At 43.3% G+C, this 72,089-nt stretch overlaps 2 protein-coding genes and 1 pseudogene across 3 annotated transcripts; all 3 read left to right on the top strand.

The window, feature by feature from the left end:
* Positions 1-1,325: 1,325 nt before the first annotated feature.
* LOC311148584 (putative proline--tRNA ligase, mitochondrial) lies at positions 1,326-3,336 on the top strand (annotated as a pseudogene). The gene is made up of 3 exons: positions 1,326-1,896; positions 2,033-2,542; positions 2,981-3,336. The product of its transcript is annotated as a putative proline--tRNA ligase, mitochondrial (transcript).
* Positions 3,337-3,764: 428 nt separating this feature from the next.
* LOC311148543 (tetratricopeptide repeat protein 4-like) lies at positions 3,765-7,713 on the top strand. The gene is made up of 10 exons (XM_084185526.1): positions 3,765-4,047; positions 4,485-4,602; positions 4,689-4,850; positions 5,130-5,207; positions 5,525-5,649; positions 5,830-5,916; positions 6,042-6,283; positions 6,540-6,624; positions 6,751-6,833; positions 6,924-7,713. Exons 1-10 carry the CDS (start codon positions 3,934-3,936, stop codon positions 7,048-7,050), a joined length of 1,221 nt encoding a protein of 406 aa, XP_084041652.1. The 5' UTR covers positions 3,765-3,933; the 3' UTR covers positions 7,051-7,713.
* A 16,221-nt stretch (positions 7,714-23,934) lies between these two features.
* Positions 23,935-52,974, top strand: LOC311148881 (uncharacterized protein). The gene is made up of 2 exons (XM_084185889.1): positions 23,935-24,425; positions 50,214-52,974. The coding sequence occupies exons 1-2, from the start codon at positions 24,207-24,209 to the stop codon at positions 51,054-51,056; spliced, it is 1,062 nt and encodes a 353-aa protein (XP_084042015.1). The 5' UTR covers positions 23,935-24,206; the 3' UTR covers positions 51,057-52,974.
* The last annotated feature ends 19,115 nt before the right edge of the window (positions 52,975-72,089 follow it).

The raw sequence follows: 72,089 nt of genomic DNA, 5'->3' as shown, positions 1-72,089 counted from the left end.
TGAAGGTAGAGACAATTAGCTGCTCTCCATTTCTTCTTTTTTTTCTGTATATTGCAAATCAGCTTTTAGCTGTGAATGTGTACAAGACACCCTAACCTAAAATAAATATATTGATATAAGAACAACAGACAAGAGGACTCTCATATCTCATACCAAGGAGTACAATGTACAAAGTGCATTCTGACCTGCCTAGGTCTTGGGCTCTCCGTTAAACATCTGCATGGAATGCTCCATGTACTTATCATTCCCCATTCTGTTCTAACAGAGCTCCATGTACAGATTGTTCCTCTCTCTATCAGACAGGGTGAAGGACACAAGTTGCATGCAAAGTTATCAAAACAACATTTCAAGCGTGGATCTATTCTACATTATGAGCAACTGAGGCCTGAGCCTGGAATCTACATAACTTCAATATACAGTGCCTTTGGAAAGTATTCAGACCCCTTGACTTTTTCCACATTTTGTTACGTTACAGCCTTATTCTTAAACTGATTAAATAAATAAAAAGTCCTCAGCAATCTACACACAATACCCCATAATGACGAAGTGTAAACAGGTTTTTAGAAATGTTTGCAAATGTATTAAAAATAAAAAACTGAAATACCTTATTTACATAAGTATTCAGACCTTTTGCTATGAGACTAGAAATTGAGCTCAGGTGCACCCTGTTTCCATTGATCATCCATGAGATGTTTCTACAACTTGACTGGAGTCCACCTGTGGCAATTCAATTGATTTGACATGATTTGGAAAGGCACACACCTGTCTATATAAGGTCCCACAGTTGACAGTGCATGTCAGAGCAAAAACCAAGCCATGAGGTCGAAGGAATTGTCCGTAGAGCTCAGAGACAGGATTGTGTCGAGGCACAGATCTGGGGAAGGGTACCAAAACATTTCTGCAGCATTGAAGGTCCCCAAGAACACAGTGGCCTCCATCATTCTTAAATGGAAGTTTGGAACAACGAAGACTCTTCCTAGAGCTGGCCGCCCGGCCAAATGTTGAAAAAGTCAAGGGGTCTGAATACTTTCTGTAATGAGCTATTACAATCTGAGTCTGGAAAGAGTGAGTGCTTGCTTGACAGATTCAGCCAACCATGCTTGACCATTGGATGATGTAATCGTTTTATGGTATTGCATTGCCCAACAAAAGAAGTGTCATGATGTAACTTGGCTAACATTTCTTGCTGACCTTGTGTTGATTTTCTCATAACACCGAAGGTACTTTTTAAGAGCAATGTCACCTCTGTTAAGCAATTATATGTTTAAAAAATGTATCTCATTTTTTTCTCCATAATTCAAGGATATTGACACCAGCCTACTACAATGGAAGTCCTGATGCATCACCTTTGGCAGAGAGTCTTGCCCTGCCTACGCAGAGCACTCCCTATAAAAGCCATTCGAGCTGTGCTGCTGGACATGCCCCAAAGCCAACCCCCACTGACTCATCTCCCGACCTAGCACACACCTTCCCCTAGTCTCCCGTCTCTTCAAGCCCTCCAACCTGCGTGATGTGGGCCAGGAGAAGCGTGCTCAGGGGGAGATGACCTGCAAGAGCCAGAGACTGATGCAGCAGGCAGATCTCATCCACCCTTCCAACCCTGGCTGCTACTACTACCTCCCGGCCACCGTGCACTCCATGGAGAAGCTGGTTAGGCTGATCGACCAGGAGATGCAGGGGATCGGTGGGCAGAAGCTGGACATGCCCAGCCTGTGTTCGGCAGAGCTGTGGAGACGCAGTGAGCGCTGGGACCTAATGGGGAAAGAGCTGTTTCGCCTGAGGGACCGCCACGGGGTGGAATACTGCCTGGGCCCCACCCATGAGGAGGCTGTGACAGAGCTGCTGGCCTCTCAGGGAACCCTGTCCTACAGACAGCTGCCTCTGCTGCTCTACCAGGTATAGGCTACAGTATGGCAGCCAATTAAGCCTGATTCATTAGTTTATTCAGAGTGTGCCTTCTTTCTTCTTTTCATCCACTTGGGTTGATATTATAATGGTAATAAACTGATGTGTGTTTCACTTGTATATGCAGATCACCCGCAAGTTCCGTGATGAGCCGAAGCCTCGGTTTGGGCTTCTACGCGGGCGGGAGTTCTACATGAAGGACATGTCCACGTTTGACATGAGCGAAGAGGCTGCATACCACACATATGAATCTGTGTGTCAGGCTTACACCCGCCTTTTCTCCCGGCTAGGCCTGTGCATTGTCCAGGTCCACAGGGAACATTGGAGGTAAACTATCCCATGAGTTCAAGCTCCCCGCAGACATCGGAGAGGACAGACTACTGGTCTGTGGTAGCTGCTCTTTCTCTGCCAATGTGGAGACCATGGAATCAGGCCGGACAGACTGCCCACAGTGCCAGGAGGGAACCCTGGTGGAGTCTAAGGGCATAGAGGTAGGCCATACGTTCTACCTAGGCAGCAAGTACTCCCACATATTCAACGCCACCTTCAACAACACCCAGAACAAGCCTGTTGTCACTGAGATGGGCTGCTTCGGGCTGGGGGTTACCCGGATCCTCGCTGCAGCCATCGAGTTGATGTCCACATTTGCTAGCTGTGCCACTAGAGATCCTGGTTCGAATCCAGGCTCTATCGTAGCCGGAGACCCATGGGGCGGCGCACAATTGGCCCAGCGTCGTCCAGGGTAGGGGAGGGAATGGCCGGCGGGGATGTAGCTCAGTTGGTAGAGCATGGCGTTTGCAACGCCAGGGTTGTGGGTTCGCTTCCCACGGGGGGTATAAAAAATAATGTATGCACTAACTGTAAGTCGCTCTGGATAAGAGCGTCTGCTAAAAAAAAATGACTAAAATTTTACATTTTAGTCATTTAGCAGACGCTCTTATCCAGAGCGACTTACAGGAGCAATTAGGGTTAAGTGCCTTGCTTAAGGGCACATTGACAGATTTTTCACCTAGTCGGCTCGGGGATTAGAACCAGCGACCTTTCGGTTACTGGCACAACGCTCTTACCCACTAAGCTACCTGCCGTCCACGGAGGAGGCTATCCACTGGCCTGGGCTGCTTGCCCCCTACCAGGTCTGTGTTCTGCCCCCTAAAAGGGCAGTAAGGTGGATGAGGTGGCTGGTTTAGCTGAGGAGCTGGCCCTCACTCTGGGGGAGGCTCTGCCTAGGCTAAGAGGTGAGGTGATTCTGGATGACCGGACACAGATGACCATTGGTAAGAGGCTGAAGGATACCCGTACGTGGTGGTAGTGGGGCAGAAGACTGCCGAGGAGACACCCAGGTTTGAGGTGATCTGTCAGCAAACTGGTGAGACAACGTTCCTTAGTAGGGATGGGCTGGTAGACCTACTCAGATGCGTGGAGACAGTCTGAGTTGGACTGATCTTGACCTGGAACTGGGCTAAAATATTGAACTCCATGGAACTCTATTGCTCCTCTGAAATGGGCATGCTTGTGGTTGGGTGGGATGATGACAAGTAGCAAAGAGGCTACTGCTCAATAGGCCTACTAGCACCAATCTCTGTCTGATGCGAACTGAGCTGGACTGAAATAAAATATATTATTACACTGTGATGGACATGCAGGTGGAAGAGGAAAGTAGAAATATATGGTTCAATAGCCATACATGTTTGCTGTCTGAAAATCAATAAAGACATTTGTATTCATTATTGCCTATCAATGTTTCAACCGGACTCACAGAAAAAATATAGTGCAAATGATAGAACTCTCCACTCGAGTCTGATACACACATTGCTGCGGAACAATTCAATCAAGCTCTGTTCCCTCTACGGAAGCATTTTGATGTGGCACCGCAACATTCACGTGTAAACAACTTGTATGATTTTGCTTTGTATATTTTCAGTTATTTATGTTTATTTTCATACGTGTCACTTCTGTAGTCAATACTAAGAAACTGCAATTCAACAACTAGTTTAATCTTTAAATACATCCACCTTATTTGGAGCGAATATGGCTTCATTAGCACAACAGGGCGATGATAGCGACGATGGCATGGATGACTTTATGGAGAAATTCAAAAAAGAGAAATATAGCAATGCCTTTTCCGAAAAGAACTGGGAAGAGGTAAGACGTAACGTTAACGACATCTTTACACAAACGACTGATAACGTTAGCACTGACAGCTATTACTGTCAGTGTCATTTGTAGTTGATAGCTAGTTCGTTAGATATGGCTAACTGATTAACGTTAGCTAGCAAGCTATCTGTGGATGGGAGCTAACCAAGAAACGTTAGCTAGCTAGAATACTACCAAATATGTGTTTAAATAGCTAAACCCTTTTTTTATATATATATAAAGTTAAAAAACACTTTTATCTACAATTTGTGATACTGTCACGTCTCATTGATTGGCTAGCTAGTTGGTTACTAGTTTGTAAAGTTAACGTTACTCAACTGAGTTGCGTGCACACCGCAATGCCCAGCACTGTCCCCTTGGGTTTCAGGGGCCACAGGCTTCAATCTATTTCTAATTCAATTACAATTTATTCCACTGCCCTGCAGGAGTTTGATAAGGTGCCCATGTTCATGAAGACAGCCCCTGAGGAGATTGACCCCATGAAACACCCGGAGCTGGCTGCTATTCAGTCCATTATACACGACGATGACAGACCACTAGAAGGTATGACAGCCATTACTGTACTTTCCACCCAGTGCTGATGTAGGACCAGCATTCCCGACCCCAGAATCATTATTATTTTTCCTCAGAGCAGGCCGAGAGCCTGAAAGATGAGGGGAATGACTACTTCAAGGAGAAGAATTACAAGAAGGCCATAGTGTCCTATACGGCTGGGCTGAAGAAGAACTGCAGTGACTCTAATGTTAATGCCATCCTGCACACTAACCGGGCGGCGGCACACTTCCACCTGGGTACTGTTTTTAGAATCTTTCCATCTGTAGATCTCATGATATTGGTCTAGTACAGTGGTTCCCAACCTTTTTCAGTTACTGTACAACATTTGCATTTTACCAGTAGGCCTATGGTCTCGTGACTATTCTCAAGTACCCCCTGTGGATATGCCAAGTACCTCCAGGTGTCCTAGTACCCCTGGTTGGGAACCACTGGTGTAGTAGTCTGTCTGTGAGTCTTCCAAAGTTTGTTCTGGGATGTTTGTTGCAATTCTTCACTCGCTTATTATTTTCTTGCAGGTAACATGCGTTCTGCTCTGAATGATGCTGTGGCTGCAAAGAAGTTTAAACCAGACCACCTTAAAGCATTAATCAGAGGTTTGTCTATAGAATAAACATCCCATTTTACTTTTCTACTGGATGACACATCTAGACACAACACATTTTTTATGAGGCAAGTGTGTGTCACGGTTGGGGTCAATTACATTTAAATTCCAGTCAATTCAGGAAGTACAGTGACATTCCAATTCTCTTCAATGCTTTTCAATTAGGAAAATTTAGAATTGGAATTTGGTTTAGTTTCTGAATTCAAATGGATTTACCCCAACCCTGATGTGTATTTTAGTTTAGTTTGCAGGTCTGCATTCATTACTCCTCCTCTCTCATCCTCCTTGTCCTGTCTTGACTGTGCCCAGGTGGCACATGTTGCATGGAGCTGAAAAAATACACAGACGCCCTGCAGTGGTGTGAAGAGGGACTAAAGCTGCAGCCGACAGACAAGAAGCTACTGGACCTGAGAGCTGCAGCAGACAAACATAAGGCATGACAGAGGCTATGATCCAGTACTCTTAAATGATGTTCATGTTCATTTTTACTTGTCTTTTCTTTTGTCACCACAATATGAAAGGATTACAGGTGGAAAAGCAGTTTGGTGGATCTTTGTAAATGGAGTCCATATTTTATATAAACCTATGCTGAAATTGATGTATTTGTGGTTTAGAGAGCGGCAGAGAGAGATGCAAGGAAGGCAAAGGTCAAAGAGAAGAAGGAGCGCAGTGAGAGAGAGGCCCTTCTGGCTGCCATAAAGGTGAGTATGATGGTAGAAAGTAAAAATCACAAAATACTTGCATCATATTTCATGATTCTTGTATAAGTTGATGAGGAATCAGCTGCATGGCAATACATTTGTATTTATCTGTATTTGCTTTACAGGAGCGTGGCATCCAGTTACTAATGCCTCATCAGCATCCTAAGCGCAGGTCTGACAGTGAGGATGATGATGGAGGCTCCTATAGAGCCATGGCAAGGCCGGACTTGGATGGTCTGTGTTCTACGGAGGCCACAGGTGCGAAGGTGTTCCTGGACGAACAGGGAATCATGCACTGGCCAGTTCTCTTCCTGTACCCCGAATACCAACAAACAGACTTCATCTCAGCCTTCAGCGAGTCCTCCAGGTATGATCCCCCTTCCGCTCTCTCTCTCTCTCTAAACAGAATGTGGGGTTGGAAGGGTCTACATAAAAGCAGACAGTACATGTAGTTTTGTTGGTTCTATAAATTATCCAATACTCTACAATACCAACCCCAACTCAACCCAAATACGACTACAAGTAGTGTCTAAAGTAGACCAACATTGCATTGCTAATTAACAAATAACACTCAAAATAATACGGAACATAGCATATTGATGAACATAACATTCGTTTTTCAGCTTCCTAGATCACCTGACTCTCATGTTTGGAGAGGAACTCCCACCTTGGGACATTAACAGGAAATACTCTCCCAAAAACCTTCAGGTTAGTATATTTTACTTCGATTTGTTGGTTTCATTCAACAGTTTTTGGGTTATATACTGTCTCTGAAATTGTGTTTTCCTTAGTTGGTTCCAGCTATTTTGCCATTCTGACCCCTCTACTCCTTAGCTGTTCTTTGAAGACCACGAGAAAGAGTCATTACATCAAGTTAACCCTGAGACGCCTCTCATGAAAATCCTACAGCATAAAAGGTACAGAATGTATTTTTTCTCACAAAGTTGTTTGAACTCACTTGTATACTGTGACTTGCTGATTTTTTTTCTTCCCTGCTTATTTGACAGGTGTTTTATAAAGGCAGGAACTCCCAGCTTCGTCATTCTGGTAAAGGGGTCACCGTTCTGCGAGAAGTTCTTATCAGAAAGGAAAACACATCGACTTTTAACCCATTCTCTTCAGCAGTCAGCCTAATGAACAATGAACTCTCTCTCACCAGTGAATACAAAAATGGAGTTCAATTGCATAGAAGAAGAGACAATGTTGCAAGCAGCGTCCCCATGCTCAGGGATTGAGAATGTTGCGGTGCTCATGAGCTGTGCATACTCTATCTAGAGATTTTAGAGTGGGTGTAATCTGTCATACAATCTGTTGTAATATTGTCACTATAACTAAAAGGCCTTAACGAAATGTACACAAAGTTTGTATTACAGTTTCTGTCTGTCATTTTCTTCTCACTGTCACAACAACATGTAGTTGCACGTGTGCTTGTCAAACTTCAATCTGACTAAACCAGCTTTTCTAGCTTGGTAGGAAGTTAAGAACATTCTCCAGCTGCCTGTGTGTAACAGTACTGCATAGCCCCAAAGCAGTATTACCCAAGTGGCGCATTACTCCCGAGTGGCGTAGTGGTCTAAGGCACTGCATCTCAGTGCTTGAGGCGTCACTACAGACCCCCTGGTTCGATTCCAGGCTGTATCACAACCGGCCGTGATTGGGAGTCCCATAGGGCGGCGCACAATTGGCCCAGCGTCGTCCGGGTTTGGCCGGTGTAGGCCATGATTGTAAATAAGAATTTGTTCTTAACTGACTTGCCTAGTTTAAATAAAAAAAATAAAACAACTGGGTGTCCTTGTGAAAATACTGTTATTGTTTCTTCCCGTTTACATTATTACACAGAGGGAGAGGAGTAATAATCAAGTTGAATTGTCATGGGAAGATATATTTATGGGTCTGTAAAAACCCCTGGGGCAGATTAAATCAATAAACCATTGAATCACCCAGCATTATCGTAGAGTTGAAATTAGCTGTGTGAATATCACCATTGTTGGGAAGGTATGGTTCATCACTAAAGTATTAGGTGTGTCCTCATTGCTTACTGAATGAATCAGATGTAATCAGCAGTGTCTTCTATAAACTCCTTGAATGACTGAGGCACATTCAGTTTGTGGGTTGATTCAAGTAAGATATAACAGACAGAAACAGGGGTTCCAAAAGAATAAGAACACGGCATGTTCAGTGCAAAATCTTGTGACACAAGACAAAATCTTCATTGGAATGAGGAAATGGAAATATGTCTTTCTCGCAAGACTGGGAACACTTTAGAAAAGGAACCTGTCTGTTCCAATCAACGCTTGATCTTTGGTTCTCCATCAGCTATGGAGTCAGCGGGAGAGGAGCGCATGCCTGGAGTCATGGCACGGGTCCAGGAGCATTCGACGATGCTAGCCAGCTTGGGAGAAGCGATGGATCGGGTTCTCCAGGCCGTCCAACGCCTGGAGAGGAGAGGACCCGATCTGTCGAGACCAGCTGGGCAACCGGATCCAGTCACCCACATCTCAGCACCCAGAGGGATCCAGATATCCCGACCACGGGACTTCGACGGGACAGCTGCTCTCTACCAGGGATTCCTCCTCCAACTGGATCTCTTCTATTCCAGCATCAGCCCGGCCCCATCGGAGCGGGAGAAGGTGTCTGCCCTCGTCTCCTGCCTCTCGGAGAAAGCCCTGGAGTGGCCCAATGCGGTCTCTAATGAAGGAGGAGCCGCATTGGACAACTTCGTTTGCCTCTTTCGGGCAGTCTTCGATCACCCGCCCGAGGGTCGAGAGGCTGGCGAGCGGCTGGTCCACCTGAGGCAGGGGTTGAGGACAGCGCAGGACTTCGCCCTTGAGTTCCGGACTCTAGCAGCTGGGTCCGGGTGGAGCGAGCGGGCCCTCATCGACCACTTCCGGTGCCATCTGCGGGAGGACGTCCGAAGGGAGCTAGCCTGCCGGGACAACTGGTGGACATGGCCATCCGCTTGGACAATCTGCTGGCGGCCAGAGGACGTCCTGGAGGGGGTCTGTCCGTTCCAACCCCACCCGACTCGGATCATGAGTTGATGGAGCTGGGTGGTGCGGAGATCTGAGAGAGCGGAGGACGACAGCGCCAGTGTCACTCTGGTGGCATGAGAGGACATTTCACTGCACAATGTCGTCAGCGTTCTTTTGGGTCTGGAGGCGGCAGGCAGGGCACTCTCGCGTCACCCCAGGTATCGAACACCCACACTCGTTCAGAGTCCTCTGCTGCGCACTGTACCCTACCCATCCACTTTCCTGATTACATTGTTGTTCCCCAGTGTAAGGCGCTAGTCGATTCAGGCGCAGCTGGGAACTTTATGGACAGGTCATTTTCACAAAGTCTAGGCATTTCATTGGTTCCCCTATCCATTCCACTCCCCATCAGAGCACTTGACAGTCGACAATTAGGGTCCGGGTTTGTTAGGGAAGTTACAGCACCAGTCACTATGGTTACCCACGAGACTCATCGCGAGCAAGTCACTTTTTTATTATTATTGAGTTTCCTGCTTTCCCTGTAGTATTAGGTATTCCTTGGTTAGCACTCCAAAACCCCACCTTTTCATGGCCGCAGAGGGTTCTCACGGGGTGGTCTCAAGAGTGTCAGGGTAGGTGTCTCGTGTTTCCGTTGGTGCAACCACAGTGGAAAGTCCAGACAGTACCTCCACTGTGCGCATTCCCCCCGAATACCTCGATTTGGCGCACGCGTTTTCCAAAACGCAGGCGACCAAGTTACCACCTCATCGGGCGGGGGATTGCGCGATAAACCTCCGGATAGACGCTGTGCCTCCCAGGAGTCATGTGTATCCCCTGTCACAGGCTGAAATAGAGGCTATGGAGACATACGTCTCCGAGTCCCTGCGCCAGGGGTTTATATGTCCCTCCACTTCGCCCGCCTCCTCAAGTTTCTTTTTTGTAAAGAAGAAAGACGGCGGTCTGCGCCCATGCATTGATTATCGATTACTGAACAAGGAGACGATACGATTTAGTTATCCTCTCCCCCTCATTCCTTCGGTGATCGAGTCAATGCATGGGCGCGCTTCTTCACCAAATTAGATCAAAGGAGTGCGTACAACCTGGTGCGTGTCCGATAGGGGGATGAGTGGAAGACAGCATTCAGCATAACCACGGGGCATTATGAATACCTGGTGATGCCTTACGGTTTGATGAATGCTCGTTCCGTCTTCCAGTCCTTTGTGAACGAGGTGTTTCGGGACATGCTTGGTCACGGTGTAGTGGTCTACATCGATGACATTCTGGTGTATTCCACTACGCGCACCGAGCATGTGTCCCTGGTTCGCAAAGTGCTGGCCCGACTGTTGGAAAATGACCTTTATGCCAAGGCAGAAAAGTGTCTGTTTTCCAACAGTCCATCTGCTTCCTCGGATACCGCATTACCACCTCAGGTGTGGAGATGGAGGGAGATCGCATTTCAGCCGTGCGTAATTGGCAGACTCCATCCACGGTTAAGGAGGTGCAGCGCTTTATTGGCTTTGCCAACTACTATCAGCGGTTTATCCGGGTCTTTGGCAAGGTCGCAGCTCCCATTACATCTCTGTTGAAGGGTGGGCCGTCCAGGCTCTGCTGGTCTGCTGAGGCTGACAGGGCCTTCAGTAACCTGAGGGGTCTGTTCACCTCAGCCCCGGCACTGGCCCACCCAGATCCATCACTACCGTTCGTAGTGGAGGTGGATGCGTCCGAGGTAGGGATAGGCGCTGTCCTATCTCAACGCTCGGGCACACCACCCAAGCTCTGCCCCTGTGCCACCTTCTCCAAGAAGCTCAGCCCGGCGGAGCAGAACTACGACATTGGTGATCGGGAGCTGTTGGCTGTTTCTGAGCCCTGACCATGTGGACGCACTGGCTCGAAGGGGCGAAACACCCTTTCCTTGTCTGGACCGACCACCGTAACCTGGAGTACATCCGGGCAGCGAGGAGGCTGAACCCTCGCCAGGCCAGGTGGGCCCTATTCTTCACCCGGTTTGATTTCACTCTATCATACATCCCGGGTACGAAGAACGTGAAGGCAGACGCACTGTCACGTCTGTACGACACAGAGGAGAGGCCCAGAGACAACACCCCCATACTCACGGCCTCCTGCATTGTGGCACCGGTAGTATGGGCGATGGACGCGGATATCGAGCAGGCGTTACGCACAGAGCCATCTCCACCTCAGTGTCCAGCTGGGCTGCAGTACATGCCTGCTCTTGTCCGTGACCGTCTGATCTACTGGGCACACACATCACCCTCCATTGGTCACCCAGGTATTGGTCGTACAGTGCGCTGCCTGACCAGAAAGTACTGGTGGCCTATCTTTGCTAAGGACGTGAGGGTGTATGTCTCCTCCTGCTTGGTGTGCACCCAGAGTAATGCACCCAGGCACCTCCCAGTGGGTAAGTACAAGCCTTTACCAGTTCCACAACGGCCATGGTCTCACCTAAGTAATTGATTTCCTTACTAATCTTCCCCTCTCTCCCCTCCCCGAGGCCGGTGTCGGCGCGCTGCTGGAGCTGCGCGTCAAGGGGGGGGGGGGGGTTACTGTCATGACTTCCTCCGAAGCTGCCTCCTCTCCTTGTTCGGGCAGGCTTCAGCGTTCGTCGTCACCGGCCTTCTAGGCACTGCCGCTCCATATCTCATCATTCCATTTGTTTTGTCTTGTCTATTACACACACCTGGTTCATATCCCCTCATTAGTACTTGTATAAGTGTTCCTTCTGCCCCCTTGTCCTTGTGGGTGATTGTTTAATGTGAGGAGAGGAGCTCGGTTGAGCTCCATGTATTTTGTTTTGCCGGAGTATATTTTTCCCCGTGTGCCTGTGCGCATGTTTTGCGCACTGGACTTTTTGACGCTATTCTGCGTAACTGTATTCCGGAATAAACTCTGTATTCTGTGATTTACCCTCCTGCGCCTGACTCCTTCAAATCACCCATCACAGTGATGTGTTTTCTCTGACTTCAGGGTCTCTGTGAGCAGCTTCAATCCTTTGTTGTAGTGAGACTGTCTGGAGTCCTTGTTCTTTACAATATCATCTAGTCTACAAGGAAGTTACACATTAACTTGGTGATATTATCGACTTTGAAGCATTCAAGACTCAAGACACAACTTACCTTAAATAGATTGCTGCCATTTTGAAATACCATCTTCTCTTTTCTTCTGTTGGTATATGAAAATAAGCAACATCAAGTTCTTTACTGAATCAATTTATTTAATGTGAAATTACATTCTTTGTAAATAATCTAACATGCGATCTCACCAGCAGCGATCAGTCTCTCCTCTGCTCCTCCTCTCTGTCCAGCTCTACGTCATAGGGATGGGCATAGGTACAGTGACTTGCAAAAGTATTCATCCCCCATGGCGTTTTTCCTATTTTGTTGCATTACAACCTGTAATTTAAATTGATTTTTATTTGGATTTCATGTAATGGACATACACAAAATAGTCCAAATTGGTGAAGTGAAAAGTGGTGCATGCGTATGTATTCAGCCCCTTTGCTATGAAGCCCCTAAACAAGATCTGGTGCAACCAATTACCTTCAGAAGTCACATATTTAGTTAAATAATGGCCCTCCTGTAGCTCAGTTGGTAGAGCATGGCGCTTGCAACGCCAGGGGTGTGGGTTCGATTCTCACGGGGGGCCAGTATGAAAAATGTATGCACTCACTAACTGTAAGTCACTCTGGATAAGAGCATCTGCTAAAAATGACTAAAAAAATAAATAAAAAAAGAATAAAGTCCACCTGTGTGCAATCGAAGTGTCACATGATCTCAGTATATATATACAGTGGGGAGAACAAGTATTTGATACACTGCCGATTTTGCAGGTTTTCCTACTTACAAAGCATGTAGAGGTCTGTCATTTTTATCATAGGTACACTTCAACTGTGAGAGACGAATCTAAAACAAAAATCCAGATAATCACATTGTATGATTTTTAAGTAATTAATTTGCATTTTATTGCATGACATAAGTATTTGATACATCAGAAAAGCAGAACTTAATATTTGGTACAGAAACCTTTGTTTACAATTACAGAGATCATACGTTTCCTGTAGGTCTTGACCAGGTTTGCACACACTGCAGCAGGGATTTTGGCCCACTCCTCCATACAGACCTTCTCCAGATCCTTCAGGTTTCGGGGCTGTCGCTGGGCAATACTGACTTTCAGCTCCCTCCAAAGATTTTCTATTGGGTTCAGGTCTGGAGACTGGCTAGGCCACTCCAGGACCTTGAGATGCTTCTTACGAAGCCACTCCTTAGTTGCCCTGGCTGTGTGTTTCGGGTCATTGTAATGCTGGAAGACCCAGCCACGACCCATCTTCAATGCTCTTACTGAGGGAAGGAGGTTGTTGGCCAAGATCTCGCGATACATGGCCCCATCCATCCTCCCCTCAATACGGTGCAGTCGTCCTGTCCCCTTTGCAGAAAAGCATCCCCAAAGAATGATGTTTCCACCTCCATGCTTCACGGTTGGGATGGTGTTCTTGGGGTTGTACTCATCCTTCTTCTTCCTCCAAACACGGCGAGTGGAGTTTAGACCAAAAAGCTCAATTTTTGTCTCATCAGACCACATGACCTTCTCCCATTCCTCCTCTGGATCATCCAGATGGTCATTGGCAAACTTCAGATGGGCCTGGACATGCGCTGGCTTGAGCAGGGGGACCTTGCGTGCGCTGCAGGATTTTAATCCATGACGGCGTAGTGTGTTACTAATGGTTTTCTTTGAGACTGTGGTCCCAGCTCTCTTCAGGTCCTGCCGTGTAGTTCTGGGCTGATCCATCACCTTCCTCATGATCATTGATGCCCCACGAGGTGAGATCTTGCATGGAGCCCCAGACTGAGGGTGATTGACCGTCATCTTGAACTTCTTCCATTTTCTAATAATTGCGCCAACAGTTGTTGCCTTCTCACCAAGCTGCTTGCCTATTGTCCTGTAGCCCATCCCAGCCTTGTGCAGGTCTACCATTTTATCCCTGATGTCCTTACACAGCTCTCTGGTCTTGGCCATTGTGGAGAGGTTGGAGTCTGTTTGATTGAGTGTGTGGACAGGTGTCTTTTATACAGGTAACGAGTTCAAACAGGTGCAGTTAATACAGGTAATGAGTGGAGAACAGGAGGGCTTCTTAAAGAAAAACTAACAGGTCTGTGAGAGCCGGAATTCTTACTGGTTGGTAGGTGATCAAATACTTATGTCATGCAATAAAATGCAAATTAATTACTTAAAAATCATACAATGTGATTTTCTGGATTTTTTTTTTATATTCCGTCTCTCACAGTTGAAGTGTACCTATGATAAAAATTACAGACCTCTACATGCTTTGTAAGTAGGAAAACCTGCAAAATCGGCAGTGTATCAAATACTTGTTCTCCCCACTGTACCTGTTCTGAAAGGCACCAGAGTCTGCAACACCACTAAGCAAGGGGCACCACCAAGCAAGAAGCACCATGAAGACCAAGGAGCTCTCCAAACAGGTCAGGGACAAAGTTGTGGAGAAGTACAGATCAGGGTTGGGTTATAAAAAAATATCAGAAACTTTGAACTTCCCACGGAGCACCATTACATCCATTATAAAAAAAATGGAAAGAATGTGGAACCACAACAAACCTGCCAAGAGAGGGCCGCCCACCAAAACTCACGGACCAGGCAAGGAGGGCATTAATCAGAGAGGCAACAAAGAGACCAAAGATAACCCTGAAGGAGCTGCAAAGCTCCAGAGCGGATATTGGAATATCTGTCCATAGGACCACTTTAAGCCATACACTTTACGGAGGAGTGGCCAGAAAAAAATGTTGTGTAAATCAAATGATACAAACCCCCCAAAAAATCAATTTTCATTCCAGGTTGTACGGCAACAAAATAGGAAAAATGCCAAGGGGGGTGAATACTTTCGCAAGCCACTGTAGGCCTGCTCCACCAGGCACCGGGCCGCAGAAAGCCTGGACTCCGCCTGAGCCGCCTCCCCATGAGCTGGGACACCTTCTCTATGCACTCCCCCGCGTCCAGCTTTCTCTGGAGGCGGTCGTACATGTAGCCCAGGTGTGCCCAGACGTTCAGGTTCCCTGGGTCTTCTTTACAGATGCTCATGAAGGTCCCCTTGGCCTGCTCCAGGTGGTTCAAATGGAAGGCCAGGACACCCAGGAGGTTACGGACACCAAACTGGAGGTACCTGTAATGTCATGAACATTAGTCTAGTCCATGTATTAATCCAACTGAGGTACTTCATCCTTCCAGTTTTTTTTTCTCCAGCACTATTTGAGTTACCGAACTAGTGAACAACAACGTATGTGTACACCTATGCTTTTAGGGAAGTTCAATTAACAATATCAGACATCCCAACCTCCATTCTTAACCATAAGATCATATGCTCAATTCTGACCAGTTTGCAGGTCGCAGTTGTAAATGAGAACAAGTTCTCAACTGGCTTACCTGGTTAAATAAAGGTGAAATGTTACAGTACCCAGCCTCTGCTTCTAGCTCTGCCCCCAGGGAGTCCACCTTCAACTGGGTATTTCTCCTCCGCAGCTCCCCCGGCCCACTGGGCTCACAGTTCAGGTTGTGGTCCAGGTGGAAGAGGCATGGGATGTACTCCATGCCCTCGATGAGGGACTCAATGTCCTCCTCTGTGTTGCCTTCCTCCATGGTTTCCTCCTATTTATTTATTGCCAATTTAACCAGGTAATTCATTGAGAATGCATCATTTTATAGTAACGACCTGAGACTTCTGTCCCCTTACACTACTTCAGACTGTCAGAGTCGACTGACTGACTGGCTGTTGTCTTCTTCCCCCAGGGACAGACAGGTAATACAGCTTGGGTTAGGGACTAGGGAGGGCCTGGGAAGGGAAGGAATAAGGAACGGCATGCAGTGCTGTACTGTCTATCTCATACCTCACTCATTGGAATAGGACATTTGAATATGACTGAACATTCATGACCCCCTTATTTGTGTATCTCTTTATGACAAGAGAAAAAAATACATGGAGCGGTGGATTAAATATCTGACTGATATTTTTTAGGGCTATGGTCTTATTTTATGGCTCACGTGTCAGCTTTGTGTTGGGGCGGCAGGTAGCTTAGAGGGTAAAAGCGTTGTGCCAGTAACCGAAAGGTCGCTGGTTCTAATCCCCGAGCCGACTAGGTGAAAAATCTGTCGATGTGCCCTTGAGCAAGGCACTTAACCCTAATTGCTCCTGTAAGTTGCTCTGGATAAGGATGACTGTAAATGTAAAATGTGTTCTTACAGACTAGGAGAGCAGGTTATTGTTTTAAACAGGTGTCACAACAACAGTGGGTAGGTTGAATTTGTATCTTCTTGACTTTCACTCAACATTAAAACAAATATTTTAGGTGCTTAGATCACCTTTCATCTTGCTTGCTGTTGCCATGGTAATGAGAGAGCGAGAAAGAGAGAGAGAGAGAGAGAGAGAGCCTTTTGACTTGGCACATATGCTGAGATGAAGAACAGTATGCAGATCCTGCAACTCTCTCTCAACACTGATAATATTAAATGTTTGGTATTACAATCTGTCCAGGATAGATTAGGAGTATTTATTTTTCTTATGATACCACCAGTTGTTTTCTCAACCATTTAAGTGTGAGTACTCTTCTCACCACCAGAGGGATGAACATGCATTACATACTATGTGACAAACTCTGACTGTGTTCTGTGTTGACACCACACGTAAAACGGAAACATCTGATTATAGCGATGAATTAATGTTGAAAGTGATATTTTTTCATGACAAAAGCCCCAAGGGTCATGGTCATGGAGAATGGATATAAGTAATGGTGCTATCACAAAATAGTTTAGATTATATTTTGGAAGTTCTCTTTTATCCTCTAATTGCATCAAGAGCAGGAATAGTGATCTTTGTGAACCCTTTGAGACAATAGTACCATTTCTAATAGTATTATTTCTAAGATGCCAAGGTTGTAAAGTTAACAGACATCACATCAGAGCCCTTTCTCTCCTGGTCAGACATTTGATCTTTAGTCAGTACACAGTCAGACTCCCTCCACCTCTACCACAAAATGGTTTTGTTCACCTCAGCTGGAAAACTTGAGACTATTGTGTTTTTTCCATCATTTCTTATTTTTGCTTTCCTTTTTCTGTTCTTTTTCCCTCCTAAATGACTTTAACAGGAGTGAACCCACCATTGTGCTGTCTGCAGCTGCTTGGTGATGTCATCAGTCCAGGATAAGGGCCAGGGAGAACACCAAGGTGAGTGTTGACAGAGAAAAAATCTCAGTTGCTTACTCATTGTGTCCTCTCTCCTTGCCTCCATCTCAAAACCCATTGGATGAGAAAGTCAGAGGTCTCCTCCAATGGTTTTGAGAAGGAGGTGAGTAGAGAGGACGCAAGGAGTATGCAATTGGGATTATCTCAGAGAGGATGAGGGAAGGTTTTCTTGGGTTTCTAAAGGTATGTGTGTGTTGTACAGTTGTAAAACCTCAAAGGTACAGCTGTTTGGGTGGGCAGATTTCTAACTGTGAGGGGGTGGGGTTGAATTATTAATATTTTCGTTTTCACATTTCTCTGTACTTGCCATGGTATTCATCTGCCCTCAAGTGCCAGTGCAATTACATAATATGAAAATTGCACATTATAGTTTTTGAGTCATCAGTACAGTTTTAACATTAGATTTTCCCCAAAGAGGCCTCCTACCAACCGAGACAAATGGGAATGGCAGAGGATAGGAGAGATGTTAACCCAGCGTTTCCCAAACTCGGTACTCGGGACCCCAAGGGGTGCACGTTTTGGTTTTTGCCCCAACACTACACAGCTGATTGAAATTATCAAAGCTTGATGATTAGTTGATTATTTGAATCAGCTGTGTAGCGCTAGGGCAAAAAACAAAATGTGCACCCCTTGGGGTCCCGAGGACCGAGTTTGGGAAACCCTGTGTTAACCCCTAATAATCCCAAGAGACATTCCTAGTATTGGAGGATTATGACGTGTGTCCCACATACTGTAAATGTTAAAGCTTTGGTGTTGGGAAACTAAGCCCCAGTTAGCCCAGTTATTAATCATATTAATAACTAGGTCTGTCCTGACACACACACACACACACACACACACAGCTCTCCAGAGGCACTGGCTGACTGCAGATTAGAGTTCTAAAGGTCTCTCTAGTGCCAACTGGCTGTCTGCCTGTTAGTGGACTGGACCGTTGAGTATGGGACTACCTAAACTTGTCCATTAAGAAACGCTTGTTATCGTTTTCCATTGCAAAACATTTTGCTATGGTGTGCACTAAAGAAAACGACCCTGTTGAGGAATAGGCACTAAACTGGCTAAACTGCTCACCCATAACATTCGTAGAGTGAGGCAAGCTATGTTGGGCAGTGGGTGTTTTAGGAAGATATGCAGCTATAGCTAGTGACATAAAGTCATCTGGCCAGCAGCTGTGTGTGTGTTTACACAAATAGTGTACATGTGTGGGTGTAGCCCACATTCTTGTGATTGTATCATAGTTGTGATTTGATGGTCCGATACAACAGTATGGCATATCAGATGGTGAAGAGAAAGATCGAAAGATAAACCAGATGAATGACTGAGTCAGTCTTAAATGACATTGAAATCTGTCGCACTAGATTAGACCCTGATCACCCTCTCTCCCACACTGTAACTAATTGCTGTACATTTTCAGCAAAACATTTTAGCTACTGTAATTGGCTCATTAACATATTTCGAGGTGTGTCTTGTAAGTGGCTAGCTATATTTGTTGCACCCGTTAGTGAGAATGCTGTACCAATTGAACTGAAATGTGGTAGTAGTGCCATAACAGGTTAATGTGTATAGGGGACAGATCAGAGTGGCAGCAAGTCTTAAACGGTTACTGGTTGAGTATTTTGCCAAGTCCTTTTGGTGTGTTTTACAATGTAATCACGGCCAGTTTGGAAGCCTTTGTTTAGGCCTGTAGCAGTGCAATTGATATAAAACACCCAATATTCATAAATATGCTGTAATAAACAAATACCTAGCAGCCAACCTGCTTGCACCAATCCCATGTATTAAAGTAAAATACCAATATTACGATTACAGTAGCATTTACTTTCTTACAGTATAGTAGGCTAATTTTGCAGTATTGTACTGTATCTTTATTCTGATATTACAGTAACAGCAAGCTGGTGGTAAGTTACTGTGAATATTACAGTAACATACTTTGCACTAGCCAGAGATGGGCAAAGATACATCAAAAGGTATCTGGTTACAAACACAAAATGCCTTGAAGACCAATGTGTCCTTAACTACAACAACACTCTCTATGTTGTTACGTTGCAGATAAAACAAAAAAGTCCCTTTTCAACCAGGTTTTGCCCACTGTGATGTATTTGAACCGTCTCCAGGGCAGGTTCAGTGGAATGGAATGGCTCCTTGAACCTAAGCCAGAACAACCGCTCCCCTCCCTGTCATCCCTGTGTGTAAAAAACAAGGGCACCATCATTTGAACCATACACAAACATACCGCCTCTGTGAAGACCATCCTTACTGGCACCAGGTCAGCTCCACATCACTGGAAGGGACACCTGCTTCTTCATTGTGTGGACCACCAAAGCCTCTCTCACCATCCCCAAAACAGCTTGTTAGCAGCTAGCAAACAGGGCTTATCTTATTACATTTACGTCATTTAGCAGACACTCTTATCCAGAGCGACATACAGTTAGTGAGTGCATACATTTTCATACTGGACCCCTGTGGGAAACGAACCCACAACCCTGGCGTTGCAAGCGCCATGCTCTACCAACTGAGCTACAGGGGACCCACATGGCTCCAATGATGTCTCTTGATTAGAGTGGTCGGAAAACAATAAAATGCATGTGTGCTTATCGGAGTAGTGCCAAGGTTACAATCGGGTACATAGCACAGAACCATCTTTGCAGCTGGCTTCAGATCGATGGAGAGACCTAAGGTTAGCTAGTTCGCTACAAAGGCCTGATGGTAATTCTAGTAATTAAAAAATGTTAAGGTACAGTGAGGGAAAAAAGTATTTGATCCCCTGCTGATTTTGTACATTTGCCCACTGACAAAGAAATGATCAGTCTATAATTTTAATGGTAGGTTTATTTGAACAGTGAGAGACAGAATAACAACAAAAAAATCCAGAAAAACGCATGTCAAAAATGTTATAAATTGATTTGCATTTTAATGAGGGAAATAAGTATTTGACCCCCTCTCAATCAGAAAGATTTCTGGATCCCAGGTGTCTTTTATACAGGTAACGAGCTGAGATTAGGAGCACACTCTTAAAGGGAGTGCTCCTAATCTCACCTTGTTACCTGTATAAAAGACACCTGTCCACAGAAGCAATCAATCAATAAGATTCCAAACTCTCCACCATGGCCAAGACCAAAGAGCTCTCCAAGGATGTCAGGGACAAGATTGTAGACCTAAACAAGGCTGGAATGGGCTACAAGACCATCGCCAAGCAGCTTGGTGAGAAGGTGACAACAGTGTGTGTGATTATTCGCAAATGGAAGAAACACAAAAGTACTGTCAATCTCCCTCGGCCTGGGGCTCCATGCAAGATCTCACCTTGTGGAGTTGCAATGATCATGAGAACGGTGAGAAATCAGCCCAGAATTACACGGGACGATCTTGTCAATGATCTCAAGGCAGCTGGGACCATAGTCACCAAGAAAACAATTGGTAACACACTACGCCGTGAAGGACTGAAATCCTGCAGCGCACACAAGGTCCCCCTGCTCAAGAAAGCACATATACAGGCCCGTCTGAAGTTTGCCAATGAACATCTGAATGATTCAGAGGAGAACTGGGTGAAAGTGTTGTGGTCAGATGAGACCAAAATCGAGCTCTTTGGCATCAACTCAACTCGCCGTGTTTGGAGGAGGAGGAATGCTGCCTATGACCCCAAGAACACCATCCCCACCGTCAAACATGGAGGTGGAAACATTATGCTTTGGGGGTGTTTTTCTGCTAAGGGGACAGGACAACTCCACCGCATCAAAGGGACAATGGACGGGGCCATGTACCATCAAATCTTGGGTGAGAACCTCCTTCCCTCAGCCAGGGCATTGAAAATGGGTCGTGGATGGGTATTCCAGCATGACAATGACCCAAAACACACGGCCAAGGCAACAAAGGAGTGGCTCAAGAAGAAGCACATTAAGGTCCTGGAGTGGCCTAGCCAGTCTCCAGACCTTAATCCCATAGAAAATCAGTGGAGGGAGCAGAAGGTTCGAGTTGCCAAACGTCAGCCTCGAAACCTTAATGACTTGGAGAAGATCTGCAAAGAGGAGTGGGACAAAATCCCTCCTGAGATGTGTGCAAACCTGGTGGCCAACTACAAGAAACGTCTGACCTCTGTGATTGCCAACAAGGGTTTTGCCACCAAATACTAAGTCATGTTTTGCAGAGGGGTCAAATACTTATTTCCCTCATTAAAATGCAAATCAATTTATAACATTTTTGACATGCGTCTTTCTGGATGTTGTTGTTGTTATTCTGTCTCTCACTGTTCAAATAAACCTACCTTTAAAATTATAGACTGATCATGTCTTTGTCAGTGGGCAAACTTACAAAATCAGCAGGGGATCAAATACTTTTTTCCCTCACTGTAGCTAGCTAGGTCATTTGAAAAATGCTAAGCAAGAATACACACAATAAATACACGACATCAAACTAAAAAAGGCTATAATATCTACATGCTAGGTTACTGCATGGAGAAATGTGCCTTGCGACAGGATGTGTAGTTCTGTATTATAGCCACATTAGCGGCTAATTAGCGTTTCATTTTTGGGGGGCAATTACAGGCAAATGTATTGATAAAAGTTACCTTGTCCGAGAGAGATTTGCACTGTAATCAAAATGTCACACCAGGGTAAGCCTACACGAAACACAGACCTTATATGAAGTAGTTCAAAAATCCCAGACGCAAAAATGAATGGTGAAAAAACAATTGGAACCACTTCCGGGTTTTACCGCTAGGTTTTATGGGTATTATGACTCAATAGAGAGATATTACAGTAGGGTACTTATGGCAGGCAAGTTGTGCGCTCCGTACCCTCTGCGGCTATCGCTATCATCATGCAGGTGGAATCTGGACTCCTGGATTGTTGGGCATACCAGCTCTCCGTTGCATATTTCATGAATAGCCTAACTGATTACTAGCCTTATCTAGAAAGGACTATTCCATATTGAGAATTGAAGCAAAACCAATCGTTTGGACTCCAAATGTATGCTATTATTTAATAGGTTTATGCGACTGTTTGTTTGTGAGGAAGATTCACATTATTATAAATATATCCCCACCGAGAAGCAGTGTACTTCGTGATAACCCTCTGGTGGGAATTTAATATAATACAGCCCAGTGAAAGTGTATTTATTTCAGCTGATGAGCACATCAACTCAACCCACTAAGTATTTGACATCAGGTGATGTCTTTTGGACGTATTTTTTGGGTCCTCCATATTTTTTTGGTGCGGTTAGGACCGGCCTTGATTTAGCCCAAATATAGACATCTATGTTGCACAAGTTTGGACAGCACAGTACAGTACAGTAGAGCACAGCAGAGTACAGTACATTACATTACAGTAAAGAAAAGTATAGAGTATAGTACAGTAGACCACACTAGAGTACAGTAAAGAAAAGTAAAGTAGAGTGTACTGTACTCTACTGAACTAAACTGTACTGTACTGTACTGTACTGTACTCTACTAAATTAAACTCTACTATACTGTACCATACTGTACTCTACTGAATAAAATTATACTGTCCTGTACCGTACCGTACTGTACTTTACACTCTACTCTTCTGTGTTCTACTATGCTCTACTGTACTAAACTGTGCCGTTTAATTTTAATTTTGAATTTTAATTTAATTTAACCTTTATTTAACTAGGCAAGTCAGATAAGAACAAATTCTAATTTATAATGACGGCCTGCCAAAAGGCAAAAGGCCTCCTGCGGGGACGGGGGCTGGGATTAAAAATAAAAAATAAATTGTGCTGTACTGTGATGTTCAAACTTGTGAAACATAGCCTAGACGTTTACGATTAGTTCAGATTTGGATCTGGTCCGCAACGACCAAATGTCTACTTGTTTGGGGGTGGAACTCATTAGAATAATGCCCAGCATGCTTTGCAAGTGTTTGTTTTTACATTTACATGATGGTCATTCAGCAGACAATCTTAACCAGAGTGCCTTACAGTCAGTGCATTCAACTAAGGAAGATAAACAACAACATATCAGTCATAGCAAAAAAAAAGATTGTAACCGTTACTCAGAATGTTATTGTAGTTGAAGTGGTCTGTTGGTTTATTCTGTATATTGGATTTCTTTGAACATCAGCGCTGCCTTAATGTAAAGCTTTTGAAAAAGCTAACATAAGTGCATGTGATAGATGGCTGCAATATTCAAAATGTTGCAATCTTCAATTGGGTTCTCTTTCTTAAGAGGCATGAAAAATGATTATTGTGATATAATGCTTAGGTAATTGAGAATGTATAGCAGTTGAAATTTGGCCATAGAATCAATGATGGAAAAATACTACAGTGGCATTTTTCCTATTTTGTTTCCTTACAACCTGGAATTAAAATGGATTTTTAGGGGATTTGTATCATTTGATGTACACAACATGCCTACCACTTTGAAGATGCAATATATGTTTTTATGTTGAAACAAACAAGAAATAAGACACAAAAAAACAGAAAACTTGTTAATTTATTTCACTTCACCAATTTGGACTATTTTGTGTATGTCCATTACATGAAATCCAAATAAAAATCCATTTAAATTACAGGTTGTAATGAAACAAAATAGGAAAAACGCCAAGGGGAATGAATAATTTCGCAAGGCACTGTATTTTCAATGTCCTGTAGATTACATATTCTCAACGTCTGGAAAATAGTTTTTTTTACCTTTCGTTCAGCATCTAAAATGCATCTGGAAAATACATCTTCTAACCTTTAATTCATGACCTGAAATGCACGTGATGTCAAAGTTCTGGAACGTCATTTTGCTTACTGGGAATAGGCTATAACAGCGCACTAACTTCACCATATCGACGGTGTTTGCAATGGTAATAGGTTATGTTCTACATCCATGAGCTCAACAGTAGTATAGTCTAATAGTGTTTCCCAGTGTTCGGCATATTTATATAACTATATTATTTATCCTATTATCTCTCTGGCGCATTGATTGTAGAGGAGTTGTGTAGGTCATAGGATGCCAGACATTACAATTAGAGGTTGCTGTTATTGCAGTTTAACAGACAAGGATTTCCAAGAAACACAGCTGAGGACGTAGTGTACTTTTGACTTGACAAAGAACGGAAGATTATGGATGAAGGCAAAGCTGCCAACGAGTCTATTCCAGATTTAAAAGATTTGGAGGTGAAAATCGGACGGAAGACACCGGAGGGTTTGCTCAAGTGGATGCGGGAAGAGGCGTCCACGCAACGCGCAGATGCCAAGTTGAACTCGCTGGAGACCAAAGACCGAGACATAACGGAGAGGAAGAGCCTGGATGAGAAGATTCGAAAATTAAAAGTCGATATGGTAAGGATTTTAGTTGGGGCTATGACTTTTGTAGGCCTATCTTTATAGTGATATTACGTTTAGTTTTATTTGGCTGTTAGAATGGTTATGAGCAGGCTACAACAGTTGCTCTGCTTTTGGCGTTTAAGATTAAATATCCTCAAATAACTCAGAATTATCTTGTTCGTGGTCAGTAGGCCTATATATTTATTTACTGTTCATTCTAGTCTTATATCCTCTTTCTGAAAATAAGGCATCCATCCAATCAATAATTCAACTGCTCTTTAACCTAACGTAGCAGGCGTAAAAAGACGCCTGAGCAGAGACTCCAAATACGTTTTCAGGGTAAACGGAAGTTAGGTTGTGAATACTGTATCCCTGATAACCGGAAATATCTGCTTTATCACGACCAGCGGTGAGTGGCCCTTCACCATGCCAACAGCGGCAGTTGGCTGAAGTTGCTAGGTAATGAAGGGATAACTTGGCCTTTGGGCTACAGATCTACATACTGCTATGAGTTTTCATTGCTTGAAATGTAGGCCTATCCATAATATTCATTATTATCTACAATCATAAAGTTGTGGTTCTATTAATTCTTGTTGACAGGTCATGATTAATTGAGACAAGGTCCGAGGATGGAGGTTTTTATTCATGGTGAATTACTATTCTATTACATAACAAACAACTGGCAGCCTATTTAATTTACAATCGAACTATGTTTATTTAGCCTATTACTCCCACGCCTATTGCAGGCATGGCCAGCCATCTTTCACTGATAGGATACATTCCTGGTTTACCATAACAGATGCCATCAGAGCTCTCCCCTTGGTGCAAAAACAGGACTCCAGCTGAGATTTTCGGGCTTGCTGTTGTTTTCCCCTTGTGCACAGATGTCTTGCATTCCTATGGTAAGGGAGCAGGTTTCTGGTCGTACAGTTTTGTTTCGGTACTGCAGGCCACATAGAGAAGTCAGATTTGAAAATTCCTAATAAGACAGTTTGGAAATCACTTTTGTGCACAAAACATCCCATTGAACTATTCAAATAATTGTCCCTGAGGCCGATTTTCTTTTTTTCATCACTCACAGCCAAATATATTTTATATTCATCCAATGTCTGCTATGTTTTTGGATGACGTGATGACGTTGTCGTTGCTCGCACTGCTCCCTGTGTGCCAATGTTGCCAACTCCTCCGTAAGGAAAGTAGCTATTGGCTGTCCTAAAAGTCGCTAGATGATGTCATCACCTAATTTGCATAATTGGCCATGTGCATGTAATTGCGATGGACGCTGAAGGAGAGAGGAATAACGTCATGGGAGAGACAAAAAGTGAGTAAAAAACACCCTACATTTACATCCCGCCCTGAATGTAAGCCAGGGCGGGATCAGCCAGCGGCAGCTTCCCGCATGCGCGATTCATTTGGAGTCTGGACGCGGAGGGGTGAACATCTCCTGCTCTGACTGCAGCTGAGAGGGACTGCTGCGCAAGGACTGGGCCGCCTGTGAGTGTTTTGGGACAGGGGTGGGGCCCACGGCAGCACCCGCTGCTCGTTGAGAAGAGTAAGAACGATACGTGCTTTCACGTCAGAGTCTCCAAAAGTCTCCAATAACACCAGAAAAAGTCGCTAGAATTGTCGCTAGTCGCTTTTTTGAAAATGTGTCACTAGAGGGGTCTGAACTCGCTAAATATAGCGACAAAGTCGCTAAGTTGGCAACACTGCTGTGCTCACAGTGCTAGTGCGCATGTGATATTGGCCCGTATAAACTGGATGCAACCCGGATATAGACGGTCCATGTATCAACATATGCGAACGTGAGTAGATTACCTTGAAAACAACGGTTGGATGTCTTGGACGCAATCTCCAGTTCTTATTATACCTTGGTGTTAAAGACAGGCGCATGCGGTGGCTGTTGACCAATGATGTATATAAACCCTGGATTGTTGATGCTATGTATTGGCCAATGACAGGCTTTGAAGCCACTGGTCGGCCATATTGGCACTCCTCAGAAAAGCAGTCCTCCGTAGGAATGAATGGAATTCTACAGTATTTCAATTAAATGTTTCAAGGACAAAATTACATGTGTTTTTGTTGTACTGGGGAAAGTAACATTAGTACTTTCAAAAAAATTATACTTTAAGGAAATAGTTTTTATATATTTTGTAATGTTTTATTTGTATGTTTAGCCTACATAATATAATGTAAAAGTATGCATTAACGTGTCTGTAATATAATTAACGTGGCAAAAACAAATGTAGAAATGATATTGAACAAAAATATAAATGCAACAAGCAACAATTTCTAAGATTTTACAGTTCATATAAACAAATCAGTCAATTGAAATAAATTCATTAGGCTCTAATCTATGGATTTCACATGACTAGGCAGGGGCGCAGCCATGGGTGGGCCTGGGAGGGCATAGGCCCATCCACTTGGGAGCCCAGCCCACCCACTGGGGAGCCAGGCCCAGCCAATCAGAATGAGTTTTTCCCCCACAAAAGGGCTTTATTACAGACAGAAATGCTCCTCTGTTTCATCAGCTGTCCGGGTGGCTGGTCTCAGACGATTCCGCAGGTGAAGAAGCAAGATGTGGAGGTCCTGGGCTGGCGTGGTTACACGTGGTCTGTGGTTGTGAGGCCAGTTGGACGTACTGCCAAATTCTCTAAAACAGTAGAGAAATTAACATTACATTCTTTGGCAACAACTCTAGTGGACATTCCTGCAGTCAGCATGCCAATTGCACGCTCCTTCAAAACTTGAGACATCTGTGGCATTGTGTTGTGTGACAAAACTACACATTTTAGAGTGGCCTTTTATTGTCCCCAGCACAAGGTGCAACATCTTGATATGCCACACCTGTCAGGTGGATAGATTATCTTGGCAATTAGAAATGTTCACTAACAGGGATTATAAGCAAATCTGTGCACAACATTTGAGATAAATAAGCTTTTTGTGAGTATGGAAAATGTGGGGGATCTTTTATTTCAGCTCATGAAACGATGTTAATTTCGTCAACAGAAATAGTGACTAAAATATTTGTCAAGCACCTATTTTTCAGTGGCAATTGATGAGACTATAACTGACTAAATAGACCCAGAAAAAACTATAACTGAACAAAACATTTTTTTTTTTCATTTCAGTAGACTAAAACGAGACGAGACAAAATTATCTCTGTGACTCAAATCTGACTACTACGGGGACTTTTCAATAAACATTGGAGACGAAATATAGCTTACATGTTGTCAACAATCTAAGCCAACCTCATCTGTTTTGCCCCATGGTTGCACGCGCGCTATTTTTGTTTTGACAACAACCAACCCGTCTATAGTAAGACAACAGTCTAGCTATGTTTTTCTCTCCCTTGAGTAGGCTATAGAAAAGTAGTCTTTCTTTGAATTTGTAGTCTCGTTCAACCCTCCCACTTTTCCCATTGCATTTCATATACAGGTTCTGTAGCCAAGTGTCCCTCTTTTCCTCAGAGAAAGCGACTTAATTCTAGCCCTTAGGCTGCTGTTCAAAAGACATGGCCCATAATACCGGCGCTAAGATTTGTTTAGGTTACACCTTGTTCAGTCATGTTACCTCATCAGCTTGCTATAGCTAACAACCTGGGTCGCGTTCAGCAGGAAGCAACGTTTTTGGAACGTTCAGATAGAAATATGCTACGTAGAACAAACATGCTTCTCTGACATGTTGAATAAGGAATAACGTCAGCACTATTCATGGAATTCCTATCTGCAACGTTCAAGAAGGTTTTTCAACTGAACGTGGCCCTGGTAACAGTACCAGTAGCCTATATGCAAACATTTGGTGTCACAGAAAGAAAGGAAAAGGGATAGCAAACCATTTATTGACTAAGTTATATCTGACTCGGTAAATAACTTTATGTGGACCCAGTGACTCAGACTTGACCACATGGATCAGGATTCACTCGAGCACTGGGACTTCAGCCATAGGGACTCGTGACTCGACCATTGTTGACTCTGACTTGTACTCAGACTCGAGCACAGGGAACTTGGGACTCAAGTTTTAGTGACTCGACTACATCGCTGGGTTTAGCGGTCATTAGCTCCCGTTCAAAGTCATTAGCCCCCATTCTACTTTTGGACATCAGTGTGGCTGCGGTGTCTGTGGAACGTTGATCAAAATATGTTGGTAAGATGTTTGTGCACATGGAAGTCAGTGATTTAGGTTTACTGTAGGTTAATGATGCAATACAAATGTGATGTGACTAAAATGAAATTACTAAAATGGTCCACTAGACTAAATCATTATTCAAATGACAAAAATGTGACTAAGGCAATTATATTTGAGTCAAAACGACTAAGACTAAACTAAATCTAAAAAAGAGTGCCAAAATTAACATTGTCATGGATTATGTTTTAAATGCTCATAAAAGTGCGGTCAATGTGTACAGCTTCTAAACAAGCTATTCAGTTACTTACTACTCTGCCCCTCAGTGATTGCCAGCAGCTCCGCGGGCGCATAGGCCATGTGAACATTGCTAAGATTATTTTGCCAACTATTTGCTATGAGGGGGAACTGCCGCAATGAAATCGCAGGATTTCATAGCATAAATTATAACAGCACAAAGTAAATCGACTGTCCTTGGGCCCTCAAATGTGAGGTCAGTCAGAACTTCTGGGTCTGCTCTAGTCTCCCTCCCAATGAGTTTCTCACGCCAGACGGCTTACTTCCGCACGTGAGACTAGCTCGGCTCTATCAGGTACAAATCAATTTTTATTTGTCACATGCGCCGAATAAAACAGGTGTGAAATACTTACTTACAAACCCTTAACACAGACAATGCAGTTAAAGATAGCGATAAAGCTAAAAGCAAATTGTAATTAACCTGTAAAGAAATAATCATAACAGTCATGAGAACCTGGGCCCTGATAAACTGGACATCTACATCCAACAAGAGTCGGACAGAGGGATACACTAGCTATAACCTTCTCATAATGGATCTGGAAGGACAAAAAAGCCTGACGGTGGCTGGCCAATTTTATTGATTCCCCCCACGGTGTTCTTCAGGTTCTACTGTAGGTTACAGGGCGACATGTTGTGTGTCTAAAACGGCATAAAACCGTGTGTATCACAAGGCATGATCAAATTAATTAGCCAGCTACAGTAATTTTGAAAATAGTTTGGTAGTTTTTCTTGTCAAATTAGTCAGTTATCTACCTTTGATAAGTAACTAGCTAAAACAAAAATCTGCCCGTGCTACAGAGGTCTACATTGGTCCGCTAATAGAAGACTAGTAAAGGCCCAGTGCACTACTTTTGTGTTTTTAAATGTCTTTCTCAATATTTTGTATTTATTTTGTAGGAATTTCTTTGCAGATTTTTCAGGTGGTGCTGCAGCACCTTCAGCACCCCTACTTCCCACGGCTATGCTCGTTTGTGACCTGGCTACTCATTCTAAATAGTATAATCTAATCTGTTAAAAACAGTGGCAGCATGTGCAGCAGTGGTCATTCAGTTTTTTACATACAAAAGTGAAATGGGTGTATTTATGCTGTTGTTCAAATGCACAGATTGCTTTATATATCTTAGCGGTAGTTCGAAAACGTGGTGTCATATTTCTGTGCTGCTGATTTGTTGACAACTCCAACCACCCTGTGCCCCGGGTATTCAGCCATTCAGTGGCCGCCACTGGTTCTGACAGCACATCAATGACGTGGCAATGGAAAGTTTTTACACAAAAGGCCCCGATGGATGTGTCCTTCTAGAAACCAAAACAAGACACGTTTGGCGCATTGGTTTGATTTGAAAACACACAAAGGGGTTTATATATATACAGAGGATCTTAATTTGATCACTCTTTTGTTGCCGAAGTGCAGAAGAGCTTCGTGATTTACATAAATTCACAGAAAATTGGCAGTAACACATGGCTATATTAACAGTATTGCACTTTTCATGTAGCCACATTTTTGGCAGGTAATAGCCTAACCAAAGATCAAGCAACATTATGGACTAAACGTTCAAATCCTGTTGCTGCAGGATTATTTTGCTCCAACAAATCTGTACCACCCATGAACAGACTGGTCTTCCCTCAGGTGTCATTTTGTCATCTGCTCTGACTGGCCTGACAATGATCACAGACTACCGCCAAGATACTGGCAAAAAAAAATCATAAAATGCCATATGTTGTAGGAAATGTGCCCAGAACAATCCAGTCTATAATGTTAATCCAAACGTTCTTGCTTTGCCAGCAATATAGTCAATAGGCCTACCTAAAGGGAATAGCCAGCCATTGTATGATTTGGTGCTGACATGGTGGACCAGTAGTGAGTGGTTTGAGTACAGGGCTGGGCTGCTTTGTGTTGGACCTGTATTTCATCTCTCTGAGTGGGGCTGGGTAGCAGAAGAACAGAGGGGTACTGAACATTGCACTCTCATCAGAATTCTGCTTACACAGAATAGGCTACACACATGCACATGCTCGTGCACACTTTCACCACCTTACCGGCGACGGTGTCCTTTGTCGACAATTTTCACTTATGCTCCTGCCCGCTGATTGTCTTTTCACACAGATCACACACACACACACACACACACACACACACACACACACACACACACACACACACACACACACACACACACACACACACACACACTACAGCTCAGCACACTCCCACTCATAAGGCAGTGACGGCATCCTTTGTTGCTTTTTCTCACCTTCTCTAACTGCCTTCTGATTATGTGCCCAGATTTAATTCATGGAGCCATCTGTCATTGAATCTCACCTCACCTGTCTCACTGCATGTGTGCGTGCCTGCCCGAGCATATGTGTGTGGACAGAACACATGGACGAATGGACAATCAATGAGGACACACTATATACTACCACCAGAGCAGAGTAAGGACTGCTAACAATTTAACACAGGGCTCTGTTATGATCAGACAGTTAGGGAATCTTTCGTTAATAAAGACTGTTCTATTTATTTATCCCAAGTATCAGAGTCTCCTAAAAGTCTCTCCATGATGGAGCATCATTCAATACAGACTGATTTCACATACAGACACATACATACAGACTGTGTTTCAGTTAAACACTCTGAAATGGCCTGTTTCCACGATAGGATTATAACTGTGGTGTGTGTGTGTGTGTGTGTGTGTGTCTGTGTCGTGCATGTGTGTGACCCTCTCCCTAAGAGATGAAGCATCTGTCTGTTTTGTTTGGAGGTCATAAGGAGTCTAGCTAGGACAGTAAGATAAAAACTCCATACATATTTACATTCCTATGTGGGAACTTTCTGTTATGTCTCAATAAATTAGATATATAATCTATTACCATATTAGTCTTTTTTTACTCCTCTTAAGTCTAATAGTTATTTTGAACGTACATCAAATCCAAATCAAATGTATTGGTCACATACACATGGTTAGCAGATGTTATTGCGAGTGTAGCTAAATGCTTGTGCTTCAAGTTCCGACAGTTCAGCAATATCTAGCAAGTAATATCTAACAGTTCCACAACAAATACCTAATACACACAAATCTAAGTAAAGGAACGGAATAAGAATATATAAATATATGGATGAGCAATGTCATTATCAGAGTGGCATAGGCTAAAATGCAATAGATAGTATGGAATATGGTATATACAGTTGAAGTCAGAAGTTTACATACACCTTAGCCAAATACATTTAAACTCAGTTTTTCCACAATTCCTGACATTTAATCCTAGTAAAAGTTCCCTGTCTTAGGTCAGTTAGGATCACCACTTTATTTTAAGAAGGTGAAATGTCAGAATAATAGTAGAGAGAATGATTTATTTCAGCTTTATTTCTTTCAACACTTTCCCAGTGGGTCAGAAGTTTACATACACTCAATTAGTATTTGGTAGCATTGCCTTTCAATTGTTTAACTTGGGTCAAACGTTTCAGGTAGCCTTCCACAAGCTTCCCACAATAAGTTGGGTGAATTTTGGCCCATTCCTCCTGACAGAGCTGGTGTAACCGAGTCAGGTTTGTAGGCCTCCTTGCTCGCACACGCTTTTTCAGTTCTGCCCACAAATGTTCTATAGGTTTGAGGTCAGGGCTTTGTGATGGCCACTCCAATACCTTGACTTTGTTGTCCTTAAGCCACAACTTTGGAGTATGCTTGGGGTCATTGTCCATTTGGAAGACCCATTTGCGACCAAGCTTTAACTTCCTGACTGATGTCTTGAGATGTTGCTTCAATATATCCACATCATTTCCCTTCCTCATGATGCCATCTATTTTGTGAAGTGCACCAGTCCCTCCTGCAGGAAAGCACCCCCACAGCATGACGCTGCCACCCCCGTGCTTCACGGTTGGGATGGTGTTCTTTGGCTTACAAGCAACCCCCTTTTTCCTCCAAACATAACGATGGTCATTATGGCCAAACAGTTCTATTTTTGTTTCATCAGACCAGAGGACATTTCTCCAAAAAGTACGATCTTTGTCCCCATGTGCAGTTGCAAACCATAGTCTGGCTTTTTTATGGCGGTTTTGAAGCAGTGGCTTCTTCCTTGCTGAGCGGCCTTTCAGGTTATGTCGATATAGGACTTGTTTACTGTGGATATAGATACTTTTGTACCTGTTTCCTCCAGCATCTTCATAAGGTCCTTTGCTGTTGTTCTGGGATTGATTTGCACTTTTCGCATCAAAGTACGTTCATCTGTAGGAGACAGAACTCGTCTCCTTCCTGAGCAGTATGACGGCTGCGTGGTCCCATGGTGTTTATACTTGCGTACTATTATTTGTACAGATGAACGTGGTACCTTCAGGCGTTTGGAAATTGCTCCCAAGGATGAACCAGACTTGTGGAGGTCTACAATTTTTTTTCCTGAGGTCTTGGCTGATTTCTTTTGATTTTCCAATTATGTCAAGGAAAGAGGCACTGAGTTTGAAGGTAGGCCTTGAAATACATCCACAGGTTCACCTCCAATTGACTCAAATTATGTCAATTAGCCTATCAGAAGCTTCTAAAGCCATGACATCATTTTCTGGAATTTTCCAAGCTGTTTAAAGGCACAGTCAACTTAGTGTATGTAAACTTCTGACCCACTGGAATTGTGATACAGTGAATTATAAGTGAAATAATCTGTCTGTAAACAATTGTTGGAAAAATTACTTGTGTCATGCACAAAGTAGATGTCCTAACCAACTTGCCAAAACTATAGTTTGTTAACAAGAAATTTGTGGAGTGGTTGAAAAACGAGTTTTAATGACTCCAACCTAAGTGTATGTAAACCTCCGACTTCAACTGAACATATGAGATGGGTAATGCAAGATATGTAAACATGATTAAAGTGGCATTATTAAAGTGGCCAGTGATTTTCAAGTCTGTATATAGGCAGCATCAGTTGATCATATTATTTCAGATCTATGAAGGGAGGGAGAGAAGGAGAGATAAAAAAAAGAGAGGGTGTTTGATTAATGTAACAGATTTTGGGGTTATCTCTTCAGCTGTCTGACATCTGGCCTTTCTATCATTGATCCAGACACAAATGGCTGTGTTGAGACAGACTGTGACACACTGGAAGATGAAGACAGACCGAGACACAGATCATTCTCAGAGTCTGGTCTAAGACTGTTACGTGCTCAGTGTCAGGCTGTCTGATTACTGTCTGACTACTTTCCCTCCAGAAGTCCACAGCTGCTGTCGAATCTCAGACATTTCTTTCTAAACAGCTTTATTGATTTAAAGTTAACGGACGCTTCGTACCTCAACGACGGGCAGCCAGCTCCCTGTCATAGAGACTAAGACACATAGACAAGCCTCATGTCTATTTATCAGACAGAGCATAGCTGCTTGTTTGGCTTCTATTCTCAGTCTGGAGATCAACTGTAATAAAATAAAAATACTTCTTTAGACTGTTATGTCCACATATAGGCTACAGTCCGCCAACTGGATCTGTGTGTGTGTCCGGTTAAAAGGCCAAGTCCTATGAATGTGAATGCTGCAAAGTCTTATTGTAGCCCGTGGATGATTCACTCCCTACCTCTCCCTCTCACTGACTGCTGCTGTGCTACCCAGATGGAAGTCATATGTTTACATTGCCAAAGCAAGTGAAATAGACAATAAACAAGGGAAATAAACAATCAGAAATTAACAGTAAACCTTACACTCACAATAATAAAAAAAAAGTATATAGACATTTCAAATGTTATATTACTGGCTATGTACAGTGTTGTAACAATGTGCACATAGTTGAAGTATGAAAGGGGAAATAAATAAACAGATAAATATAGGTTGTATTTACAATGGTAAATGGGGGCGGCAGGTAGCTTAGTGGTTAAGAGCGTTGTGCCAGTAACCGAAAGGTCGCTGGTTCTAATCCCCGAGCCGACTAGGTGAAAAATCTGTCGTTGTGCCCTTGAGCAAGGCACTTAACCCTAATTGCTCCTGTAAGTCGCTCTGGATAAGAGCGTCTGCTAAATGACTACAATGTAAATGTGTTTGTGCTCCACTGGTTGCCCTTTTCTTGTGGCAACAGGTCATACATCTTGTTGCTGTGGTGGCGCACTCTGGTATTTTACCTAATAGATATGAGAGTTTGTCTCTGTATTCTAAGGGAAATATGTGTCTCTAATATGGTTGTACATTTGGCAGGAGGTTAGGAAGTGCAGCTCGGTTTCCAACCGTGGGCACAAAGCCTGTCTTCTCTTGAGAACCAGGTCTGCCTACGGCGGCCTCTCTACACAGCAAGGCCATGCTCATTGAGCCTGTATATAGTCAAAGCTTTCCTTAATTTTGGGTCAGTCACAGTGGTCAGGTATTCTGCTACTGTGTATTCTCTGTTTAGGGACAAATAACGTTCCAGTTTGCTCTGTTTTGTTTGCTCTTTTTTGTTGTTGATTCTATCTAATGTGTCAAGTAATTATCTTTTTGTTTTCTCATAATTTGGTTGGGTCTAATTGTGTTGCTGTCCTGGGGCTATGTGGGGTCTGTTTGTGAACAGAGTCCCAGTACCTGACTGAGGGGACTCTTCTCCAGGTTAATCTCTGTAGGTGAGGGCTTTGTTATAGAAGGTTTGAGAATCACTTCCTTTTTATGTGGCTGAAATATTTTAATTGCTCTTTTCTGTATTTTGAAACTTAGTGGGAATCTTCCAAATTCTGCTCTGTATGCATTATTTTGTGTTTTACGTTGTACACAGAGGATGTTTTTGCAGAATTCTGCATGCAGAGTTTCAATTTGGTGTTTGTTCCATTTTGTGCACTCTTGGTTGGTGAGTGGATCCAGTGGGAGGTATCTATAGAGGGAAAGAAAAAGACAGAGCGGAAGGGAGTTTGCAAACAGATGGAACAGTGGGAGGGCTGGGTTGAGAGGTCACCCTTTTGCTGTATCTGAAAGTGCTCTTATTAGAAAGAAATAGAGGGAGAGAGACGGATGGAGTTAGATAGAGATAGTATCACCCTGCTCAAGGATGTGCTCACTTCACTCTGTTTGCAGAGAGAGAGAGAGAGAGAGAGGATGTTTTTGCAGAAGTCTGTATGCAGAGTCTCGATTTGGTGTTTGTTCCATGTTGTGAACAAACCCCACCATCTTCAACATATATATCAACGAATAGGAGAGAGAGAGAGAAAGCCCCACCCTCTTCATCATATCATACCAGTCAAAAGTTTGGACAAACCTACTCATTCAAGGGGTTTTCTTTATTTTTACAGTCAAAAGTTTGGACAAACCTACTCATTCAAGGGGTTTTCTTAATTTTTACTATTTTTTACATTGTAGAATAATAGTGAAGACATCAAAACGATGAAATAACACATATGGAATCATGTATTAACCAAAAAAGTGTTAAACAAATCAACATATATTTTATATTTGAGAATCTTCAAATAGCCACCCTTTGCCTTGATGACAGCTTTTCACACTCTTGGCATTCTCTCAACCAGCTTCACCTGGAATGCTTTTCCAACAGTCTTGAAGGAGCTCCCACATATGCTGAGCTTGTTGGCTGCTTTTTCTTCACTCTGCGGTCCGACTCATCCCAAACCATCTCAATATGGTTGAGGTCGGGGGATTGTGGAGGCCAGGTCATCTGATGCAGCACTCCATCACTCTCCTTCTTGGTAAAATAGCCCTTACACAGCCTGTAGGTGTATTGGGTCATTGTCCTGTTAAAAAAACAATATGATAGTCACACTAAGCCCAAACCAGATGGGATGGTGTATCGCTGCAGAATGCTGTGGTAGCCATGCTAGTTAAGTGTGCCTTGTATTCTATATTAAATCACAGACAGTGTCACCAGCAAAGCACCCCCACACCATAACACCTCCTCCTCAATGCTTTACGGTGGGAACTACACATGCGGAGATCATCCGTTCACCCACACCGCGTCTCACAAAGACACAGCGGTTGGAACCAAAAATCTCAAATTTGGACTCCAGACCAAAGGACAAATTTCCACCGGTCTAATGTCCATTGCTCGTGTTTCTTCGCCCAAGCAGGTCTCTTCTTCTTATTGGTGTCCTTTAGTAGTGGTTTCTTTGCACGAATTCAACCATGAAGGCCTGATTCACACATTCCCCTCTGAACAGTTGTTGTTGAGATGTTTCTGTGACTTGAACTCTGTGAAGCATTTATTTGGGCTGCAATTTCTGAGGCTGGTAACTCTAATGAACTTATCCTCTGCAGCAGAGGTAACTCTGGGTCTTCCATTCCTGTGGCGGTCCTCATGAGAGTCAGTTTCATCATAGCGCTTGATGGTTTTTGCGACTGCACTTGAAGAAACATTCAAAATTCTTGAACTTTTCCATATTGACTGACCTTCATGTCTTAAAGTTATGATGAGCTGTTCTTTCCATAATATGGACTTGGTCTTTTACCAAATAGGGCTATCTGTATACCCCCCCCCCCCCCCCCTACCTTGTCACAACACAACTGATAGGTTCAAACGCATTAAGAAGGAAAGAAATTCCACAAATTAACTTTTAAGAAGGCACTCCTGTTAATTGAAATACATTCCAGGTGACTACCTCATGAAGCTGGTTGAGAGAATGCCAAGAGTGTGCAAAGCTGTCATCAAGGCAAAGGGTGGCTATTTGAAGAATCTCAAAATATAAAATATATTTTGATTTTGGTTACTACATGATTCCATGTGTTGTTTCATAGTTTTGATGTCTTCACTATTATTCTACAATGTAAAAAATAGTAAACATAAAGAAAAACCCTTGAATGAGTAGGTGTGTCCAAACTTTTGACTGGTAGTGTACATCAACAAATTGGCGAGGGCACTAGAACAGTCTGTAGCACCCAGCCTCAACCTACTAGAATCTGAAGTCAAATGTCTACTGTTTGCTGATGATATCTGGTGCTTCTGTCCCCAACCAAGGAGGGCCTACAGCAGCACCTAGATCTTCTGCACAGATTCTGTCAGACTTGGGCACTGATAGTTAATCTCAGTAAGACAAACATAATGGTGTTCACTTGCCAGGATCATAAATACAAATTCCACATAGACAATGAGTACATTTACATGCACACTAATAATTCCATATTAAATTGATTATGGCAGTAGGCAGATTATGCAATAGTTATGTAAACACCTTACTCTACTTATCTTAATCGGCCTAAGGTCAAAATCCAAGTAAGCATACGCCGATTAAAACACCTGGTTTTCTGAGCAATCTTTTTAATTATTAGGACATGTAAACACCTTAATCAGCATTGCAGCACATGTGCTAGCACCAACCGAGCGAGCTTCCCTCTTTAGCGCGAGTGAAGTGAGTTCGGAACATCTGAATGTATGCGTCTTAAAAGTAGTTTTCACATACAAACTTTATATGTCTGAACTCAGAATCAAATATGCTTCCCAAAAATAACATGGTCGCTGTGGTACGTTTATTTGGATTGACGATTTTCTGCGTTTGTCAGAGTGCCATCAGTTAGCCTGATTTCAGATGTGTCCATGTAAACAGGATTATTAGGTAAATCGTTCTTCTTGCAAAGCGTGTAAACGTTTTAATTGAACTGTAATATTAATCTGATTATCCACAATAATCGCATTATTGTGTTCATGTAACCATACTCACTGCATAGAGCACACAAAAAGCTATACCTACCTTGGCCTAAACATCAGCACCACAGGTAAATTCCACAAAGCTGTGAATGATCTGAGAGACAAGGCAAGAAGGGCCTTCTATGCCATCAAAAGGAACATAACATTTGACACTCCAATTAGGATCTGGCTAAAAATACTTGAGTGAGTTATAGAACCCATTACCCTCTATGGTTGTGAGGTCTGGGGTCCACTCACCAACCACAAATTCACAAAATGGGACAAACACCAAATTGAGATTCTGCATGCAGCATTCTGTAAAAACATCTTCCATATACAACGTAAAACACCAAATAATACACGCAGAGCAGAATTAGGATGATTCCTGCTAATTATCAAAATCCCCTCAGTCAGCTGGTATGGGGACTCTGTTCACAAACACAAACAGACCCCACAGAGCCCCAGGACAGCAACACAATTAGACCCAACCCCCCCAAAAAGATAATCACTTGTCACATTGGAAAGAATCAACAACAGAAAAACAGTGCAAACTGGAATGTTATTTGGTCCTAAACAGAGAATACTGTGAGTGACCCAAAATTAAGGAAAGCTTTGACTATGTACAGACTCAGTGAGCATAGCTATTGAGAGAGGCCGCCATTGGCAGTCCTGGCGCTCAAGAGAAGACAGGCGATGTGCACACTGCCCACAAAATGAGGTGGAAACTGAGCTGCACGTCCTAACCTCCTGCCAAATGTATGACCATATTAGACACATATTTCCCTCAGATTACACAGACCCACAAAGAATTTGAAAACAAATCCAATCTTGATAAACTCCCGTATCTATTGGGTGAAATACAGTGGGGGTAAAAAGTATTTAGTCAGCCACCAATTGTGCAAGTTCTCCCACTTAAAAAGATGAGAGAGGCCTGTAATTTTCATCATAGGTACACGTCAACTATGACAGACAACATGAGAAAAAAAAATCCAGAAAATCACATTGTAGGATTTTTCATGAATTTATTTGCAAATTATGGTGGAAAATAAGTATTTGGTCAATAACAAAAGTTTCTCAATACTTTGTTATATACCCTTTGTTGGCAATGACACAGGTCAAACGTTTTCTGTAAGTCTTCACAAGGTTTTCACACACTGTTGCTGGTATTTTGGCCCATTCCTTCATGCAGATCTCCTCTAGAGCAGTGATGTTTTGGGGCTGTCGCTGGGCAACACAGACTTTCAACTCCCTCCAAAGATTTTCTATGGGGTTGAGATCTGGAGACTGGCTAGGCCACTCCAGGACCTTGAAATGCTTCTTACGAAGCCACTCCTTCGTTGCCCTGGCGGTGTGTTTGGGATCATTGTCATGCTGAAAGACCAAGCCACGTTTCATCTTCAATGCCCTTGCTGATGGAAGGAGGTTTTCACTCATAATCTCACGATACATGGCCCCATTCATTCTTTCCTTTACACGGATCAGTCGTCCTGGTCCCTTTGCAGAACAACAGCCCCAAAGCATGATGTTTCCACCCCCATGCTTCACAGTAGGTATGGTGTTCTTTGGATGCAACTCAGCATTCTTTGTCCTCCAAACACGACGAGTTGAGTTTTTACCAAAAAGTTCTATTTTGGTTTCATCTGACCATATGACATTCTCCCAATCCTCTTCTGGATCATCCAAATGCACTCTAGCAAACTTCAGACGGGCCTGGACATGTACTGGCTTAAGCAGGGGGACACGTCTGGCACTGCAGGATTTGAGTCCCTGGCGGCGTAGTGTGTTACTGATGGTAGGCTTTGTTACTTTGGTCCCAGCTCTCTGCAGGTCATTCACTAGGTCCCCCTGTGTGGTTCTGGGATTTTTGCTCACCGTTCTTGTGATCATTTTGACCCCACGGGGTGAGATCTTGCGTGGAGCCCCAGATCGAGGGAGATTATCAGTGGTCTTGTATGTCTTCCATTTCCTAATAATTGCTCCCACAGTTGATTTCTTCAAACCAAGCTGCTTACCTATTGCAGATTCAGTCTTCCCAGCCTGGTGCAGGTCTACAATTTTGTTTCTGGTGTCCTTTGACAGCTGTTTGGTCTTGGCCATAGTGGAGTTTGGAGTGTGACTGTTTGAGGTTGTGGACAGGTGTCTTTTATACTGATAACAAGTTCAAACAGGTGCCATTAATACAGGTAACGAGTGGAGGACAGAGGATCCTCTTAAAGAAGAAGTTACAGGTCTGTGAGAGCCAGAAATCTTGCTTGTTTGTAGGTGACCAAATACTTATTTTCCACCATAATTTGCAAATAAATTCATTAAAAATCCTACAATGTGATTTTCTCGATTTTTTTTCCTCAATTTGTCTGTCATAGTTGACGTGTACCTATGATGAATATTACAGGCCTCTCTCATCTTTTTAAGTGGGAGAACTTGCACAATTGGTGGCTGACTAAATACTTTTTTCCCCCACTGTACCAGTGTGCCACCACAGCAGCAAGATTTGTGACCTGTTGCAACAAGAAAAGGGCAACCAGTGGAGCACAAACACCATTGTAAATACAACCTAAATGTATCTGTTTATTTATTTTCCCTTTCATACTTCAGCAATTTGCACATTGTTTCAACACTTTACATAGCCAATAATATAACATTTGCAATGTCTATATTATCATCCAATCTTAGTTTTATCTTTTTTTGAGTTCAATGCTTACTGTTAATTTCTGATTGATTATTTCCCTTGTTTATTTCCCTTTTAGTTTATTGCTATTTCACTTGATTTGGTAAACATATGTTTCCCATGCCAATAAAGCCTGAGAGAGAGAGAGTTTGAGTTTGTTATTTTATTCCCCTGCAGGGCTGCAGCAGTGCGTCACGGAGCCTGTTTGCAGTGTGGCATTGTCAGACTTGCCTCAGCATGGGAGCGTGTCTATGGCTCACTGGTCTGTAGGGTCAGCTGTGTGTGCATTCATACTAATCATAACACTGTGCGTGTGAGTGGCGTGCGTGTGTAGATTTCTGCTTGTTGAAATGGCACATCAAGCCTGAAAATCAGATTTTCCCCTTGAGTAAGAGGTTCTATCCCTGGCACTGTCGATAAAGTTACATCTCAAGAAGTATCGAGTGCTAGCTTGTCAATTTGTGATGAAGGCTGAGAATACTAGAGTGCTAAAAGTGCTGCGCGCGTACACACACACTCACACACAGAGTGCTGTTTATTCTGTGTGAGTTCAGCTGAGCGCGCCATGGTGCATGAGATACAAGCCGGATGCCGGTGAAAGAATCTCCAGAATCCTGTGGATTAGCCGGGAGCTGTCTGGCCCAGCGCCTCCATCGGAAAACCGGAATCATTTTGGCTGTGAAAACAGCTCTACTATCCTCAAGGCTGCTGAGGGCTAAACTCCCAAGGCAATAAGCTCCCTTCTCCCCCTCATACTGCAGACTGTCCCTAAGACAGCCCTATTGAAAGGTTGGCATTGATACTGGCACACAGACTGGCATGGAGAGAGCATACAGATGGACGCTCAGCCAGACCTGAGCCTCTTCAGCAGCATAGCATGGTGTGCCTGCCACCTCTAATCAAATCAAAGTTTATTTCAGATTTGCAGATGTTATCGCAGGTGCAGCGAAATGCTTGTTTCTAGCTCCAACAGCGCACTAATACCTAGCAATACAAAACAATACACACATAATCCAAAAAGTAAAAAGAAAGAAATTAAGAAATGTCGGAACGAATCCAATTAACAACCCAAAAAGTACTGTAACCAAATGCAATCTATACGCATCTGCACCGGATTAATTTACACAAGATATACTAGGAATGATATGTAGAGCAGTAGATATATTAGAGTGAGCTATGTCAAGAATCCAGTATATAAATACATTTGCGGTGTGTATAAACAGTGTAACGAAAATGCAATGTACAGTAGCAGAAATATTAGAATGAGCTATGTCGAGAATACAGTATATAAATACACAGTACAAAACCCCATAGCAAAATGGATAGAATTGCAGGAAATTAGCTTCCGTAATATAATAATATATACTGTATGTATGTGAATGGTGTGTATAGACAGTATGTGAATAGAAAATGTGTGTATAGCAGTAGTTATATAGGATGAGTCATGACTAAAATATTCTATATACAAATAAAGTGGGTAAAACAGTATGTAAACATTATTAAAGTGACCAGTGTTCTATGACTCTATGTACATAGGGCAGCGGTCTCTAAGGTGGCCTGGAGATGGAAGCTATTCATCAGCCTCTTGGTCCCAGCTTTGATGCACCTGTACGGTCTCCGCCTTCTAAATGGTAGCGGGGTGAACAGGCCGTGGCTCGGGTGGCTGGGGTCTTTGATGATCTTCTTGGCCTTCCTGTGACACCAGGTCCTATAGATGTTCTGGAGGGCATCAGTGCTGAGCCATGGGAATAATATTTACAGCTATGCTCATCAGTTTATCACTCAGCTTTCAGAGAAACTGCCAGCTAAAACCCCAAACCTCAACAACCCAACAACCTCAACCCTGAACAAAACCCTGCCCTGCTGTCTACACAGAGGGACTCTACACTTAAAATAATGTGGAGCTGAGCTGGCAGGAGTATAGACACTTTCTATTGGAAAGTATAGGGCCAAAGAAGTTAACTCTAAGGCAATGTTATCCCATCACCAATCCTTTTGTTTCCCTGGATGGAGAATAGTTCACTAAAATGTCACTCAGTCAGTCACTCACTCAGTGTAAGGTTGATTGATGAAACAATATCGGTGTGTTTTATATTATACCCAGATAAACAACATTGTCCTCTATTATGTCTATACTCATATCATCACATTTCTCTCATTTCCAAATGAGTTTTTTGTGATTATAGTACTTCGGAAAGTATTCAGACTCCTTGACTTTTTCCACATTTTGTTAGGTTACAGCCTTACTCTAAAATTGATTAAATTGTCGTATATTTTTCATCAATCTACACACAATACCCCATAATGATTGAGCAAAAACAGGTTTTTAAGAAATGTTTGCTAATTTATAAAACATACAAAATAAATTATATCACATTTACATGAGTATTCAGACCCTTTACTCAGTACTTTGTTGAAGCACCTTTGGCAGCGATTACAGTCTCAAGTCTTCTTGGGTATGACACTACAAGCTTGGCACACCTGTATTCCCATGGGGGGCCAGTATAAAAAAAAAAAAAAATGATGTATGCACTCACTAATGATGTAAGTCGCTCTGGATAAGAGCGTCTGCTAAATGACGTAAATGTGACACTTGGCATTCAGGCCAAAGAGTTTAATCCTGGTTTCATCAGACCAGAGAATCTTGTTTCTCATGGTCTGAGAGTCTTTAGGTGCCTTTTGGCAAACTCCAAGCGAGCTGTCATGTGCCTTTTACTGAGGAGTGGCTTCATTCTGGACACTCTACCATATAGGCCTGATTAGTGGAGTGCTGCAGAGATGTTTGTCCACAGAGGAACTCTAGAGCTCTGTCATAGTGACCATCGGGTTCTTGGTCACCTTCCTGACCAAGGCCCTTCTCCCCCGATTGCTCAGTTTGGCTGGGCTCTAAGAAGAGTCTTGATGGTTCCAAACTCCATCCATTTAATAATGATGGAGGCCACTGTGTTCTTGGGGACCTTCAATGCTGCAGACATTTTTTGGTACCCTTCCCCAGATGTGTGCCTCGACACAATCCTGTCTCGGAGCTCTACGGACAATTCCTTCGACCTCATGGCTTGGTTTTTGCTCTGACATGCACTGTCAACATTTTACATTTACATTTTAGTCATTTAGCAGACGCTCTTATCCAGAGCGACTTACAGGAGCAATTAGGGTTAAGTGCCTTGCTCAATGGCACATTTACATCATTTAGCAGACGCTCTTATCCAGAGCGACTACAAATTGGTGCATTCACCCTATAGCCAGTGGGATAACCACTTTACAAGTATACTTTTTATTTTTTATTTTTTTTATTTTTTTGGGGGGGGTAGAAGGATTACTTTATCCTATCCCAGGTGTTCCTTAAAGAGGTGGGGTTTCAAATGTCTCCGGAAGGTGGTGAGTGACTCCGCTGTCCTGGCGTCGTGAGGGAGCTTGTTCCACCATTGGGGTGCCAGAGCAGCGAACAGCTTTGACTGGGCTGAGCGGGAACTATGCTTCCGCAGAGGAAGGGGAGCCAGCAGGCCAGAGGTGGATGAACGCAATGCCCTCGCCTGGGTGTAGGGACTGATCAGAGCCTGAAGGTACGGAGGTGCCGTTCCCCTCACTGCTCCATAGGCAAGCACCATGGTCTTGTAACGGATGCGAGCTTCAACTGGAAGCCAGTGGAGTGTGCGGAGGAGGGGGGTGACGTGAGAGAACTTGGGAAGGTTGAACACCAGACGGGCTGCGGCATTCTGGATGAGTTGTAGGGGTTTAATGGCACAGGCAGGGAGCCCAGCCAACAGCGAGTTGCAGTAATCCAGACGGGAGATGACAAGTGCCTGGATTAGGACCTGTGCCGCTTCCTGTGTAAGGCAGGGTCGTACTCTCCGAATGTTGTAGAGCATGAACCTGCAGGATCGGGTCACCGCCTTGATGTTAGCGGAGAACGACAGGGTGTTGTCCAGGGTCACGCCAAGGCTCTTCGCGGTGGAGAGGAGGATCTGATGGTTCACTGTATCAAAGGCAGCAGACAGGTCTAGAAGGACAAGAGCAGAGGAGAGAGAGTTAGCTTTAGCAGTGCGGAGAGCCTCCGTGACACAGAGAAGAGCAGTCTCAGTTGAATGACCAGTCCTGAAACCTGACTGGTTTGGATCAAGAAGGTCATTCTGAGAGAGATAGCAAGAGAGTTGGCTAAAGACGGCACGCTCAATAGTTTTGGAAAGAAAAGAAAGAAGGGATACTGGTCTGTAGTTGTTGACATCAGTGGGATCGAGTGTTGGTTTTTTGAGAAGGGGTGCAACTCTCGCTCTCTTGAAGACGGAAGGGACATGGCCAGCGGTCAAGGATGAGTTGATCAGCGAGGTTAGGTAGGGGAGAAGGTCACCGGAGATGGTCTGGAGAAGAGAGGAGGGGATGGGGTCAAGCGGGCAGGTTGTTGGGCGGCCTGCAGTCACTAGTCGCAAGATTTTATCTGGAGAGAGAGGGGAGAAAGAAGTCAAAGCATAGGGTAGGGCAGTGTGAGCAGGACCAGCAGTGTCATTAGACTTAACAAACGAGGATCGGATGTCGTCAACCTTCTTTTCAAAGTGGTTGACAAAGTCATCCACAGAGAGGGGGGGGGGGGGGGGGGGGGGGGGGGGGGGGGGGGGATTCAGCAGTGAGGAGAATGTGGCAAAGAGCTTCCTAGGGTTAGAGGCGGATGCTTGGAATTTAGAGTGCTAGAAAGTGGCCTTAGCAGCAGAAACAGATGAAGAAAATGTAGAGAGGAGGGAGTGAAAAGATGCCAGGTCGGCAGGGAGTTTAGTTTTCTTCCATTTCCGCTCAGCTGCCCGGAGCTCTGTTCTGTGAGCTCGCAATGAGTCATCAAGCCACAGAGCTGGAGGGGAGGACCGAGCCGGCCGGGAGGATAGGGGACACAGAGAGTCAAAGGATGCAGAAAGGGAGGAGAGGAGGGTTGAGGAGGCAGAATCAGGAGATTGGAGGGAGAAGGATTGAGCAGAGGGAAGAGATGATAGGATGGAAGAGGAGAGAGTAGTGGGAGAGAGAGAGCGAAGGTTGCGGCGGCGCGTTACCATCTGTGTAGGGGCAGAGTGAGTAGTGTTGGAGGAGAGCGAGAGAGAAAAGGATACAAAGTAGTGGTCGGAGACATGGAGGGGAGTTGCAGTGAGATTAGTAGAAGAGCAACATCTAGTAAAGATGAAGTCAAGCGTATTGCCTGCCTTGTGAGTGGGGGGGGATGGTGAGAGGGTGAGGTCAAAAGAGGAGAGGAGTGGAAAGAAGGAGGCAGAGAGAAATGAGTCAAATGTAGACGTGGGGAGGTTGAAATCCCCCAAAACTGTGAAGGGTGAGCCATCCTCAGGAAAGGAACTTATCAAGGCGTCAAGCTCATTGATGAACTCTCCAAGGGAACCTGGAGGGCGATAGATGACAAGGATATTAAGCTTAAATGGCCTAGTGACTGTGACAGCGTGGAATTCAAATGAGGAGATAGACAGATGGGTTAGGGGAAAAAATGAGAATGACCACTTGGGAGAGATGAGGATTCCTGTGCCACCACCCCTCTGACCAGATGCTCTCGGGGTATGCGAGAACACATGGTCAGACGAGGAGAGAGCAGTAGGAGTAGCAGTGTTTTCAGTGGTAATCCATGTTTCCGTCAGCGCCAGGAAGTCGAGGGACTGGAGGGTAGCATAGGCTGGGATGAAGTCAGCCTTGTTGGCGGCAGAACGGCAGTTCCAGAGGCTGCCTGAGACCTGGAACTCCAGGTGTGTGGTGCGTGCAGGGACCACCAGGTTAGAGAGGCAGCAGCCACGCGGTGTGAGGCGTTTGTGTAGCCTGTGCGGAGAGGAGAGAACAGGGATAGGCAGAGGCATAGTTGACAGGCTGCAGCAGATGGCTACAATAATGCAGAGGAGATCGGAATGAAATGAACTAAACATCAGGGAAAGGAGAGAGCAGGCCTCCCTCACCAAAAAAAAAAAAAATATATATATATAACTCTCCCAACTTCCACCTCAGAAACTATAATTGTTTCACTGAACCACCCGAGTAAAACTCTCCCAACTTCCACTTTAGAAATTAGAATTGTTGTAAATTACAGCAGACTGTTATCAGTAGCTGTAATTAAGTGCAGCAGCTACCAACCACCTAACGTTAATGCCTCGGATGAGGTTAGAAAAACAGCTGAATGGTAGCAGCTAGCTGGCTCAATCACAGGTACTCTTAAGCATGAAATAACATTGGAAACAATTAACCACAGTTGCAAAAAGTTACCAGTAGCTACCCGCTAGCTAGCTAGCTAGCTTTGTTGGTCCAAGTAGTGGGTAAGCTAGCCTCGTGCTTCGCCGGGGTCCGCCGAATACAGTCCTTACCTACAATAATTACCTACAATAACCTTCAATAACTACCTGAGTAAGCTACCTATAATACCAAACTACAATACCTACCTACAATCTAAATACATGGTTTAAGCTTAACTCAACACCATATAAGAAGCCAAGCTTACCTTTCATAACGCAGCAATGACTAGTTAAACAATACCGTTGACACATGGTTAAAGATATAGTTGTCCAAACTTGCTCGCTATGCTAATTAACTACATTGCCACAGAAAGAATAGCCTGCAATTACACACGACATTGTTCTGTGTCAACAGTGGGACCTTATATAGACAGGTGTGTACCTTTCCAAATCATGTCCAATCAATTGAATTTACCACAGGTGGACTCCAATCAAGTTGTAGAAACATCTCAAGGATGATCAATGGAAACAGGATGCACCTGAGCTCAATTTCGAGTCTCATAGCAAAGGGTCTGAATACTTATGTAAATAAGGTATTTCTGTTTTTTACCTTTGATAAATTAGCAACAATTTCTAAAAACCTGTTTTTGCTTTGTCATTATGTGGTATTGTGTGTAGAATTGTTATTTATTTAATCCATTTTAGAATGAGGCTGTAACGTAACAAAATGTGGAAAAAGTCAAGGGGTCTGAATACTTTCCGAAGGCGCTGTATGGCTAATCTATATCCATATGACTGATGTATTGCTCTGGCTTAAGGATACAAAGACCTGAAGATACAGGCATTTATACTATGCAGTGACCGTGTTTTAAAAAGAGTGGTAGGTTGTAGAAAACAATCAATAGGCTTTTTTATTGACTTGACCTTCAGGGTCATGGAGGGGGGGTTCAGGGGTCAACAAGAGAGGTACAGTACACAAAGACTGCAAAATGTCAGAGATCTTGTATGCTTTAAGTGTGTGTGCTTTATCCACTGTCCTAGAACTATAGGCTTTAGGCTATGAGTCCCAGAAAGGCATATCAGAGGGACTGAGTTGCATTCTAAGAGTGTGGTGTATTCAGTTGGCATTTATTCTGCTATCCCTGGGGCCAGTCCAGAAAACACAGTATACTTTGGAGGGGCTGCAGAGACAGGGAGGCACTCATTACTACAGCAATGCTTACAGTCAGTGTGACTTTGGCATCAGCAGAACAACTCTTATACATGTAACCCATTGAGAGAGAGAGAGGCCGTAGCTCCTGACTGGACAATAGCAGCACATCGCTGCTATTGTATTCTGTTGGATATTCCATCACGCACCGCTTTTTCTCTTCTCTCTCCATTTAGCTTATTCAACATTACATTTTAGTCATTTAGCAGACGCTCTTATCCAGAGCGACTTACAGTTAGTGCATACATTTTTTATTTTTTTTCATACTGTCCCCCCGTGGGAATCAAACCCACAACCCTGCCGTTGTAAACGCCATGCTCTACCAACTGAGCTACATCCCTGCCGGCCATTCCCTACCCTACCCTGGACCACCACACCTAACTCTTCTATATCTCCCCTAGCTCTCTCACACCTCCCTCACGCTAAAAATTAGGGGTTCAACAAGGGTTCTTCTAAGATCCTCAAAGTTCCCTGAAGAACCTTACGGTTCTTGGCACTGAAAAATGCCCCCAAAAGGTTCTTCCAAGAACCCCATAGGAGGTGGGGTTCATCGAGGAGCCTCTTTAGTTCTTGGGGGTTCTTGCAGGAACCTAACTGCCCAACTGAAATATTTTTATTTGCATTTAAGAGGACAGCAGGTGCAGGCACTTAACTGAAAAATGTAAAGATCTCCTCAATTTAAGGTAAGATTTATCCCTTTATGATCTAAATGTATATTGTTTTATGATGATACCATCTATATTTTTATATTTGTGCAAATGGTTGAGTTATTTGACACTTTCTCCCTTTAAAAAAAGTATTTCTAAACCAGAAAATGGACACAATTCAATGGATATGAATCAACAAAGAGATAGGAATATGTAAGAATATGTTAAAGGTTATAGCTGAATTGGGCGCAGATGACTGAACTGCCCACTTATTTGTGTGTGTCTGTGTCTGCAGGTATACTGACGAGGAGGCACACAAAGGTATGTACAATTAGTATTGGTTTGTCTCATAATGTTATGCAGATCACATGTAGCATCTACAATTCATTTGAATGAATGGTTTCTCTAAAACCTTATAGAACTCAGTCACAGCAGCCTTTACATTATGGACAAGGTATGTGTATGAAAACCGTTGTCAAAAGTGAACGGTTGTTTCATTCACAAAATTTTTACCACAAAAAACAAGATATGAATACTGTCGTGTGCACATTTAGTTAATCATCTGTATAATTATATATTTTTTGCATTCACAGACTTCACCCTCCCTACACCTCTGATGAATATAACAGGAAACTTGTTCGATCACCATGCACTGCAAAATCATTCTGGCAATGGATAGCCTACAGAGGACATCAACATCAACACGCCAGAGGATATACCTATTGGACTTGCGTTTACCTCATATTTAGATTTTTATATTCTGCTTTGCCACTAAAATCATAATAAACACTGACAACTAAAATATTGTGTTATTGTTGTTATTTTTATGCTGGTTATTATTAATTATAATAATAATGAACCACAAAAGGTTATTTGTGGAACCGTTAATGGGGGTTCTTTGAAGAACCCTTTTAAAGGGTTCTTCAAAGAAATTAAAGGGGTTCCCCCACAGTTTCAATTTGAAGAACCCCTAAAGGATCCTCCAGGAACCTTTTCTTTTTAAGAGTGCTCCTCTCTCCTGGGTCCATTGCTTTCCTCCCACCCTCTCCTCTCTCCTCTCCACTGGATCAATAAAGTATAAAGTCTTCTTCTTCTCCATAGGCCCACCTGCGCTCGGTGGACGTGAAGATCCTGCAGCAGCTGCTGGCGGTGCACGAGGGGATCGAGGCATGTAAGTGGCTCCTGGAGGAGCGCGGCACCCTGGCCAGCCGCTGCAGCAGCCTGACCAGCAGCCAGTACAGCCTGGGAGAGGGCCCTGGAGGAGACACCTCCTGGAGGGGCAGCTGGAGCAGTCTGCATGACCCCCTCAACGACAAGCTGGATAACATCTCTATAGGTAGCTACCTGGACACCCTGGCTGACGACATGGATGAGTACGGCCCCTCTAGTTCTGAGTCTGCGCTGTGTTCAACTCCACTGGGGACTGAGATGCCCACTCGGACCAGGGGAGGGACAGGTGCTGGGGTAGGGGCTGGGAGAGGTGCTGAAGCAGGGGCAGTGTCTGAGGCAGGGGTTGGGGCTGGGACAGGGAGAGGGGCAGGGGCTGGGTTAGGACCAGGCACAGGGGGCAAGGTAGTTGTTGGGCCTAGCTCTCCCCAAGTCAAGCCAGAGATCCCCAAAGAGGAGTCTCCCATTTGGACTAAGGCCAAAAAGGCAGTGAAAGGAACCACCATCACCAAGGACACCAAGGACTCCAGCCAAACGCAGCAGCCCAGTAAGAGCAATGGCGTCCTGGAGAAGGCAGTCAGGCAAGCAGGAGGACCTGCTGACTCGGCCCGGGCCTGCCTGGCTGAGAAGCTGGCGAAAAACCAGAGCCCCAAACTCAAACCCTATAAGAACGGCAAGATAGACCTGGATGGCTGCAAGATGAATGGCACGAAGCACCTGGAGTATGACGCCCATTGGAGATGGGTGCAGTCGCAGGATGATGTTACATTTCTGTGAGGTGGATGTATTACGCCACTAAAGACACTTAGCCGCTCCCATGTGATGACCAAACAGGTCAAAGGTTAAGAGAGAGGGGGCCTTGGACTGGTGTTGTGGTTGATTGCACGTATTATGCAAACTTCTACCATTGCCATTGTGCAAGACATCAGGTGTGGGTGAGTAGGAGAACACAACATCATTACATTATGTTCTATTCACTCTAAATGTGACTGCACTAACTTTCTAAAACATTGTCAGTATTATATTGGGGATAAAGTAGATATTTTTCTGAAACAAGTTTATTTTTGACATGTTTATCCTCTTACAGAAAATTAACAATTTCCAAAAAGAAAATAAATATATTTGTTACAATCACTCACATCTATAGAACCTAGTTCATGACCAAAGTTTGCCCTCACTGATCAATCCCATGTCAAAATGATTGTAAAACACCCTATCCACAAATAATAGATACCTGAATCCTTCTCATACATACTGTACCATAGTATGCAAAGCATCTAGAATGTTCCCACTGTTTGCACAGGAGTGCTTTTGTGGATGTCCTAAAACTACCTAAAGTACTTAACCAGTCAATGCAATATGTGCAATCGGTGAATCGCAATTCAATTAATCTGTGCATCATGTACTTATGTGGGTGGCTGTATTAGAAAAATGTCTCAATATGAGTATTAATATTGTTATTTTGTGGATTACACAGTATTTTTCATTTGGAAAGCAGATGTTGTCATTGGTGTAATCCTAAACAGTTATGCCTGTATCTCCCATTCCAAGATGACTGCACTGTTTTTCTGATAATCCTGATTGTTTAAATGACTGATTTGCCCTCTTTCAGTACTCTGCTGTCTGTGTCTTAAGGAGTCCAACTGTCTCTGTTCTTTTACTCGCTGTTGAGTGGTGTGAAGTTATTACAGTAATTTGGGTGGGTGAAAATTGCATGTCATGTGCTGACTGGTTTATTGGTAAAAATCACCATGAAAAATGTGTGAAAAGCTTAATACAATCATCAGAGAAGAAAAGCAATATTCCCTCTAAGCCTTTGTATTCGGTTATAAACAACCCACTCTCACACAGAACCATCACCGCTGAAAGCTAATAATGACTCAACACTCCAAAGCAGGGGTTGCCAGGACGACTGAGAGAGCGGGTGAGTGCGAGAGAGTGCACGTGTGTATGTACATGTCTGCGTGTGTCCATGTGAGTGCACGTGTATGCATTAATGTGTGTGTGTGTGTGCACATATGTGTGTTTGCATCTGGCTTGCTGTGCACAGCTTCTCTGGTAGATTTAGATGAGAACGGAGGGGCTGTTCTTTAGTAGGCTCTCCCCATCTTTTTCATCATGGGAAAACAACACATTTCACTGCACCCATCGGGTGTATGTGACAATAACACATGTACACATTTTTATAATAATTGTCTCACCCCACAACCCGCACCCATCCCATTCTACCCTGTCGCCATTAGTCATATTTATGCTGGGAGAACAATGTACTGCATTTGATAGATAATGGATACCAGATGACATCATATAAGGCATGTGTATTGCATAAAGCATTGTGAATGTTATCAGATGTATTATGCACATCATTCAACTACATTAGTGTAGCAAATGAAATTATGAAGGGACTGTTTTCAATTGAATTAAGTTAGGATTTCCCTTATTGATGTTTTGGATTCTGGATACTCATGCCTTTACGACCGTGTTAGCTGTCTGAGTTATAATGTTCTAGGGTGTCTGTCTCTGTGTGATGTCTTTGCTTGTATGGCTCCAGTTCTGTACCACTCAGCACTCCTATCAGAGCAGCGTTTTAATGTGTTTCAGATGAGTTCTCACTTACGAGACTCAGTGACGTGCAGGCAGGGTAGGCAGTGCTTACCCTGTGATAATCTAATAAAAAAAGCTGTTATGAAAAGCCAAAATAAATAAATAATTATATACCCTCAAATCGGAAAAAGTCCTAAAACTGCATCAAAACCTCAGGAAAGGCGGCAGGGTATTCATGCCTTTCTTTCCATCCAAGCCATTAAAATCCTTGACGTGCGCTGCCTTTCCTGATTCCATCCAGTCACTGTTAATGGACAGGTTCAGCTTTGCCTAGTTTGAAGTAGCTTCATTCGAGACAGATCTCATATTTTGTGCATGCGTATTGCCTAAACATGTTGTGTGGGTATTGCCCTGGGGTAAGCTGTGCACATTTGGGCATGTCTATGTAACGAGTGTTACATTTCATGTTGTATAATTACAAAATGTGAAAAGTTCCCATGCCTGATTTTAGTGTACATTCCATTTGTTGTTGTAAGGGCCTTTTTAATGTCGCACACTTCCTTCTCCTTCTGTATTTCCCCTCATAAACATCCCCTGCCCCCCTTAGCTCTTCCCTGTCTACGGTATCCATGTGGAAGTGGTAGGTTACTGAAAAATTGTCCCATGAAAATCATAATCAATCCAATATGTTAAAACACTTATGAGTTTATATGTTCACTGACAGTGTATTATAATGGTCTCCCACCAATATATTGCGTTATGTATGTATTTCAGTAATTTATCAACTTTTTTGTGAATGCTGTACATGCTAGCTAGTTACTGTCCTTTTCTCTGTACGTGTCGTCATTGGGTTAGCATGGCAATTCATGTCCCCTTTCATTGTTAATGTGTACTTTTCAGAGGAGTTGGCGTATAATGGCAGCACAGCATTTGTTTATGGAAGTATTTCCTGTCATTATCAGGTATGTCATGTGTTTTTGTTTGTTAAGATATTCTGACGATATTTTACTGACTGTGAGCTGTTCGCTAGTGCACATAATGTCACTGTACATAACGCTTGGCTGTCATTTCTATTTCATAATGTAAATTGCATTTGTATTACATTGTTATGTAATTCTTGAGATGATTGTTATATGGGCCCTGTCTACTGTACTCATGTGGAAGAGAAGAGTTGGTGTAAAAGGGCAGCACAGCATTTGTTTATGGAAGTTTTTCCTGTCATCATCAGAGAATAAAAGATTAACACCAACCCTGATCCTTTGGTCATATGTAAGCTGATCAAAACACAAAGCAGAGACAATCTACACTGGTCACATCTACAAAATGTGGCACTCACATCCTCCCCTGAACTGAACAAAGCTAGCTAGCTAACAAAAACAACATGTTACCTGACAAATGGACACTATTGCACCTCAAACTATTTTCTATGTTGAAAAAATGTAACATGCCGTTTGGAACGTCAACTATAATAAAAGTTACCACAAGACAGAGGCAGCATACAGACAACCACCATGACACCATCTCCCTCACTGCCAGCTGTCGGGCAGGAGAACAGTGAGTACCGGACTGTCCCCTTGTCTGAAACGTCATTACCAATTCATATTTTTTCCCCCTGACTTCTACACATCTTGGGCATTTACTTTTGCTTTGAGAACCTAATGGGCCTTGGGGATGTGTTTCCCACAACCATGGGCCTGTTGTGTGCATGCAGAATAAAATAATGGACATGGGGCTCTGCTGTGACTTCTACAACTCTGTCACCGAGAGGGAAGGACAGACATATGGACTTAATTTACAAGGTAGGACTAAATGCATTTTCCTTTGCAATTTGCAAGTTAGGCTACTGTTGATTCATGAGAATAGACAACATCCATTTGAGTGCATTTGATTTATCAAGCTAGAATTTTGTTTTGATAAGACACTTTTTTAATGTTTTGAAATGCATTTTTCAGTCATTTCGATTGTTGATATGGACATTTCGTTAGAACCTTGTTTATTATATATGTGTGTGTAATAATATTTCACATAATCATATTATTATGTGTGTGTGTGTGTTTGCGCGCGCCGTGCATTGGAAGAATTGTAAATCCATTGTGAAAGACTATGGAGTATGTGGTGCAAATTATTCTGATGAAATGTGCCAATATTGGTATTTTAGTGCCACATTTCAGTTGTAACTGTAGATGCTACATCGGTCTATGACTGAGCTGAGTTGAGTTGTGTGTCATTTTGTCAGATGTAATTTAAATATGCCGCCATCGGAGTCTATCGCTTGTGTATCTCGGCTACATTGGTATTTACATTTGGTGAAAATTGTTTGTCAATTTTGGTTAATATCCAATGTCACTCTGGTTGTTGGAGCTACTTGTTGTATGGTGAACTTGGGCTTCATCAAGGTTTATTTGTGAGTAAATCTGGCTTTGATAATAGCCAGTGCTTACCCAGCCACCGACCTCACCGCACATCACTGGCTACACTACACCCTTCCACCCACCCCTCCCTATTTCCATCCCCTCACTCCACCTCCTTCCCTTTTAAACTGGTGTTTTTCTTTCTTCTCCTCCAGTTTTTTTTCATCCTGCTTTCCACCACAATGACTTGCTGGAAACACACGTCCAGTGCCAACATGCAAATGTTGTGCACGTCTACTCAAGGGCCACGGTACAATAAGGACAGCAATGGGAAAACAATGACCATAACTCAGTCCTGGGGATGAGGAGGGGGAACTGTGCCAAAACAGGCCTCCAAATGTATGCTTTGCCTTACAGACCCATGACTGTATAATTTAAATCCCTATCCCCTCTTTTGTCTCTCTCTCTGTCTGGGCCTATGGTAAGAAATAGAATGCCTGTAAATAAAGTAAAAAACTGTCCATGGTTAGATGTTGGGTGTTACGTGATGTATGGTATTCCAAAGCTCATATTACGACGCCTAATTCATTACTTTAACAGATGGGTTGGCTGGTACTAAGTCATGACATGCCAACGAGTCAGTGTTTCCCTCCTAGTTTGTGGTTTCTTCTCAAATTAGCCCACCCAAATGGAGTAGACAGATTCTTAGTGTAGGAGCCCATGATCATCAAATATGTCAGACCATATACAGTGCATTCAGAAAGTATTCAGACCCCTTGACTTTTTCCACATTTTGTTACGTTACAGCCTTATTCTAAAATTGATTAAATAAAAAAAATCCTCTGCAATCAACACACAATACCCAATAATTACATAGCGAATGACAAAAAACAGAAATACCTTATTTACATAAGTATTCAGACCCTCGGCTAGAGACACAAAATTGAGGTCAGGTGCATCCTGTTTCCATTGATCATCCTTGGGATGTTTCTACAACTTGATTAGGGTCCACCTGTGGTAAATTACATTGATTTGACACGATTTGGAAAGGCACACACCCGTCTATATAAGGTCCCACAGTTGACAGTGCATGTCAAAGCAAAAACCAAGCCATGAGGTCGAAGGAGTTGTCCGTAGAGCTCCGAGACAGGATTGTGTCGAGGCACAGATCTGGGGAAGGGTACCAAACAAATTCTGTAGCATTGAAGGTCCCCAAGAACACAGTGGCCTCCATCATTCTTAAATGGAAGAAGTTTGGAACCTCCAAGACTCTTCCTAGAGCTGGCCGCCCAGCCAAACTGAGCAATTGGGGGAAAAGGGCCTTGGTCAGAGAGGTGACCAAGAACCCGATGGTCACTCTGACAGAGCTCTAGAGTTCCTCTGTGAAGATGGGAGAACCTTCCAGAAGGACAACCATCTCTGCAGCACTCCACCAATCAGGTCTTTATGGTAGAGTGGCCAGACGGAAGCCACTCCTCATTAAAAGGCACATGACAGCCTGCTTGGAGTTTGCCAAAAGGCACCTAAAGGACTCTTACCATGAAAAAAATCAATTCAATCAATTTTAGAATAAGGCTGTAATGTAACAAAATGTGGAAAAAGTCAAGGGGTCTGAATACTTTCCGAAGGCACTTTATGTAGGCCTGTAAGAATCTGGAAAAAATAGTTCTCAAGATGTAGGGGAGAGTGGGGTAAATTGAGACGTTTTTTACATTCAGCATCACTACGTCAAGGGAAATATAGTATTCTTTCTAACAAAGATATCTACAGATATTTCAGGATGATGTGTATCCCTGGAAATCCTCATAATTCATCTAAACATAAGTTTTGAAAACATAGCTTGTCCAAAAGAATTGTGGTCTCTTGGCACAACTTACCCCGGGTATGAGGTAAGTTGAGCATCGGGACAAAAAAGTTGAGCCGCCTTGGGTTAAGTGGGTGGTGGTGCTTGTAGGAAAAATGTGAATCAATGGAATGGGGGTGTGGTATATTGTTTATCTTAAATGTATGCCTACATTCAAACATTAGGACTGCCTTCCTAAATTGAGTTGCACCCCTCCCCCTCCCCTTTTGCCCTCAGAACAGCCTCAATTCATCAGGCCATGGACTCTACAAGGTGTCGAAAGCATTCCACAGAGATGCTGGCCCATGTTGACTCCAACGCTTCCCACAGTTGTGTCAAGTTGACTGGAAGTACCATACCCGCTCAAGGCACTTAAATATTTTGTCTTGCCCATTCAACCTCTGAATGGCACACATACACAATCCATTTCTCAATTGTCTCAAGGCTTAAAAATCCTTCTTGAACCTGTCTCCTCCCCCTCATCTACACTCATTGAAGTGGATTGTGACATCAATAAGGGATCATAGCTTTCACCTTCATTCACCTGGTCAGTCTAAGAGCAGGTGTTCTTAATGTTTTGTACACTCATTATAGCTCTCTCTGTTCAACATCACTCACCCTTCCATTTCTTGACCAGTTGTCTGGGACAGGGATGTTGTTTCGATGTGACAATTTGTAGGCAAGTTCTCTGATTTTGAGGCTACTAAGCCCATGAACCTGTTCTGCGATATTCTTTTTTAGCAAGCTCTGACTCCATGTCATCAGATAATTGTGTGCCTCTGCTATTCTATCATAGCCTGTCTTTTGCACAGGCACATGTTTGTTTTCCTTTTTGCCAATGTCTTCAGTGTCATTCAGTCAATTCTTTCATCCTTTGATGCTGCTCGGATGGACTTCTTCCCTTCTCTCACCTCCTTGGCTGCTCTCTCAAGCTACCAACTCTCACAGTCTCACGTCAGAATTAGACGTTCATCCATGTTTCTCAAACGTCAAATTTCGAAGTTGTTCCAAACTTCAAATTTCAAAGTGTTTAAGGTTAAGTTTAGGCATTAACGCAGATTTTTTTAGTTTAGGGATAAGTTCAGGCATTAACTCCAAATTCTTAAAGTTAGGCATTAACTCCGAAGCTTTTAGGTTTGGGACAGGCTTAAAAACAAATATCAAAAACAACTTTCTATCTGGATTCGAATTTGCAACCTTTGGAATCAGAGGCAGATGCTTACTTTGGTCACATGATACATTTTGTGTATGGTTTCCTAGAAACAAGGGGTGGCTCAACTAACCCTTTGGGTCAACTTATCCAACTCTCCCCTATGAGTAGAAAACTCAAATATTGGTATTTCATATGAGCTTGGTCACTGACAGTAGTCTACTAGGCTGTAAGGCATGTTTGTATTTCATTATTAGATGCCCAGTATATTATGTTTACTTATCAGGTGTCCAGTGTATAATGTTTGGTTTGACTCCAGGTGCCAAACAATTATTTTCACTCCGGGCCTGAAATGCCCCATAATTCAATTCGCAATGATTGTACATCTGCTAAGAAAAGTCAGCCAAAACTTAAAACCAACATCAATATAGAGAAGTCAACATACAAGTGTAAGTAAAAACGAATGTAAATAAGTTAGAAATTGTGCTACTAATGCACATGACGGCAAAAACACGTATCGTAAAAGTAATGATGTTTTTGTTTGGTTAGCTTTTGGAAAACGCTAGCTAGCGCATACAACTTTCCCTGACATCACACTTATACATTGTAATTTTCTATTTACCTGACATCGTCGGATGGCTAGTATTTGATGTCTGCGGATGCGTTGTCTTCTAGCCAAGATATGTAATGCAATCATAATTGACTGTAGTGCATATAAAGCACACACAACAACTACCGTTGGTTCCATGATGACTGAAAACACAACCGTGGGACGAATGAGGGACGAATTTCCAGCAAGGGAGGTCCATTTAAAATTAATTCATTCTTCCCTCACCCCTTGACCTGCAAGTGTCAACTCATCATACTTCATGATACGTCATTAGAAGTGTCCACTTAATTTGAGGGCTGAGGGGAGAGGGTGTGTCTTTTATGTGTTTGGAATGCAGCCCCAGTTACACTCCGCACTGGGCAAAAACTGGTTGAATCAACGTCGTTTCCACGTCATTTCAAAAACAAAAAAAATCTATTTAATGACATTGAATCAACCTGGAAAACTGATTGGGTTTGCAAAAAGCCATCAACGTAAGGGAATTTAGTCTTTTTTTCACCCAACTTTTAACCTAAGTCCAATGACATGGTGACATTTTTTGTTGATCTCACGTTAATTGACAACTCAACCAAATGTAAATTAAAACTAGACGTTGAACTGACGTCTGTGCCCAGTGGGTCTGTAAAGCTAGCTGAGGCATACAGTGAGGGAAAAAGGTATTTGATCCCCTGCTGATTTTGTACGTTTGCCCACTGACAAAGAAATGATCAGTCTATAATTTTAATGGTAGGTTTATTTGAACAGTGAGAGACAGAATAACAACAACAAAATCCTGAAAAACGCATGTCAAAAATTTTATAAATTGATTTACATTTTAATGAGGGAAATAAGTATTTGACCCCCTCTCAATCTGAAAGATTTCTGGCTCCCAGGTGTCTTTTATACAGGTAACGAGCTGAGATTAGGAGCACACTCTTAAAGGGAGTGCTCCTAATCTCAGTTTGTTATCTGTATAAAAGATACCTGTCCACAGAAGCAATCAATCAATCAGATTCCAAACTCTCCACCATGGCCAAGACCAAAGAGCTCTCCAAGGATGTCAGGGACAAGATTGTAGACCTACACAAGGCTGGAATGGGCTACAAGACCATCGCCAAGCAGCTTGGTGAGAAGGTGACAACAGTTGGTGCGATTATTCGCAAATGGAAGAAACACAAAATAACTGTCAATCTCCCTCGGCCTAGTGCTCCATGCAAGATCTCACCTCGTGGAGTTGCAATGATCATGAGAACGGTGAGGAATCAGCCCAGAACTACACGGGAGGACATTGTCAATGATCTCAAGGCAGCTGGGACCATAGTCACCAAGAAAACAATTGGTAACACACTACGCCATGAAGGACTGAAATCCTGCAGCGCCCGCGAAGTCCCCCTGCTCAAGAAACCACATATACATGCCCGTCTGAAGTTTGCCAATGAACATCTGAATGATTCAGAGGAGAACTGGGTGAAAGTGTTGTGGTCAGATGAGACCAAAATCGAGCTCTTTGGTATCAACTCAACTCGCTGTGTTTGGAGGAGGAGGAATGCTGCCTATTACCCCAAGAACACCATCCCCACCGTCAAACATGGAGGTGGAAACATTATGCTTTGGGGGTGTTTTTCTGCTAAGGGGACAGGACAACTTCACCGCATCAAAGGGACGATGGACGGGGCCATGTACCGTCAAATCTTGGGTGAGAACCTCCTTCCCTCAGCCAGGGCATTGAAAATGGGTCGTGGATGGGTATTCCAGCATGACAATGACCCCAAACACACAGCCAAGGCAACAAAGGAGTGGCTCAAGAAGAAGCACATTAAGATCCTGGAGTGGCCTAGCCAGTCTCCAGACCTTAATCCCATAGAAAATCTGTGGACGGAGCTGAAGGTTCGAGTTGCCAAACGTCAGCCTCGAAACCTTAATGACTTGGAGAAGATCTGCAAAGAGGAGTGGGACAAAATCCCTCCTGAGATGTGTGCAAACCTGGTGGACAACTACAAGAAACGTCTGACCTCTGTGATTGCCAACAAGGGTAATGCCACCAAGTACTAAGTCATGTTTTGCAGTGGGGTCAAATACTTATTTCCCTCATTAAAATGCAAATCAATTTATAACATTTTTGACATGTGTTTATCTGGATTTTTTTGTTGTTATTCTGTCTCTCACTGTTCAAATAAACCTACCATTAAAATTATAGACTGATCATTTCTTTGTCAGTGGGCAAACGTACAAAATCAGCAGGGGATCAAATACTTTTTTCCCTCACTGTACTAAAGAGGCTTTTAGCTACTCGTGGCTAGCCTAATGGATGCTAGGGCCCGTGTTGGAGTGGCTTGAGGAGAGTAGACTAATTGTGTTTCCCTGGATTTGAGGGCCGGAATGGAGGGAGTGTGGAGCGGTGTGGCAGCAGGGAGTTGAAAGGAGCTTCCACTTCTAATACTTCCTGCTGTTCTGTTCCCAGAATGCATCATCCCAGCATTGACGTTGGTTTCTAAGCACCTGACAGGGTCCTCAAAGAAAAAGCAGCTTTCTCCCTCTCTCTCTCGCTCTCTCTCATATTTTTGCCATTCACCCCATGTGTGTTTTGTTCTTTTCCTCAGCACAATTTCAGAGAGATGGAAGGGAAGTGAAGTAGGCACACTGTGATTATCATGTTCAGGAATTGGTTGTGGGGAGACAAGCCAATGATACTGACTAAAATGCACTGGATCTTGTAATTGACAACAATACACTCAGGAGAGAGATCCTCTCCAGCCTGTCTTCATCAGCAGTGTACACTGAGTATACAAAACATTAAGAACACCTGCTCTTTCCATGACATAGACTGACCAGGTGAAAGCTATGATCCCTTATTGATGTCACTTGTTACATCCACTTCAATCAGTGTAGATGAAAGGGAGGAGACAGGTTAAATAAGGATTTTTAAGCCTTGAGACAATTAAGACATGTATTGTGTATGTCTGTCATGCATAATGGGCAGAATGGGCAAGACAAAAGATTGAAGTGCCTTTGAACGGGGTATGGTAGTAGGTGCCAGGCGCACTGGTTTGTGTCCAGAACTGCAGCGCTGGGTTTTTCACGCTCAGCAGTTTTCCGTGTGTATCAAGAACGGTCCACCACCCAAAGGACATCCAGCCAACTTAACACAGCTGTGGGAATCAATGGAGTCAACATGGGCCAGCATCCTTGTGGAACTCTTTCCACACCTTGTAGAGTCCATGCCTTGACGAATTGAGGCTGTTCTGAGGGCAAAAGTGGGGTTGCAACTCAATATTAGGAAGGTGTTCCTAATGTTTGGTATACTCAGTGTACTGTATGTCTGTATCATCAATGCTCCTTCCGCTCAAGCTACTGCTACTGACTGCCTTTCTGAACTGCATAGACATCTGAAGCTGTGGAAGACCATCAACCATGAACTGCCAGATCCATAAATTTCTAGTGTCAGAGAGCCTGGTGTACATTTTCTAATCAATACCCTTCAACCAGCCTTGTCCTCCCCCTCGCCCCCTCCTCCTCCTTCCCTCCAAATCCATTAGCACTTCGCATTATATCACAACTAACTTCTTCTGAGACTGCTGAAACTGCACTATGCCGTAGCCTAAACTGCTCTAAACTGCTCTTAAATATATTTCTGTGCAACCTAGAAAAAAATCACCCAGATAATTTGTGATGATAGGCCTTTAGGTAGGCTACACTGCAGCCTCTGAGAGCCATAGAGAATAAACTGAGTGCAGATTCGTGACCATTATGTTTTCATCATTACTACAGAGAAAATGGCTTGTTTCTAGCAGTTCAAAAGATATTACACATATTATTACCGGCACAACATTTTTGGGGGGGGATTGACTGGCCGCATTTTACAGATAACCCACGTCATTGGCCATTAAAGTACTTGTGAGCCGCTAAAGCTGATGCAAATGACCAGTGCACCGGTGTTGTATCGAGGTGTCTGCCAAGCTATAGGGTGCTTGCCACTGGGCAACTGTAACACAGTGTCACCGGCAGTAGCTGGTAACCGGGCTAATTATTATTTTTCTTCCCATGATTATATTTCAAGTAGGAAAGCAGCCTACACAATAAATAACTAATATTGGTAGCCATCTAGATGTCACCGTGATACAGTCTACTCAATTGGGAGAGCATGAACAACAACGCCAAGACACAGTGTCCTCCTTAGCTGTCACAACCCTGTGTGATTCGGTTCACTCAGCTTTCAGCTGTGCGACATACATCATCATTTTGCAGGCCAAGAGTGTCCATATAGCCTCTCCCCGCTAACCATTTGTTTAATTTAAACAACGTTGTTCCATAATGTTACAGTATTAGCTAAACCTGTTCACTTTACTAATAGTATGCAAATGTTTGGTGGCACGGAAAGAAAGGAAAATGTTGTGAGTGTGGTAAAATAATCTGTGTAGGCTATAGCAATATTTTATTAGTTAGCTTGGATTTGAAGTAGATGTAACTAGCTGTCTTATTTGTATTTGCTCAATGCCTCAATTGATTTCATAAACTATACTGAACAAAAACATAAACACAACATGTAAAGTGTTCGTCCCATGTTTCATGAGCTGAAATAAAAGATCCCAGAAATGTTCCATATGCACAAAAAGCTTATTTCTCTAAAATGTTGTGCACGCATTTGTTTACATCTCTGTTAGTGTGCATTTCTCCTTTGCTAAAATAATCCATCCACCTGACAGGTGTGGCATATCAAGCTGATTAAACAGCATGTTCATTACACAGGTGCACCTTGTGCTAAGGACAATAAAAGGCCACTCTAAAATGTGCAGTTTTGTCACACACCACAATGCCACAGATGTCTCAAGCTTTGAGGGAGTGTGTAATTGGCATGCTGACTGCAGGAATGTCTACCAAAACTGTTGCCAGAGAATTTCATGTTCATTTCTCTACCATAAGCCGCCTCCAACGTCATTTTAGAGAATTTCGCAGTGCGTCCAACCGGCCTCACAACCGCAGACCACGTGTAACCATGCCAGCCAAGGAACTCCACATTCAGCTTCTTCACCTGCCGGATCATCTGAGACCAGCCCCCCAGACAGCTGATGAAAGTGTGGGTTTGCACAACCGAAGAATTTCTGCACAAACTGTCAGAAACCGTCTCAGGGAAGATCATCTGAGTGCTCATCGTCCTGACCAGGGTCTTCACCTGACTGCAGTTCGGTGTCGTAACCGGTAACTGGAGAAGCCTGCTCTTCACGGATAAATCCCGGTTTCAACTGTACTGGGCAGATGTATGTCGTCATGTGGGAAAGTGGTTTGCTATTGTCAATGTTTTGAACAGAGTGCCCCATGGTGGCGATGGGGTTATGGTATGGGCAGGCATAAGCTACGGACAATGAACACAATTACATTTTATCTATGGCAATTTGAATGCACAGAGATACCGTGACGAGATCCTGGGGCCCATTGTCGTGCCATTCATCCGCTGCCATCACCTCATGTTTCAGCATGATAATGCACAGCCCCATGTCACAAGGATCTGTACACAATTCCTGGAAGCTGAACATTTCCCAGTTCTTCCATGGCATACATACTCACCAGACATGTCACCCTTTTGGGATGCTCTGGATTGACGTGTACGACAGCGTGTTCCAGTTCCTGCCAAAATCCAGCAACTTCGCACAGCCATTGAAGTGGAATGGGACAACGTTCCACAGGCCACAATCAACAGCCTGATCAACTCTATGCGAAGGAGATGCGCTGCATGAGGCAAATGGTGGTCACACCAGATACTGACTGGTTTTCTGATCCACGCTACTACCTTTTTCTTAAGGTATATGTATTCCCAGTCATGTGAAATCCATAGATTAGGGCCTAATTTATTTATTTTAATTGACTGCTTTCCTTATATGAACTATAACTCAGTCAAATCTTAGAAATTGTTGCATGTTGCGTTTATATTTTTGTTCAGTGCATTCGGAAAGTATTCAGACTCCTTGACTTTTTCTACATTTTGTTACATTACAGCCTTATTCTGAAATTGATTGAATTGTTTCATCAATCTACACATAATACCCCATAATGACAAAGCAAAAACTGGTTGTTAGAATGTTTTGCAAATTTATAAAAAAAAAAAAAAAAAAAATATTACATTTACATATGTATTCAGACCCTTTACTCAGTACTTTGTTGAAGCACCTTTGGCAGTGATTACAGCCTCAAGTCTTCTTGGGTATGAAACTACAAGCTTGGCATACCTGTATTTGGGCAGTTTCTCCCATTCTTCTCTCCAGATCCTCTCAAGCTCTGTCAGGTTGGATGGGGAGCGTCGCTGCACAGCTGTTTTCAGGTCTTTCCAGAGATGTTCGATCGGGGTCAAGTCCGGACTCTGGCTGGGCCACTCAAGGACAATCAGAGACTTGTCCCGAAGCCACTCCTGCGTTGTTTTGGCTGTGTGCTTAGGGTCGTTGTCCTGTTGGAAGGTGAACCTTCACCCCAGTCTGACGTCCTGAGCACTCTGGAGCAGGTTTTCATCAAGGATCTCTCTGTACTTTGATCCATTAATCTTTCCCTCGATCCTGACTAGTATCCCAGTCCCAGCCGCTGAAAAACATCCCCACAGCATGATGCTGCCAACACCATGCTTCACCGTAGGGATGGTGCCAGGTTTCCTCCAGACGTGATGCTTGGCATTCAGGCCAAAGAGTTCAATCTTGGTTTCATCAGACCAGAGAATCTTTAGGTGCCTTATGGCAAACTCCAAGCGGGCTGTCATGTGCCTTACTGATGAGTGGCTTCCGTCTGGCCACTCTACTGTAAAGGCCTGGTTGGTGGAGTGCCGCAGAGATGGTTGTCCTTCTGGAAGGTTCTCCCATCTCCACAGAGGAACTCTGGAGCTCTGTCAGAGTGACCATCGGGTTCTTGGTCACCTGCCTGACCAAGGCCCTTCTCCCTCGATTGCTCAGTTTGGCCGGGCGGCCAGCTTTAGGAAGAGTCTTGGTGGTTCCAAACTTCTTTCATTTAAGAATGATGGAGGCCACTGTATTCTTGTGGACCTTCAATGCTGCAGAAATGTTTTGGTACCCTTCCCCAGATATGTCTCGACATAATCCTGTCTCTGAGCTCTACGGACAATTCCTTCGACCTCATGGCTTGGTTTTTGCTCTGACATCCACTGTCAACTGTTGGACCTTGTATAGACAGGCGTGTGCCTTTCCAATTATTTTTAATATTTTTATTATTTGTTATAAAAAAACTAATGTCCAATCAGTTGAATTTACCACAGGTGGACTCCAATCAAGTTGTAGAAACATCTCAAGGATGATCAATGGAAACATGATGCACCTGAGCTCAATTTCGGGTCTCATAGTAGGTTCTGAATATTTATGTTAATAAGGTATTTTTTTATTTATTTTTCATAAGTTTGCTAAAATTTCGAAAAACCTGTTTTCGCTTTGTCATTATAGGGTACTATGTGTAGATTGATGAGATTATTCTTTTTTAAATCTATTGTAGAATAAAGCTGTAACGTAACAAAATGTGGAAAAAGGGAAGGGGTCTGAATACTTTCCGAATGCACTGTACCTAGGGTCTCTAAGGTTCAGACTATAATACCGGGTGGTAGCCGACTAGTGACAGTGTCTAAGGTGCAGGGCAGGGTACCGGGCAGAGGTAGGGTAGTGATGGCTGTTTAACAGTCTGATGGCCTGGAGATAGAAGCTGTTTTTCATTCTCTCTGTCCCAGCTTTGATGCACCTGTACTGTCTCCAAACTGCTAGATGGTAGCAGGGTGAACAGGCCGTGGCTCGGGTGGCTGAGGTCCTTGATTATCTTGTTGGCCTTCCTGTGACACTGGGTGCTGTAGATGTCCTGGAAGGCAGGCACTGTACCCCCAGTGATGCGTTGGGCAGACCGCACCTCCCCCTGGAGAGCCCTGCGGTTGCTGCCAGTGCAGTTGCTGTACCAGGCGATGATACAGCCGTGACGGGTCACTTTGCTGCCTGACGCTGGCTGGTTCTGGTGTTAGTTTCAGGGCCATTGATTTTAACTATCTGGAGACAGAGTGGTTGTGTCTGAATCTGATAATGTGTGGTATAACTACAGACTAAACACATGTGGATTGTGTTGACGCCTACGTGTCAGCAAGGGTTGGCCCTGGGAATTTATCCACCAGACTCTATTACCCATTGTACCCAGATTGTTTTGAGGCAGTAAAAGAGCATAGACACAGTGGGGAGGAGAGCGTCAGCACAGTGCTAGACAACATCAGGACAGGGTGGGGGTTCCATCACAGATGCTGAACAAAAAAGCAGGGGGAGGTGGGGATCCAACAATCATCTAAAATGAAAACAAATCAAGACCAGATGAGTCTTCTGGTCGCCCTCTGCAAGAAATGTTTACATTTACTCTGTATAGAGAGACAATGTCTCTGCTTAAACCCTCAGTCCGCCCTACTGCCATAGTACTGTACAATGGACAAACACAGAGCATAATAATATCATTCTTGTAATGCACAGCATGCTTTGTATTCACTGACACACCCTTATGTTTTGTTTCATCAGATCCAGAGGAGATGGTTCTCTTGGACTGTTCTATTTGTTCTTGTGGATTGTTCAGGTTGGTTTTGGAGATTGTTACAGTATAATGGTCCACACAGGGCATGCCACAAGCCACATTGGACCACAAATCTCTGTCAATGTTAGGACAAGAACAGCCCCAAACAGTCTGTTTTTACCCTGAATCTGAATCTGAGGACAAAAACAACAAAAGTAACCTTCATTCTCCTTTAGTACTGCCTACAGGAGAGAGGACCACAATCCAGGATAGTGGAAAATAGCTTAATAGTTACAGACAGAGCTTTGTTTTGGATGTACTGTGTGTGGAAAGCCCACGGTATTGCTTCCTCTCTAAGGCCAAAACATAACCCAGTCTCTCACACACACACATATTCTACTCTTTGACCACAGTGACAGAAAATAAACTCTATCTGGAGTCTGGCATACATATTGTTTTGCTCTGGCTTGAAAATGATCAGTGTCACACACATTCTTACAGCCACATGCTTGTAGTATTTTCATATTCATATTTCCTGGGTTGTCCTCTCTACACCCTGGAATGCAGCTATAGTTATCATATTATTGGGTTGCCAGTGTGGTGTGTGTGTGATACTATGGGGAAGCCTGTCTCTTTGTAACCTGATGGGGGGATTCGGGGGGAAGTGAACAAAGGGGCAGAAATAGGCCACTGTGTTCCCACAAAGTGATGCAATCAGAAGTGAGTAGTGGTTAGAGGGGAGCCAATGGGGCATTGTTGTTCTATCTCCAATGGCTACCCAACCCCAACAGTTTGCGGTTAACAATATCCCATAATATGGTTTCCGAGCAAGTTGTTTTATGTTATAGAGGTGTGTGTGTGTGTGTGTGTGTGTGTGTGTGTGTGTGTGTGTGTGTGTGTGTGTGTGTGTGTGTGTGTGTGTGTGTGTGTGTTTGTGTGTGTGTGCACTCCCTCACATGTCTGTGGGGATTATTTCCATCTCTCACAGTATCAGATATGAAAGTGACAAAGTGCCTCCAAGGTTATACACCACTCATACCATGTTGTTGTCCAGAGGATTAAATGGGATGTATTGATCCTGTCAACTTTACAGGATCAATTCATCCCATTTAATACATTTGGTTCCAAGGTCTCAATATCCATTAGGTTACATTCAGAAATTATTGGCGCTGTTAGCTAGTTAGCTTTGTGGCACAACAGATTGCAAATATCCTAATGTTATCTACAAAAAACTTTTTGGCACAGTTTCTGTCTTTTGTCATTGATATTCTGTGTCTACAACATTGCCATTTCTAGCATTGATCTTTGATTAAAAAGGGACTCAGACTGTATGGATAACGACCATTAGATTGTCTAATATGCTAACTAGCTAACACCGCCAGTCATTCTCTAAGATAATGCTAATGCTTATGAACATTGCTACCGAGTGCTTATACTACGTGAAAACAAACATTAAAAAGAATTCTATAATTTTCCTAAGATAGAATTAACATATCTTTCGAATTCTGTGCACTTTATTTAATAGTTTTGAGAAATGTAATTCATATTTAATGACATTTTGCTTGTTTGTGAAAGGACGAGAGCGACATTTCCTTTTGTAGAATAACCGGAGGCAATGTCGTTGGGCTCGTTTGAGTGGTAAGGCTAAAGCAACCGATTGTAGACAAAAGTCGAGGAGTGAAGTCGGGGCAGGTGCATCTGCGACAGCCAAAGGTCAGACACTGATTTGAGGTTGCAGTTAGCCTAGCGGTTAAGACTGTTGGGCCAGTAACCGAAAGGTCTCTGGTTTGAATCCCCGAGCCGACTAGGTGAAACATCTGTCGATGTGCCTTTGAGCAAGGCACTTAACCCTAATTGCTTCTGGATAAGCGTGTCTGCTAAATCAGGGTTTCCCAAACTTGGTCCTGGGGCCACCCCTGGGTGCATATTTTGGTTTTTGCCCTAGCACTACACAGCTGATTCAAATAACCAACTCATCATCAAGCTTTGATGATTTGAATCAGCTGCATAGTGCTAGGGCAAAAACTTGCACCCGGGGGGGCTCTAGGACCGAGCTTGGAAAACCCTGTGCTAAATGAGGTGCATTTAAAAAAAAATGTTTTCCAAGAGTCATGGGTAACTGTATACATGGAGTGTGTCTGAAAGTAGACTTGTCAACAGAAGTGGGAGGATCAACAGAAGTCAGTATGTGGAAAGTGAATCAGTTAATTGGGCAGGTTTGTTGCCACTCATTGGGCTGCAAGATGAGTCGATTGTTGACAACTGTAGCATTTTAGTTAAGCCTAACCATTCTCCTAACCTGCCACGTTAATTATCCTAACCTCCTATGTTAATTCTCCTAACTTCCTACGTTAGTTCTCTTAACCTGCTATGTAAACATTAGGCTGACCCCTGGTGCACCTGGCTAGGGCCGGTCTAACCAATAATGGAGTACTGATGTTACACCCATCGCTGTTGATACACACAACGCCCACTTTCAGACAGTTACCCATTAGTTAAGGGAAGTTCGGCTCTTTTTACTGACTCAGAAAAAAAATATATTTTGACTCATTTCGTTAATTTGAGTCAGTAATGCCCAGAGCACGCAGGACCCCTACCGGCGAACGATGAACTGAAAAAGTGAAACAGTCATGATTCTACAAGCCTCTCATTCGCCATAAGGTGTGTATTGGAGCAGTCATTTGTGACTGAGACTTGTAAAAGTGTGGTTTAAACAATGTACATTTGCTGATTGCTAGGCATACAAAAAAATATTATTCCTTGATACATTTCAAACGAAGTGTAGTTGTGGCTGCAACCGGACTAGATTGTGAACAACTTGCTTGACTGCCGTGAGGTTGATAAGCACAATATTGTTTGCGAACTGCAGCACCCCAAACGATGAACGATTAGTTCTCAAATTCGAGTTTGTTGAGCAAAGGCTGTGCGTATGTTTTGGTTCTACAAAGCTGTGTCCATTTTAACATTAAATAATAAATTAGGCTAACTGCATTCATTCTTGCACCATGCGATCAATTATCAGTTCTAAACATGTCATTTTCTTCTTTATAATGCCTGCAGCATGATCTACAGTATTTTTCTGCGCACATATATGATAGACAGCTGTTTGTCGGAGCACGTCTCTGGAGCCGCTGAGCCAGAGGAGCGCATATTAATCCTGAGGTAGAATTAATTGCGGCCAGCCAGCAGGTCAAACAAACGACTAAAATGAACAAGTCACTTAGAAAAACGAATCATAACTATTGACTCAGTAAAAAGAGTCGTTAAAAAAATCACTAATCGTTCGCGAACTACACATCACTATTATCCATAATTGTTTTCCAACAACAAGGCCCAGTGTAACATGGCAGTGTTGCCATTGTTTATAAAAGTTATTTTTTATAATGTTGAAGTAAACATGTCTCCAACCTCCACATCACACACGTACAAACTGAAAATATATGTGTGTACATTGTACAATCAATTTGTGAGAGAGAGAGACTCTAATATCACATTCATTTGTACATATCCACTGTATACATGAATCGATGCAAAGTTGGTTCCTGTTTCAGTCATTTCTTTGGTCACATTCACGTGGGTTGAACAAAAACAACCTTATTGTTGGTTGACTCTTTAAAACACCTACACTACCAGTCAAAGTTTGGACACACCTACTGATTCAAGGGTTTTTCTTTATTTTGACATTGTAGAATAATAGTGAAGACATCAAAACTATGAAATAACACATATGGAATCATGTATTAACCAAAAAAGTGTTAAACAAATAAAAATGTATTTTATATTTGAGATTCTTCAAAGTAACCACCCTTTGCCTTGATGACAGCTTTGCACACTCTTGGCATTCTCTCAACCAGCTTCATGAGGTAGTCACCTGGAATGCATTTCAATTAACAGGTGTGCATTCTTAAAAGTTTATTTGTGGAATTTCTTTCCTTCTTAATGCATTTGAGCCAATCAGTTGTGTTGTGACAAGGTAGGGTTGGTATACAGAAGATAGCCCTATTTGGTAAAAGACCAATGTCCATATTATGGCAAGAACAGCTCAAATAAGCAAAGAGAAACGATAGTCCATCATTACTTTAAGACATGTAGGTCAGTCAATACGGAAAATTCAAGAACTTTGAAAGTTTCTTCAAGTGCAGTCACAAAAACCATCAAGCGCTATGATGAAACTGGCTCTCATGAGGACCACAACAGGAATGGAAGACCCAGAGTTACCTCTGCTGCAGAGGATAAGTTCATTAGGGTTACCAGCCTGAGAAATTGCAGCCCAAATAAATGCTTCACAGAGTTCAAGTCACAGAAACATCTCAACATCAACTGTTCAGAGGGGACCGTGTGAATCATGCCTTCATGGTCTAATTGCTGCAAAGAAACCACTACTAAAGGACACCAATAAGAAGAAGAGACGTGCTTGGGCGAAGAAACACGAGCAATGGACATTAGACCGGTGGAAATGTGTCCTTTGGTCTGGAGTCCAAATTTGAGATTTTTGGTTCCAACCGCTGTGTCTTTGTGAAATGCGGTGTGGGTGAACGGATGATCTCCGCATGTGTAGTTCCCACCGTAAAGCATGGAGGAGGAGGTGTTATGGTGTGTGGGTGCTTTTCTGGTGACACTGTCTGTGATTTATTTAGAATTCAAGGCACACTTAACCAGCATGGCTCCCACAGCATTCTGCAGCGATACACCATCCCATCTGGTTTGGGCTTAGTGGGACAATAATTTGTTTTTCAACAGGACAATGACCCAACACACCTCCAGGCTGTGTAAGGGCTATTTGACCAAGAAGGAGAGTGATGGAGTGCTGTATCAG

The sequence above is a fragment of the Coregonus lavaretus genome (genome assembly GCF_964263955.1).
Source record: "Coregonus lavaretus genome assembly, chromosome: 21".
Taxonomy (NCBI): Eukaryota; Metazoa; Chordata; class Actinopteri; order Salmoniformes; family Salmonidae; genus Coregonus; species Coregonus lavaretus.
Note: the sequence above shows the minus strand (reverse complement) of the source record. Positions and strands in the feature narration are given on the sequence as shown.

Bases quoted from the DNA above. Each gene is read 5' to 3' on its own strand.
- LOC311148881 (XM_084185889.1), top strand. From the start codon at position 24,207: ATGGATGAAGGCAAAGCTGCCAACGAGTCTATTCCAGATTTAAAAGAT. The intron at 24,426-50,213 runs GTAAGGATTTTA...TCTTCTCCATAG, and splicing joins GAAAATTAAAAGTCGATATG to GCCCACCTGCGCTCGGTGGA.
- LOC311148543 (XM_084185526.1), top strand. From the start codon at position 3,934: ATGGCTTCATTAGCACAACAGGGCGATGATAGCGACGATGGCATGGAT. The intron at 4,048-4,484 runs GTAAGACGTAAC...ACTGCCCTGCAG, and splicing joins CCGAAAAGAACTGGGAAGAG to GAGTTTGATAAGGTGCCCAT. The intron at 5,208-5,524 runs GTTTGTCTATAG...GACTGTGCCCAG, and splicing joins CCTTAAAGCATTAATCAGAG to GTGGCACATGTTGCATGGAG.